General features: G+C 45.6%; 2 protein-coding genes across 2 annotated transcripts in view; both read left to right on the forward strand.

The window, feature by feature from the left end:
• Nucleotides 1-27,270, forward strand: part of ZNF76 (zinc finger protein 76) — a 46,647-nt gene extending 19,377 nt beyond the window's left edge. The window contains exons 2-14 of the mRNA XM_006860560.1: nucleotides 12,811-12,979; nucleotides 18,295-18,375; nucleotides 18,487-18,564; nucleotides 19,678-19,874; nucleotides 22,264-22,380; nucleotides 22,711-22,786; nucleotides 23,500-23,625; nucleotides 23,755-23,934; nucleotides 24,609-24,842; nucleotides 24,947-25,110; nucleotides 25,482-25,646; nucleotides 26,355-26,468; nucleotides 27,166-27,270. Of these exons, the coding sequence (XP_006860622.1) occupies nucleotides 12,907-12,979; nucleotides 18,295-18,375; nucleotides 18,487-18,564; nucleotides 19,678-19,874; nucleotides 22,264-22,380; nucleotides 22,711-22,786; nucleotides 23,500-23,625; nucleotides 23,755-23,934; nucleotides 24,609-24,842; nucleotides 24,947-25,110; nucleotides 25,482-25,646; nucleotides 26,355-26,468; nucleotides 27,166-27,270 (1,710 nt within the window). The 5' untranslated portion in view covers nucleotides 12,811-12,906. The remainder of the gene's footprint in view (nucleotides 1-12,810; nucleotides 12,980-18,294; nucleotides 18,376-18,486; nucleotides 18,565-19,677; nucleotides 19,875-22,263; nucleotides 22,381-22,710; nucleotides 22,787-23,499; nucleotides 23,626-23,754; nucleotides 23,935-24,608; nucleotides 24,843-24,946; nucleotides 25,111-25,481; nucleotides 25,647-26,354; nucleotides 26,469-27,165) is intronic.
• Nucleotides 27,271-32,321: 5,051 nt separating this feature from the next.
• On the forward strand, nucleotides 32,322-60,067 carry DEF6 (differentially expressed in FDCP 6 homolog (mouse)). The gene is made up of 11 exons (XM_006860391.1): nucleotides 32,322-32,454; nucleotides 47,056-47,196; nucleotides 47,874-48,059; nucleotides 49,665-49,901; nucleotides 49,993-50,139; nucleotides 52,721-52,829; nucleotides 52,974-53,272; nucleotides 54,469-54,635; nucleotides 54,742-54,940; nucleotides 59,220-59,310; nucleotides 59,518-60,067. The coding sequence occupies exons 1-11, from the start codon at nucleotides 32,359-32,361 to the stop codon at nucleotides 59,739-59,741; spliced, it is 1,896 nt and encodes a 631-aa protein (XP_006860453.1). The 5' UTR covers nucleotides 32,322-32,358; the 3' UTR covers nucleotides 59,742-60,067.
• The last annotated feature ends 7,937 nt before the right edge of the window (nucleotides 60,068-68,004 follow it).

A 68,004-nucleotide genomic window follows, 5' to 3' on the forward strand; every position in this document is an offset into this window, starting at 1 on the left:
TTTGAATAATAGTGGTATTAACTGGGCTTCCCTGTTGGCGCATGGATATTATACTATCACAGCATTGTACCTCATGACTGATCTGGATATGTTCTTTTTGATGATGAATGCAACACCATTCCCTCTTCAATTTGTCATTCCCGGCATAGTAAACCATATGGTTGCCAGATTCAAAATGGCCAGTACCAATCCATTTCAGCTCACTAATGCCTAAGATATCGATGTTTATGTGTTCCATTTCATTTTTGACAACTTCCAATTTTCTCAGATTCATACTTTGTACATTCCATGTTCCAATTTTCAGTGGATATTTAAAGCTGTTTCTCTTCATTTTGAGTTGTGCCCCATCAGCAAATGAAGGTCCCACAGGCTTTTCTCCCATGGGCTTTACGCCATTCTGGTCATCACAGTCAACTGTACTTTGAGGAGGCAGCTCTTCCCCAGTCACATTTTGAGTGCCTTCCAACGTGAGGGGCTCATTTTCTGGCACTATATCTGATAGTATTTTCTGCTATTCATAAGGTTTTCAGTGATTAAATATTTGGAAGTAGTTAATCACTCTTTCTTCCTAGCCTGTCTTTGTCTTCGGAAGCTCATCTGAAACCTGTCCACCCATGGGTGACCCTGCTGGTATTTAAAATACCGGTGGCATAGCTTTTAGAATTACAGCAACTCACAGGCCACCACAGTAAGACAAACTGACAGACAAGTGGTGGCCGTTTGGTTGTTGTTGTTTTTTTTGACGTATACATAAAAATGTTAACAGTGGTTATATTTAGATGGTGAGATTCAAGGAGTAGTTTTTTATTTTCTTCTTTACTCTTTCCTGTATTTTCCCAAGTTTCTGGTTCTTTTTTTTTTTAATGTTTTATTGTGAATTATATGATAGTTTACATGGGAGAACTTTAGTTTTGTACTCATTCCATCGTATAACATCTCATTGCCATGGTTCCAATCCCCTCCATGCATCATCAACCACCCAAAGGGTATATCCCAGAAACCCGCCCCCCTACACTTCCCCAGTTTTCGGCCCACAGCCCCTTTCCCTCTCTGGGTCCAAAGTCCCCAGTCGCTTCATCACTCCATGTCATCATCTCTGTCTCTACTCAGGCATCTCTGTTTCTCTGGGTAGGGTCCGGGTCTCGGCTCTTCTCCGTTGATGGTCCCAGAGGCCTCCGCTCCTATCTTGGAGAATTAATCACTCCCTTCCTTGTTACAAAACTTCTACCTTTGCATTTCCAACTCATAGTCCTTCCTGATAAGCATTATTCACTACAGTATCACGAGTTATCCATCTGTATCACCTTTCATCAGCTCCGTCCAGACAGATTGAATAGTACGCCATTTGGTTTTAAGTGGAAACTGTCACTTTAAATTTCGAGGAGATTTGTGTACTTGCGTAGTAGAACCCTCCAGTGGTGGGGGTGGGGTGTCCATTCGCTCAGGTATCCCCTCTAGTCACCAGAATGGAGGTGCGCAGATCGCAAGAGACCAATGAACAGATACCAAAAAAAGAATATCCACATCTGTATCTCTACGGTTCTGTCAGGTGTTCGTGGCTGTTTTGATCCTTCCCCAACTTGGTCTTTTCCAAGATGGCAGCTCCGAGAGTAGCTTAGCGTCTTGAATTAGAAAGCAATGGATTTCTTGATTCTGCTACAAATTCCCCTAGCTGTAAGCCTTCCAATCTTCTAAATAGTCCTTTATATGTGGTTCAGAGTTCTAGCACCATCCCCTGAGCTTCCTTGGTCCAGTATTCTGTGTTGTTGGTGACGGAGTTCCTCACTGTACGTCTACCCGTTTCGCTATCTTACTAGTGTATATTTTTTAAAAAAATAATAATAAGAGATACAAATGATAAAAATCAAGCAAAGGAAAAAAAAATCAAGCAAAGGAAAAGAAGAAGGAAGGAGAGAAAAAATAACAAACAATGAAAGGAAAAACACACAAAAACGAGTATAGTTGTTGCACCCAAAGAGGACAAATACCATTCTTGGGGACTCCTGCCAGTCAAGGAGCTCATGAGGTGGGTGAAAGATGGATTGGATGGTTGAGTTCCTGGCCCTACCTGGAGTTTCTGTAGGCTTAGGTGTTGTCTATGTTTAGGGCACCCTATCTGCAAGTAGTTTGTGGAGGCCCTTCAGGTTGCTAGTTTAGTGTCTGTGAGAAGCAGAAGGCAGCTAGGGGAAAGGTGGCTATTTATGAGGGTTCCTGCTAGTCCAATTCTGGTCTACAGACTCTGTGGGTTCTGTAGGTCTGGATCAGAGCCTGCTTGGAGCTAGGCACCAAGGTGGTGCAGCCAGCACCTGCCTCATACTGGCTTACAACTGTCAGCACTGAACTCAAGGAGCAGGGTCTGCTATGGTTATAGATGAGGGTAGGGGCCTGTGTCCTTTTCCCAGGACAGTATGTGGACCAAAAAGGAATTGCACCGTTTTCTTTGCTCATGTGAATTGGCATCAAGCCAACAATCTGTCTCTCCAAAGCTGCTTGAAAAAGTTTATGATGGCCGTGCTGCGTGTCACCAGCAGTCTGTTCACCAGTCATTCTCCTTCTTTCACTGCCCTGTTCCTCTCAGTAGGTATTCAGCCTACTTCTCGATAATAACCTTTCCTCTGAAGCTCATGGTTCCAGAATTGTCCTCTGTGTCTCTTTCTTTTGGTCCTTCGTGTCTTTGTTGCAGAGTTTGTGTAGCATCTGCCTACTCCTCTCTCTACCTTGCCAGAAGTTCCATCTTTTTTTTTTTTAACCACCTTTTCATTTTACTTGGTTTTCTTTTGTTTTAAAATTCCCAAACTAGCTTGTCTCCCTAGCAGAGATTTAGGTGTTATTCCACTTTGAGGAATTGATGAAATAGAAATTTAAGCTTTTTGTCCTAAAGTGATACTTTTAAACCATGTGTGATTACAATGACCCAGTCCCTCCTTACATGCTGACGTTGTTGTTGTGAAATGCTGTTAAGTCGGTTCCGACCCATAGTGACCCTGTATAGGGTTTCCAAGGAGCAGCTGGTGAGTTTGAACTGCCGACCTTGCTGTTCAAATGGCTTTGCAGTTTGGCGCATTAACCCACAGCGCCACAAATGTTTAATTTCCAAATAGCCATTCTCAAGCCAGTGGTGACCCCAACCTGAATTCTAGAAGCAATTCAGATGTAACTTTATAATATCTGTGCGTATTTACTCATTGATATGTAAGTTTATCCTTGTTTTAAAAAAAGAAAGAACCCATTGCTGTTGAGTTGGTTCCTATTCTGTAGAACACAGTAAGACTACACCATAGGGTCTCCAAGACTGTAAAACTTTATGGGAGTAGACCTACTATATCTTTCTCCTGTGGAGCAACTGGTAGGTTCGAACCTCTGACCTTTGAGTCAGGAGCCAGTGATTAATAGCTCTTAACCATTGTGCTACCAGAACTCCTTATCCATGGATAATCCTTCCAAAATGTCTGTATTCTGGAGTTTTCTTTTCGTGGACTGAGGGTGGACTTGAAACTCAACCATGATTGCTGCAGTAGGTGTTTACTAAGATGTTAAAATTCTCTTAAGTGTATGACTAAAAATTAGATTTTTCAAATTATTTTTAGTTTAAATGAATTGCAGCCTGCATTTTCAATGCCCTTTTGGAATTGTAAATATAATCCACTTTACTTAATTGCTCTTTTTCTGTGACTAAATCCAATCTAAAAATTGCAGTAGCCAAATGGAAACCATACTTACAGTGATTTGAGTTTTTAAATCATTGCCTTTTATAAAAGATGTTTAACTGATGTTTTAAATTTATGTTATGTTAATGCAGGTTTCTGCTATTAATTTCCTGTTTTCCCTTTAGTGTTTAGAAACCCACAGAACCAAGTCTGTTTCAGTAGGTTTTTGTGTGTGCATTGAAGTATCTTTCCATAACAACAAATACTGAATCATTTTACTGTAGTTCTTCCAAATCTGGTTCTAATTTGTTTACCACTTGTCTCCTCAGCCTTTGCCTCCCCAACCTAATGCCTCTTTGTCTTCTGTGAGATGTTTGCTTTATTTCCAACTGAGGGCTTTTCTGAGTGAAAATTTAAGTCATAATTTTATTTATTTTTTTTTTTTTTGGTCAAAGCTGAACATTTATTTTCTTTCCAAGCAAATGTTGTTGTTTTTTCTTTTGGCTTCTAACTACAGTCGTTTTCTGGACTGACTGAGGCAGAGTACAGAAAGTCTTGTTCCAAAAGTCCTGGGAGTTTTGGTTAGTGAAAGAGGACAGAATAGTTATCAGGTAGCTTGTAGCTGTGGCACAGCCCAACTTGGGACCACATGAAATGAGGTCTCAAATGTGGCAAAGTGGAAAAACACAGATACAATGACTATTCCAGTTTTCCTATCTTTCGAGAAACACGGAGATACTATGGGCAGTGTTTTGTTCTGTTGTGCACAGGGTCGCTATGAGTTGGTACTGACTCGATGGCACCTAACAGCAACAACAACATGGCTGCTTTTTAGTTTCCTGTCTTTCACATCCCTGTTTTTCTGCTTTGAGGAACTAATTTAAGTGCATCTTGTTTCATGGAAAGGCACCCTTGGTAATGCATGAGTTATAAGCATTGGGCTGCTAATTACAAGGTCAGTGGTTCAAATCAACTTGGGAAAAAGATTAGACTATTTGCTCCTGTAAAGATTTACAGTCTTGGAGCCCCTAGGAATGGTGCTAGTCTGTCCTATAGGGTAACTATGAGTCAGGATTGACTCAGTGTCAGTGGATTTGGTTTTGTTAATGGAGAGACCTAAAGATCTAAAATATCCAAAAAGTTTTCCTGTTATCCCCCCTCCCCCCAATGATTATAATTTTAAGTTTTTCCATCAAGAAACATTGATATGTTATGAAACCATAACCGTTTTTCTGCATCAGTGCCAACAATGGCTTTAAACAAACAAAAAACCTACTATCCTGGAGTTGATTCCAGCTCATGGCAAGCCCATGTGTTACAGAGTACAGTTGCTCCATAGGGTTTTCTTGTCTGTAGTCTTTATGGAAGCTTTCCTTCCATGACACTGCTGAGTGGGCTTGAATTACCAACCTTCCAGTTAGCAGCAGAGAGCAAATAAATTGTGCCACCCAGCGACCTAACAATAGGTTAAATTCATTTAAAACTGCAACAGACAGAACCAATCTGCTAGTTCTGGAAAAGTCAATGGTGCTTACTTTCTGCCCCCATCACCACACTTAATCATCTCCCCACCCCCACTTGTCTCTCTCCCCTACACCGATCCCAGATTGTTGGATAACTGGGAATCTTGTACTCTCCCAGGAAGAAAGAGTGGCAGCCCCTGTGCCTCCTCCACCGTTTCTTCAAGGGCCATGAGGGTTAGGAAGCTGCTCAATCATCCACCTAAGCCAGTAGCAATCCTCTTTTTGGCTTTACTAGTGTCATTGTTGCTAGACAGGAGTATTCAGAGAGAAGCATCTCTTAAAGGAAAAGGAGAGAGGTGACAGGCTGGACACTGGTACATGTGTGGCAGCCCTGAAGCATCCTTCTCACCAGACGCAGTCAGGCTCTATTGGAGAGAAGTTTCAGAAATTGGGAAGGGTCAGAGAGCGACAGCAGACTGTTGTAAAAATTTGGATTTTGAGGTTTAGGGAGGAAAATGGAATGAGTTGGGGTTATTTACTTGGTGCGAGAACATGTAAAGGCACTTTTTTCCTTGTGTCTAAGAAGAGTTCTTGGGGAAAATATGGCCACAGCAGTTCCTTCTGTCATGGGCAGGTCAAGATGAACGTATGAGTAGTTGAGACAGAAATTAAACAGCCAACACGCAAGTGTTTTGAGTGCTTACAGTGTGTCAGGCACATTGGATTAACAGAAGGCACACTACAAGAAATGCACCATATATCAACAGAAACACTCTGCGGAACACCCTGACTTCGGCACTGGCTAGGTGTGACCTTGGGCAAATTACTCCACTTCTAAGCCTCAGTTACTTCATCTATAAAATTAGAATAATGATACACTGTGGGTGAATGAGCCGGACGGCAAAGCCATTTTAACTGCAATGCTGGCAGTTCAAGCTCACCAGTCACTTCTTGGAAACCCTATACAGGGTCGCTATGGGTCGGAACCAACTCGACGGCACTTAACAAACAACGACAACCTCCTCATAGGCTTATTTTTAAGAGTTGTTGTTAAGTGCCGTTGAGTCAGATCTGATTCAAAGCGACCCTGTACAATTTCCGAGAAGAACCAACCTGTCAATGACCAGTCCAGTGTGTATTCTATAGTACCACACCAGGACTTTGTTTTAAGATTGAAAGGGTTAATATAGGTAATGTACTTTGAATAATGCCTGGCACCTGTTAAGGGGGGTTGGGCTTACAACAGTTCATGGAAGAAATCCATTATCCTTTACATTCCATTTTTCCAGGAACTTTTTGAAGCCCCCTCATATATGTGATAGATCTAATTAACATGAACGCTGGGAAGGATTTTAGGGTCTTCTAGTCCAAAGTGTCATTTTACTGATGAGACAGATACAGGAGTTAGAAACAAGATTAGAAGCCAGTTCTACTGCCTCCTCCTCCAGGGCTGTTGCCCCAGCTCCTGGCTACCATTTGAAAATACAGTGTGCCTCAAAGTATTTCCCTGTAGGCAACTCTTACTTGTCCTCCTCCTCAGAACCAGTATTTGCAGAGTACATTCACGGTAGGATAAGCACTGGAATACTAACCGCAAGGTCGGCAGTTCAAACCCAGCAGCTGCTCTGCAGGAGAAAGATAAGGCTGTCTAAAGATTTAGTCTCGGAAACCCTAAGGAGTAGTTCTCCTCTGTCCTATCCGGTCACTATGAGTTGGAAATCAACTCAAAGGCAGTGGGTTTGTTGGGTTTGGTTCTATGTGTCAGTGCTGCTGAATGCTTACGTATTTAATCCTCACAGCCACCTCTGAAGCACATGGCACTATTATGCCCATCTTTTTTTTTTTTAGAAGGAGCATTTGAAACTCAGGGAAGTTCAGTTATTTGTCCAAATCTACACAGCTCCTAAAAGGTAGAGCTGGGATGGAATCCCAGGCTTGCTAACTGCAGGGTCTGTTCTTGTAAGCATACCACTGATTTTCCTTGGAAACCCCCAAAAAGGGCTAAATTAAACTAACCATTGCTGCAGTATACACAGGGACCAGCTGTGAAGATTTGAAGTCATTTTGCAATCCCTTGTCAGCCTAAAGCTACTTTGTTTTCGGACTCATCGCTATTAAGTGCTGTTGAGTCAATTCTAACTCATAGCCAACCTGTATAGAGTTTCCAAGGTTGTAAAAATTTGCAGGAGCAGAAAGCTTCATCTTTTTCCTGCAGAGCAGCTGGTGGACTTGAACTGTTGGTTCAATTGTGATTCACGATCCAGTGCTTATCATAGACTCACTGTTCTCCCCTTTTAGAAGAGATGTTGTTACTACAAAACAGGCTACCAAAATATTTTCTCTGTCAGATTGAAAGTTGAAGGTTGTAGGCCAGAGGAAGAGTCCAAGGGCCAAAACCTTTGTGAAGTAGAGGCCTAATTAGGAGTATCAAGGATGTGGGCGAGGTTGGGGTCACTGCCAGGATTCTAACATGTGTTTAGATGTCAGAATTCCCACCTACACCATTGATTCTTTACTCTTAAATCCTGTAAGACTGGTGGACAATCTTGAATTCCCCTCTTCAGAAAATTGCACAGGCTTACATTCCAAAAAATATTTTCAGACGATTTCAGTGTTTATAAGCTCCAAGCAAGAACCTCTGTACTGGGCAATATACAGGCTGTTAAGTGCTGTTGAGTTGGTTCTTATAGCAACCCTCTGTAGGGTTTCCAAGGAGTGGCTAGTAAGTTTTAAACTGCCAACCTTGTGGTTCAAACCTACCTACCTTGCAGTTCAGTGCTTTATCCCACAGCTCTGCTCTAGGACTCCACTTAGCCTCTCTGGGCCGTAATTACTTCAGCTGTAAAATGGTGATAATAGTATATAATTATAAGGTCGTTATAAGGGTTAAATGAGTTAATATACATCGGGGCTTCAAAAAGTTCATGGAGAGGAAATAGAAATGCCTTATTATCCAGCAGTTCCTCTACTTGGTATTTACCTGTAAAAAATACGAGCCATAACACAAGTAGATAAATGCACACCAATGTTCATAGCAGCACTATTTACAATAGCAAAAATATGGAGACAGCTAAAGTGGCCATTAACTGAAGAATAGATAAACTGTGGTACAGACACACAGTGGAATATTATTGTTATTGAAGAATAACAAGGAAGCTGCAAGCCGCCGCATAACCTGGATGAACTTTGAGGACATTATGTTGAGTGAAATTAGTCAGTCACAAAAGGAGAAATACTGCATAGGAGGACCACTACTGTAAAAGACTAAGAAAAAGAACCCATACAAAAGTGGGGGGAGATTCTTTGCTAGTTGCTGGGATGTGGGAGGTGGGGTGACAGGAGGGAGAGGAAAGTGGAGCATAGGGCAGGGAATAGACACAGTATAGTTTGGGTGCTGGAGACGGGAGCAATATACAAGAAGGGGGACAGGAATGGAAGAACAAAGAGGATGGGAGAACAATTAGGCAGGTTTGCATGGGCTAAGTGGGACAGAGGTAAATAATGATGTATGCACAACCTCGGAACAACAGGACTCTGGGATACAGGTTTGAGACATGGTTGGAATGGGGAAAAGGGGGAAAATAATGTTAAGATGCTTGGCTGCCTTTTGAATCTTGGTTTCCCTTGCATACCATTATAAAATAGACACTGGAAGGGGAGAGAAAGAAAGAGCCAGAAATATCACCATTGAAAGCTTGTAAGTCTGTCTTCTGCCTGTAACTAATTGGAATACCTAAAATGGGGCTTCCTGCAGAGCCTCTGCATTACATAAGACCATAGGTGGAATCCTGAAACAGCATCCAGAATCTTCAGAGTTGGGAAATTTCCACTTGAAAGGACGGGCAGACCAGCCTGGAGCTACTAGAAGAACAGAAGATACTTCTTGAAAGAAAGACCGACAGGAAAAATACAAAACAATATAGGCAGACCAACTGATTACTACAAGAACAAGCAAGTTGCTCACCCAGGAGACATCAAGGCAAGTGGTCGGGTCCCCTCAGAGCAAACCCCCTTCCAAGACTAAGACTCATGTGAATACATGCTCTAATTGGTGGCCACGTTCATCACCAATAAGGGGAAATGAGAGAAAAATAGTAATGAAGCTGCGAGCTAAGCCCTACAATGTTCAGTAGACTCCTATGAACCCAGGTGGAGACCTGGTTGGCCAGCAGTGTGGCAAGACCTGGGGACTCTTTGGCCTAGAGTCAGTGACATAGCCACAGATGACTAGAGTGGAGAATGAAGAGTCCAGCTGATAAGAAGAGAGGGCATATATACAAGAACACCCCACTTGCAGATAATATCCACTTGACCTGGCTTCAATGACTGGATGATCAGAGCTCAACTAGAAGAAGAAAAAAAGATTAACATGATGCAATTTGATGAGCTTGACCTACACCTAATGGACGCAGTAGCTCAAAAGGGGGAACAAATCTTTCCAGCGAGGATCATTCCCACCCCCTCCATACACAGAGTAGACAGGGATGGGCAACTTGGACATTGGCTACCCAAAGAGGATGGGCTACAAAGGCAAGAAGTGACTGACTTAAAAGCTTTCAAGAGGGAACCTGGATCCAAAGGGTGTGGAGGAAGGTAGAATCTCCACTGAGTAGTATCCAATCTGTCTAGGCAGGGGTAATGAAAAGAAATGCAGATAGGTCTCTTGTGATACAATGATGAATAATTGTTATCAGGACTGCTTGTGAGGGTTGGAAATGTAAAGGTAGACGTTTTGTAGCAAGGAGGGAAGTGATTGATTTTGCAGTCTAGGAGTGGAGGTCCCTGGGACCATCAAGGGAGAAGAGCAGAGAGCGGGACCCTACCCAGAGAAGCAGTGATGCCTGAGATGGAGGTTGGTTGGTTGATGATGCATGGAGGGGATTGTATGAAATGATATACCATAGGATGAATGTAGAACTAATTATCTTTGTAATCTATCACATAATTCATAATCAAAAATATTAAAAAAAAAAATATCATGGAAATACATAAGACTATAGGTAGAAGCCTGAACCACATCCAGATCTCCAGAGATGGGAAATTTCCACTTGAAAGGATGAGCAGACCAGCCTGGAATGGCTAGAAGAATAGAAGATATTTCTTGAAAGAAAGACCTACAGGAAAAGTACAAAACAATAGAGGCAGACAGACTGTTACTACTACAAGAACAAACAAGTTGCTTACCCAGGAAACATCAGGGCAAGTGGTCGGGTCCCCTCAATACAAAACCCCTTCCAAAACTAAGACTCAGTGGGAATACACGCTCTGATTGGTGACTATGCTCGTCACTGATAAGGGGAAGTGAGGGAAAAACAGCAATGAAGTGGCGAGCTAAGTCCTACAATGTGGAGAGTGAAGCGTTCAGCTGATAAAAAGAGAGGACATATGCACAAGAACACCCACACTTGCAGTTAATACCCACTTGACCTGGCCTCAATGACTGGATGATCAGAACTCAATTAGAAGAAGAAAGAAGAGGAAAAAAAGAGTAATCTGATACAATTTGATGAACTTGACCTACACCTATGGAAGCAGTAGCTAAAAGAGGGAACAAATTCTTACAGCAAGAATCATTCCCACCCCCTCCACACACAAGAGTAGACAGGGATGGGCAACTTGGACATTGGCTACCCAAAATGGGGGAGAGGGGACTACAAAGGCAAGAAGTGACTGGCTTACAAGCTTTCAAGAGGGAACCTAGATCCAGAGGGCCTGGAGGAAAGCAGAATCTCCAGTGAGTAGTATCCAATCTGTCTAGGTGGAGTTGATGAAATGAAATGCAGATGGGTCTCTTGTGATACAATAGTGAACAATTGTTATCAGGACTGATTGTGAGGGTTGGAAATGTAAAGGTAGACATTTTATAGCAAGGAAGGGAGTGATTAACTCTCCAGTCTAGGAGCGGAGGTCCCTAGCACCATCAACAGAGAAGAGCCAAGAGTGGGACCCTACCCAGAGAAGCAGTGATGCATGAGATGGAGGCAGAGACGATGATGTGGAGTGGTGGTGCAGCTGGGGACTTTAGATCCAGAGAGGGAGAGCGACTGTGTGCTGAGGACTGGGGGGTGGGGGGTAGTGTTGGGAGCAGGCTTGCAGGGTAAACCCTTTTGTTGGTTGATGATGCATGGAGGGGATTGTAACCATGGCAATGATACGATATCCGATAGAATGAATGTAAAACTAATGTTCTCACATGTAAACTATCATATAATTCACAATAAAACACTAAAAAAAAAAAAAATTCATGGAGAAATTATTATCTTTCATTCCATTTTCCATGAACTTTTTGAAGCCCCCCACCTATGTAAAATGCCTGGTATATGGCTAGCTCTACAGTTGTATTCATTGTGACTAATAGCAGTAGTAAAAGTAGTGGAGCTTATCCCATTCTGCAAATGTTTGGAGAGAATGGATGAATAAATCTAATTGAGAGTCCAAGCCTAGGATAGACCATCCTAAACAGCACTGGGCTTAGTTAAGCCAAGACACTGATCTGCTTCGCCCTCAAAGCCACAGGAGCCTCAGATGGTTACTTCTGGCTTCAAGCTACAGCATCTACAGTGTGACACGCATAAATACCTCTCACTGGGTGTCCTGCCATGAAAACTATTTGGGCAGCACTGATGGAGGAGATTAGCTGGTGGGTAGTAAGAATGCAAGTGGGAAGTCCAGATTCCAAATCCAGGAGAATTCTGTGGACTGCTGATCTAAAGAATCTTAGTCACTGAACCTAGAACAGGGACTGTGGGCTTCCTGCAAGTTTCACAAAGTGTGGGTGTACAACTAGAAACTGGCTTCATGCTGTAACCAAGCAAGAGGAAGTCCTGCTGGCATGAAGTTACAGTGTTTCCCACCTCATACATGACAACCTGGTGATTCACTCAGCAAGGTTTTGTGCAGAGCCCAATATATGAGGCTTTGGAGAAACTACAGGGAGCCACAGCCAGACTGGAGTCCAAAGGCTCGTGTAGGCAGCAAGCGTTGAACAGTTAGCAGTAAGAACTTACACCTGTGGCCCAGCCTTGCTTGCAAGGTAGATTTTAAGTGCAAAAGTAAACTATTGAAGGGTTTTCTTCTGGGAAGTGGTGTATTTAGGGTTACACTTCACCCTGACAGGAATGGAAATAGGAAAGAGTTTATCTGGGAGGCTCATGTGATAGATAGTCAAGAGGTAACTGACTAAATAATAGTATGAAAAGGTTCTTGGGTTTTTAAGGGAAAGCAAGGATTCAAGGATGACTCCATCATTTCTGAGTGGATGGAGGTGTCATGCTAAGGTAGAGGCTACTAGAAGTGGCACAGGTAGGGAGGAGTGACATGAGGGATGTCAGTGAGGATGGTCAGTAGGCCAGTGGTTAGATGGGTCTAAGTACAGGAGAGCACTAGTGACCATGGGGTTGACTGTCTGCCTTCAATGGCACCTCACTTCTAAGGAGTGAGTTTAAAGGTGGTTTTGATGAATGCGCTTACTTCTACTTGACAGCCAATCTGGCTGGCATGTTTCTCTTCTGTTGCTCAACTTTTAGAATTCCTAAATGTGTATCTTTTTAATACTCTTCATGAGTACCGATCCCTAGTGTTCAACTTTGAAGAATCTGTCCCTTTTTCTTTTGGCTGGCCTCATTCATTCCTTCCCTGTGTATCCTTGCAGTTGAAGGAAGCTGTGCAACTTACCATGTGACACTATTGATTTTTCTCAGATTTGTGACTTAGAAGAAAATCTCAGACCTCAGCTGTGGCTCCCAGTGTTGGTCAGAAGCCAACTTCATGTCTGCGTGCACGAGGAACAATTTGCCATGGAGAGCTTGGGGCTGCAGACGGTGACCCTCAGTGACGGGACAACAGCCTACGTCCAGCAAGCTGTCAAAGGTTGGTATTTCCAGGACCCTGCCCACCAGCCTCTGGAGAGGAGTGCCCACTTCTGAGGGTCTCACCACCACTCTACCCTGCCACCTGTCAGCTCCTTCCCCAGCACAACTTGCTTTGCATGTGAATCTCATGTGGTGATTAATAAAAAGGGAACTCTTTATAATAAAATGCCATCTAAGCAAGTTGGAAAATCAGAAATCCCAAGCCATTGGAACCAAGGCCTCTGAAAGGCCTTTACATGTAGTGTGTAGTTAATAAATATTTCTGGAATAAATATTTCTGGAATGAATGAACACAATACTAGTTATGACTTTTACTTTCCAAATATTCCCTGTCCAATCTATCAGTGTTTTCTTGAAGCAGTTTGTCATCAATTCAGGGTTAAGCATCTTCAGGCCAGGGGTCATCACCCTCACAGTAGGCACCGCCTATGTCTTTTCTCTCATCTACATTCTCGTAGGGACCTTATATGACACAAGAGAACTGCCCCCTAGGGTTCCTTAGGCTGTAGTCTTGATGGAGAGCAGATTGCCAGGTCTTTTCTTCTGTGGAAGAGCAAACTCGTGAGTTTGAACCAAGCTTTTAGTTAACAGCCAAGCACCTACCTTAATGTTGCCTGAGTCATAGTCTTTCTGTTGCCTTTCTGGAGTTTGTGAGTGCCACCATTGTGATTGCATTGTCACTGCAATGTTGCCCTCCTTCATGTGAGCTCACTGTCATGGTAGATTAGTTAGTTTCGAGTTTGCATAGAAGTTGTTTCATTTTAGATGGCTGCGTCCTGATGATGACTAGAGCTCAGTCCCTCAGTCTCATCAGCAAGTGCTTCCATATGACAGTGTGACTGGCTTCCTCTTGAAAAAGATTCTCATCGAGATCTGTCTGCGATGTGTGTGTTCCTACTGGCGGCATTCTCTGATAATGGAACTTCTCTTGGGGGCATTATCAGTTTGTATATAACAAAACATTTGAAATTAAACAATTATTACATTTCACCAACTTAATAAAAATGCCCCCTCAGAAAGCATTTTGTTTTCTGCGTTGAAGCAATACCTACTCTGCTAGCAAAAGCTTTGCTGATGCTTCAATCTCTCATTTTCCCTACTCTTCTACCCCTGATAATCACTAATAAACTTTGATCTTTCTACATTTGCCTGTTTCATGTAGGCAGGCTCATACAATGTTTGTCTTTTTGTGACTGAGTCACTTCACTCAACATAATGCTTCCAAGGTTCATCCATGTTGTAGCACGTAACAGAACTTCTGTCGGGGACCGGCCTCAACATAGGGGTTCAGTTCATGAGGAGGAGATACCTGGCGGCGATAGAGATAGCAAAAGAATACACAGACAGACAGAAGAAGGGAGACAATGAGGCACCCCAAAGCCAGGGTAGATACATCACTGGTGGGCAAACTTGGGAGTACAGGCATTGTGGCCTTTGCAGGCAGCAACTCACTGCCCTGCAGTCTTTACTGCATGCCCTCCATCTTGTAATGCACACCTGGGACAGGCCTGGGCCTGTTTTATTTAGGGGAGGAGCTTCACACCAAGCTGGGAGAGACTGAAACAGGATACAGCTAGCATCAGTAATTTTCCAGACATTCAGGTAACTTTACATTGTACTTCGCTGGTTCGAATCCCAGGCCCGCAACTTGGTTTCTCATGCCCAATTAACATATCTATAGCCTCTGAGCTCAGTTGGGGGAAGGTGAGAGGTAAGGACAAAAGCTTGGGTGGAGTCCTGCTGTTTCGGCTTCCTGAGCCAGGTTTTCAGGAACTTGGCTGAATAGCTAACACTTGGGAGAGATTCAGGGTGGATGGATGGCTTTTTTGTCTGTAGAACAAAGAACTGTGAAGTAGCTAAGATGTTTTTAGTTAATCCTTTGGAGAAAGGCTTGACCTTTGAAACCTTTACAGTCTTCGGCTTTAAGAAAATATCACATTCATCTGTGGATTATCAAGGGCCCCATGTATTAAATTAATAAATATAACTGAACACTAAGATGAAAAACAATTTGCTATTGACTGCCAGTGGCCTCATTTGTTCCTGAGAGCCTGAGGCCTGTATAGTCTACACACAGTCTGCAACAAACTTCCAATCTCTTTATGGCTGAGTACTATCTGTTGTATGTACATACCACATTTTATGTGTCCATTCATCTGTCTATGGACACTTAAACATTTTCACCTGTTGGTTGTTGTCACTAATGAACACTGGTGTACAGATTTCTGTTTTCACTGCTGTTGTTTATATATCTAGGATCAGGATTGTTGGGTAATATGATAGTCCCATGTTTTAACTTTTTGAGGCTTTGGAATACTCTTACAGACTTACCACCACAGGTCTTGCCCTTCTGCTTCAGTCTCAGCACCATGACTGGAAAAACTTAGGAAGTGTGGAGTTGCTGTTGTTGTTAAGTGCTAACCACACAGTCCCTGGTTCAAACCCATCAACTTTTCCTCGGAAACACTGGTGAGTCCCCAGGAGCTCTTGACTCAGGCACTATTGTCTCTATCAAACTCTGTTGGAGCCCAGCTTACTCAGCATATCCTAAAATTTTATGAGACTTCACTGTAATTGTTATTGTTGTTAAGCACCATAGAGTTGGTTGTGACTAATAATGACCCTGTATAAGTTTTCCAAGGAGTGGCTAATGGGTCTGAACCACCAACCTTGTTGTCCAGTGCTTATCTTACAGCGCCACACCAAGATGTGCTTGGCATATAGTGCTACCTCACAAATCAACCACTTTCTCCTGACCCCAGTAACTCACAAACAAAGGTGATAGTTAACAGTAGGGTTTATTGACTTGTGCCGTAGTACAGATGCTGGGGTCAGCAGTCTAGTGTTTACCGTACACCACCACACCAGGATTCCTCTATATCATGATGGTGGTAGTTCTGTGCCATGGAGTCGGTTCTGACTCACATGGATCCTCTGTAGGATTTCTGAGGCTATAAATCTTTACAGGAGCCTCATCTTTCTCCCATGGAGTGACTGGTGGGCTCAAACTGCTGACCACAGCTCAACTCGTAACGCACTATGCTACCAGCGTTCCTTTCTCTATAATTAGGGTGAACATAAAATGTACTGTTCAAACCTTGACACTTGAGAGTAGAAGATTACATTGTTAATAGCTGCACTGGAACTCTTGTGTTAAGTGGGGATGTATAACCAACTACCGTGTATTGGGACGTGAGGGCCACTTTGTTCAGTACTTCTCCCCACCCACTTCTCCCCATTGAAGCCTGTGGCTGTTAGAGAAAAGTATAGATTAACTCTCTTCAACATTTTGTTTTCTGCCTTGAAGCAATACCTACTCTGCTAGTAAAAGCTTTGCTGATGCTTCAAATCCCAAATAGCTTGGTGCCTCTCCAGGACAGGTAGAGTATTCAGATGCAGGGGTTGCCTCTGTTCACAGATGGAAGGGAAGAGAGTGAGTCCCACTCCTCGTGTCGCCCTCTTTTCTCTCCTACTACTTTCCTGTCTCCGTCCCACCTAACTTGAGCCAGCCCATAGGACTGTTACTGACTCCGAGAAGACTCGCTTTGGGAACAAGGCTATAGAGATTCTCCTGATAGGGAAGCAGCAGAGAGCTGGGCTGAAAGTAGCTGCCTGGTCCTTTTCCCACATCTTAAGAGCTCAAATTTCTAAACCTGACTTTAAAAGGGGACAAACCACTTTCATTGAGGTTCCTGCCTGCCTTTCCTCCCTCCTTCTCGCCTTCCCTTTCTCACATCTTCTCTTCCTCTGTGCCTCTCTCCTCCCCTCTCTCCTCTCAAGACTCCTTGGACATAGGGATGAACCTGTTTAATGCTTTCCTTAGAGCATTTTGTTCTTAGAAGTGCTTTCCAGTAAGGATCTGAGATAAAAGAAAGATAATATCTTAGGAAATCTAGAATCTTGTTAATTTTTATATTGCTTGTGCTATTTCCTTAGGTGAGTCAATCTTGGTAGGAAATGGACATGAAGACATCAGAGCTCAGTGAAGGACGCATTACCAACAGTGGCAGTGGATCATGACCTAGATGGCCACATACTCCTCACACTCATGTAGCTCCGTATTGTTCTACTGTCTGTGTCTTCTAAAGGGCAAGGTTGGCATGTTTCTAATAAGAGCTAAGGTTTTTTGAGGTCTGATCACATACTTGGCACTTTTCCAAGTATTTTTTATTTGTTGTTTCATTTAACCCTCAAAGCAACTCTGTGAAGAAGACTTTTAATCCCTAGTTTAAGAAGAAAGGTTAAATATGCTGTCCAAAAACAGACGCAGCTCCTAAGAGGCAGAGCTAGAATTCAAGCCTAGGAGTTCTGGCCCAGTTCTAGAACCCATTATTATTTTTAACTGTTGTGCTGTACTGTCTTATTGGAGGGACTGGGTCTTGGCCTGTTTTCATCTGGGGAAATAAGGAAATCTACTTTTTGTGTCCCCAGGTATATTGAAAATATTACAGCATAACAAAAAAATTCAATTTTTATTTAATTAGTATGAACCATATCTGAATTTCAGCGGTTCGAAACTACCAGCTGCTCCGTGGGAGAAAGATCAGGCTTTCTACTCCCGTAAAGATTTACACCCTCGGAAACCCTGTACAGGGTCGCTATGGGTCGAAACCGACTCGACGGCACTTAACAACAACAAGGACCTTTCCAGGATTTATTTAGGGTGTCTTGGTTATCAAATATTGCTGTATCAGACATACCATAAATGAGTAGCTTTTACTAGCAAAAATTTATTTTATCACAGTTTTGGAGGCTGAAAGTGTAAATTCAGGTGCTGGCTTTAGGGGAAAGCTTTCTCTCTGTCAGCTCTTGAGGAAGGTTCTTGTCTCTTAAGAGCTTTTGCTCCTGGGCAGTCTTCCTGTGGCTTGACATCTCTCTTCTTATCTCTGGTTACTTACTTGTTTAATCTCTTTTGTATCTCTGTTCTCATTAACATTGCAAAGACAATCCTTTGCCAAATTCAGTTATAACCACAGGCAGAGAGGTTAGGATTTATACCACATATTTTGGGGGGACATAATTCATAACAAAGGGCATCCTTTGTTCTCTTAGCAGTTTCTCATTAGGTCAGAAGTCCCCATTTAGTTGCTTTGTCTTGTGAGTGACAGGAGAGGAGACTGTTGGGCGTCTAGGGCTTAACCTTCAGACCCTCCAAGACCCAGGTCCAGGGAGGCAGGAAGCACAGTGACTCCAAGAATGTGCCTTGACCTGTGCTTAGACGCAGAGTCAGTAGGCCTCTGCTGGTGAAAAGAAGCAGGTGTTGCAAGCTCTCTTCTGGGCCTGGTCTGTTTTTCTCCATTTCCACCCCCACAGGAGAGAAACTACTTGAAGGACAAGTGATCCAACTCGAGGACGGAACCACTGCATACATTCATCAAGTGACGGTACAGAAAGGTGAGGGCACCCCACATACATGCAACCTGCTGGAGAGAGGCCAGGCAGCCTCCACTGAGGGGTCCCTTCATGGCCTGAGCTCCAGAGAAAGAAGCACTGCTTTCATTCCAGAATCTCTCTCCTTTGAAGATGGACAGCCCGTGCAGCTGGAAGATGGCAGCATGGCCTACATACACCGCACTCCTAAAGGTGGGGTCACAGCCCCTAGCACTTAAGGGAAGAAAGGAAGCATAACTGGTAGAGGTTGGGGGATGGAGTTTCACACTCATGGGGTGAGGACTCGAGGACAAGAGCTGAGGTCCCTAAGGTGCATCAGACTCAACTGGATTCATAGCCTCTCCTGCCTTCCCTGGTACATACCACATGAGCCCTTGTTTCTGTCACCAGAAGGCTCAGCCTTGAGGGTCCAAGACCAGGAGTAAAAAGTTACTGTTATGTAAGAGTGAAGCTTATAAGGTACCGAAGAATAAAGGTTGATTCCTTCTACAAGTCATTTCTTGAGCAGCTATTTTATCCCAGACACTGCACTAGGTGTGGAGGACGCAAGAGAAAATGCTGTCAGACACAGTCCCTGCTGTCCTAGAGTCTAGTGGGGGAAACAGAAGTGAAATAAAGAAACACTGATGAAGTGGCATCAAACTCAGAGAGGCTTCTGTGAGCCTGTGTTGGATGAACTGAGAGCTGAAGAAAGAAGGGGAGTTCGCTAAGGAAAGAGGGCCGGCAGCAGGGTACAGTGTTCCAGACAGGAGGAGCAGTGCGTGAAGCTTGGAGGTGGAAGGAAGAAAGAATGTCATGTCCATAGTTCCCTATGAGCTAGAGAACTGGGAGTGAGGGCAGAATGAGTAAGAGGAAGCTGGAGACAGAGCCAGGGGTCAGAGCACTTGGAGGCTTCGGTGTCAGGTTGAAGAATTGGGTTTTTATCTTGAGAGCCCAGTGGGCAACAGCTGGATCTGCTTAGGCAGACACTTGGATGTCACGTAGTCTGGAGGATGCTAGAGGGGTCAGGAAGCTCTTGTGGTCGTCCAGGCCAAAATGACTATGTCTGTTTGTCAGGTCCTCAAGGAGAATGTGAGTTCAAAGTCAGTGCTTGTAGGAGACCTCCTCCTGAGGAGAGGCTGCCTCAGAAGGGGGACCAGCAAGAGTTAGTCACCAAGGAAAGGGCCAGTAGGAACAGTCTTTGCAGGAGGAACTCGGTGCTGAAAACCTTCCAGGGTATAGGTGTTTCTGGTTACCATACAACTGGGTCCCAGTGGGGACTCTTACCCTCTTGTGGCACCTGGACTGACTGGGGATTCCCTGCAGAGGGTTATGACCCCAGTGCCCTGGAAGCTGTCCAGCTGGAAGATGGCTCCACTGCCTACATTCACCACCCTGTGGCTGTGTCGGATGGCGCCATCCTGGCCGTGCAAGCAGAGGTGGGCCTGGAGGAGCTGACTACAGAAGATGACGAGGGCTTCAGTGCAGACACAGTGGTGGCCCTGGAGCAGTATGCCAGTAAGGTGAGCACACAGGCTGATGATGCCCATCTCCAGTGGCTGCATGCCTCCTCTCTTTGCTCTGCTGGCCCAGCTCTCCCATCTCATCCCTCACACATCATGTTCAGCGTGTGCGTCACAGCCTGGCTGGGGCTGCTAACAGCTGTTTGCAGTCACCCTTGTTGATGCTGTCCCTGCAGAGGGGTGGTAGCTGTAAGAAGCATTGACATCTGGATGGTGGGAATTGAGGCCCAGCTTCACATCGGCTGTCGTAATAATCCCCTGTGTTGTCTGGAACAGCCCATGCCAGTGACTTCTTATTAGTTTTCCAGTCCACTAAGGTCAGCTGTTCTTGTATTTATTTCTTCTCTGTGGCTCATTTAGTCATATGAGGAAATAGCCTCAGTAACGATGTTGAGGGCAGATGCAACAGAGCAGCTGGGATTCTTGGAATACGAAGCCAGCACAGTAGCTTGACGGTGAAGGCTCCCAATTCTCAAAACGTCAGGTGGTTCAAACTCTTTGCCAGAGCCATTGTCCTGCTGGTAAGGGAAATGGGTACAGAGAACCATGAGCTCTCCAAGCTGAGGGGCTTCCTCCGTCCCATCTCTGGAGAGCACCTGTTTTGTACAGTCATTGAGGAGAAGAGGAGATCGACTTGTCTTTTCAAAGTGAAACACAAAACTTTACAGCAGGCTCATTGGGCTGTGCTCACTGTCTGTCCCCCCAGGGGTGTATTTTGAGACTTGCTGCTGATAGAAAGGGAATTGGGCTTTAAATCATGAGCCTTGGGGTCTGTGCTGGCTCTGTCCTATCTGGTCTGACCTTGTGGGAGTCACTCCCAATCCCAGCCTCAGCTTGTGCCTCTAATTCAATGAAATTAGACCAGATGACCTCAGAGGTCACTTCCAGCCTTAATGTTCCTTTATTCTCCCAATTACCCCAGGAGCTAGTGAGACATGGGGATGTCGGGCCACCTGTGACCCTTTCCCCTTTTCCCCCACCAGCTGCTTTAAGTGTGCAGGAAGTGTTGTCAGCCAGTTGACCCCATGACCTGGATCCTGATTAGAATAACCAAACTGTGAATTTGGCTTACCATGTTCTGCTTCAGGAGCTTCTAGAAAAGCCAAAATGTGGTCCAGCACCATCCCAGAAACAAAGACTTAAGAGAAGGGCCCACCAGAACCTTGCCCAGAAAAGAAGAGGAGTAAGGAGGCCGGAGGCAGGTGTGAAGTGGGTGGCTCTGGCATTCTCTGTACAGGGTTGCAATGAGTCAGAAACAACTCGACAGCACTTAACAATAGTACTGTCCCCAGAAAAGGAAATGAAAGGGAAGGAATTGTTAACTGGATGCTGTGTGTAATGGTGGGGCCCTACCGCTCCCTGCCCTGGGACATCCTGTTTCTGCAGTTTGTTGGTTATAGCTACCAACTGATTCTAGCTGAGCATATCCACACAGCAAACTCCCTTGTTAGTGCCCCTTTTGAACACATGTTTCTGATGGGAGAGAGGGAGCCCCTCCTGTGCAAAGATGATGTTGTTGTTCGGTGTTGCTGAGTCAGTTCTGACTCATAGCGACCATGTACACAATAGAACAAAACACTGCCCAGTCCTGCACATCCTCACAGTTTTTAATGTCTGAACCATTGTTGCAGTCACTGTGCCAGCCTCTCTCTTTGCGTGTCATCCTCTTTATCATGACGCTCTACTTTATCAAGCGTGTCCTTCTCCAGGGACTGGTCCCTGCTGGCAACGTGTATAAAGCACAGGAGACGAAGTCTTACCATCTTTACTTTCGAAGGAACATTCTGGTTGTGCTTCTTCCAAGACAGATTTGTTGTTCTCTGGCAGCCCATGGTATATTCAATATTCACACTGTAATTGTAATGCATCAGTTCTTTTCCAGTCTTCTTATTCGTTGTCCAGCTTTCACATGCATAGGAAACAGGTGAAAGTACCATAGCTTGAATCAGGCGCACTGTAGTTCTCAAAGTGACATCTTTGCTCTTTAATGATGATGGAGGCATTCAGAATCACAGCCCCCTAAATGTGTATGGTCAGGCAGTGGATACTGGCACTACACCTAGCTCAAGTGTGACCCTCTCGCCTACCTGGCTGGCGAGGAGCTGCCCTTTCCTTGGTAGCATCACCGCCCCAATGACACTTAATTCTCCTTCTATCCATCAGGATGGTCAGGGTGGCTGTTCAGGTCAGTCGTCTATCTGCGGGATGTCCCAATGTCTATTCCCTGTCCAGATGGGTCATCCCAGGTTGCTCTTTGTCCCCAGAGGTCCCCAGCAGGCTTATGGAACCCTGTTTATTGGGTCTCAAACTGCCAGCTGGGCCCAGAGTCCCACCCTCCCCCTTCCGTCATCGAGTAAATACATATCAGACCCTAAGATATTTTCCTCAGGTTCTGCATGACAGCCAGGCTCCCCAGAATGGCAAAGGGCAGCAGGTTGGGGACAGAGCATTCCGCTGTGGCTACAAGGGCTGTGGACGTCTCTACACCACAGCTCATCATTTAAAGGTAAGGTTGCCAGTGCTCACCTTTTAGCTCTGCCATCTTCCCCACCAAGTTTTAACTGGAACTGGTCTCTGCCTTAAAGCTGCTCATTGCCTACTGGAGGGAAGATATGAGTGTACAGAAATGTCAGCACAAAAAGCTATGAACCAAAGAAAGCATGAAAGAAGGAAAGGGAAACCTGGAGGGCTCTCTGGAGGAGGTGGGCTCTCCCTGAAGAAGCAAGTAGAGGAGGTGGCCAGTATCTGGATGCCAGCAGCCTGGGCCCTAAAGAGAAGCAACGCGCCCAGGCCATATACTTGTCCCTCTCAATCATGTGCTTGCTTGTCCTCACAGGTGCACGAACGAGCTCATACAGGTGACCGTCCATACAGGTGTGATTTCCCCAGCTGTGGGAAGGCCTTCGCTACAGGTAACCTACCTGGATGGAGGCAGAAGGGAGACTGCTTCTGGTAATAGCAAGGGGCTTTAGCACAGCTTTGGGATCTCCCTAAAGGAAGCTCGGCACCAGCCTGTCTTCCCAGACAAACGGTTGTCGAGAATGCTCTGGTTCCCTCTATGAAGGAAAACCCTGTTACAGATAGCAAAAAGCAGCATGTTCCAGGCTAGCAGCTGAGGAGCCTGGGGGCTTGGCAGAGACCCTACCATTCATGTCAACTCTGACCAACTTGGGGCAGTGGGGGTTGGCCCAGGTATGTCTGTGGGCTTTTTCTCCTGCATGAAACAGGGGCTTTCATCCCTAGGTTCCCTCTCAGGTATCTGTTCTGCAGTGACTCCAACCATCCCTCGAGAGGGAAGGAGGGCAGAGTGGGTTTTTGCACCTCTTCCCAACTCCCAGGCTAAAGTAGGATTGTTGTTGTTGTTAAGTGCCTTTGAGTTGCTTCTGACCCATTGCAACCCTGTATAGGGTTTTCAAGGAACAGCTGGTGAGCTTGAACCACCAACCTTGTAGTTCAAACGACTTAGCATTTCAGCACATTAATCCATAGCACCACACCAGGACTCGGGTCTCTTGAGCCAAAGGAGCTCTGGTGTCTCACAGAACACATCTTTAATGATGTACCCCTGAATTAATAAGGTGGGGCACGAGGCCCACTGCTTACCTTCCTCCCCCCACATGGACAGGGTATGGACTGAAGAGCCATGTGCGCACCCACACTGGTGAGAAGCCATACAAGTGCCCAGAGGAGTTGTGCAGCAAGGCCTTCAAGACCTCAGGAGACCTGCAGAAGCATGTCCGCACCCACACCGGTGGGCTGGGCCCTGTTCCCTGGGAGGGGGGTTCAGCTGCCTTTCAGAGTTCAGCCAGTGCTATCCCCACTCCTTGTTCCTGCATGGCCTCCCTCTTGAGCCACCCTTTACACCCCCTCGTCTCCACAGGGGAACGCCCATTCCGGTGCCCCTTTGAGGGCTGTGGCCGCTCCTTCACCACCTCTAATATCCGAAAGGTGCATGTGCGCACCCACACAGGCGAACGCCCCTACACCTGCCCTGAGCCCCACTGTGGCCGCGGCTTCACCAGTGCCACCAACTACAAGAATCACGTGCGCATCCACACAGGTGAGCCAGCTGGCATACAAGAACCACCCCCTCTGAGGCCCAAGTCCCTCTACCAGCTTTTGATCTAAATTAAATTCTCAACTCTCTGTTGGCCATCCTAGACTGGTCTGAGCGTGAGAGGTTTTATGGTTCTTGCAGTATCCCCAGAGCCAATGTCTGATTTGTAGTGAGTCAGTTAGGTCCAGTCTGATCAGTACTGCCAGCCCTCTCGAGAGCCTCAGCTGCCACCCCACTCATGCTAAACCGTCCTTCAGCTGAGCTCCCGGAAAGAGGCCAGAGCCAGTGGGGAAAAGCGGAGTGAAATGTCACCTTCATCTCCTCACCTCATCCCCTGCCCATGTGCTTCCTGTGTACCCTCCCCCTCCTTGGTGTCATGTCCCTCGCCCAGCCCTCCATCAGTGTTCCCCTCACTCCTATCACCTGACACTGAACTTACCCCTCACCAGTCCTGTCTTCCTGACCCCCACCAGCTGCTTCACTAGCCCCATTCTTGCCCTTTACCTCATCTTCACCTTGTCTCTGGGCTCAAAGGTCCTATACCCATATCCTAGGTCTCAGTCCCTCTCCCTCCCTCTGTGGCTCTTCCTTCACCAACCCTGTCCCCCACCGCTGTCCCTTTAGTTCCCCCCTTGCCAGCCCCAGTTCCCACCCCCCTCACAGCCCAGTGTCCCCAGGGGAGAAGCCATACGTTTGCACGGTGCCAGGCTGTGGGAAGCGCTTCACCGAGTACTCAAGCCTGTACAAGCACCATGTGGTGCACACGCACTGCAAGCCCTACACCTGCAGCACCTGCGGCAAGACTTACCGGCAAACCTCCACCCTGGCCATGCACAAGAGGAGCGCCCACGGCGAGTTGGAGGCCACAGAGGAAAGCGAGCAGGCACTTTATGAGCAACAGCAGCTGGAGGGTGAGGATCAAGGCTAAAGGAGCAGGCAGGGGTGAGAGGGGATCCGAGCCAGGCTTCCCTGTGGCCTATGGTGGCAAGCATCAACTTGGGCTCTCCTTTTCCAGCCGCCTCTGCAGCTGAGGAGAGCCCGCCACCCAAACAACCCTGCGTTGCTTACCTTTCGGAGATGAAAGAAGAGGGTGATGATGTCCCAGCCCAGGTGACCATGGTGACACAGGAAGATGGGGCCCCACAGGTGGCCCTCATCACCCAGGATGGTGCCCAGCAGGTACAGGCTAGGGAGGGCAAGGACAGGGTAGGCTACTCTGGTTGATCCCTTTCTCACTGTCTCTGGGACCTCTGGGGACCCCTGAAGTTCTACCACTTTCTAGCCTTGTGGACCTCAGAGAGCTGAGTTCTGAGAATGAAGGACCAAATCTTAAAACTCAGCCCTTTCCTCCTCTGCCTCATGAGAGGTGGTAAATAGAAGTAGTCAGCAGTGTTCTGGTGGACCTTTCTTTGCAGCCTAGGACCTGCTCTCCACCCCTGTGACATGAAGCTAACCTTTTATCTCACCAACAGACTAACCTTGTATATGAGAGCAGATCTATCCATCCTCATTAGGGACTTCAAGCTTATCTTCTCCCCTCCTATCGGCAGGTCAGCCTGTCCCCTGAAGACCTGCAGGCCCTAGGGAGTGCCATCAGTATGGTGACCCAGCATGGTGGTACCACTCTCGCCATCCCCAGTCATGACAATGAGCTTGTCACATCTGGCACACATACGGTCACCATGGTCAGCGCCGATGGCACCCAGACGCAGCCCGTATGACCAGGCGGTTTGCTTGGGGTTTCTTGTTCTCTTGTCATTCCTTGTTGTGGGAGGGGGAGGACACTGAAGTGCAGGCTAAGCCAGTCAGGCCTTCTTACAAGAACAGTGATGATTCCCCAACAAAAAGGAGTCTTCTTCACAACTCCCTTGGACCATCAGAAACTCTCATCCTTATGACCAAGAAACAATTTCTGAATCTGTTATTTATCCATAACTTGCTTTGTAGCCATTGTTGTTGTTAAGTACTGTGGACTCGGTTCCGACTCATAGAGACCCTGCACAGGGTTTCCGAGGCTGCAAATCTTTACGGGGGCAGAAAGCCTCATCTTTCTCCCACAGAACCACTGGTAGTTTCGAACTGCTGACCTTGAGGTTGGCAGCCCGACTCGTAACCACTACCCTACCAGAGCTCCTTTTGTAGCCATAGACAAGTCCATTTTCAAATTATGGAATTAAATTATTCCTGAAGTCTTTTACAGCTCTGTCCTTATATGATTTTAAATCTCTAAATTAAGTTGGGGTTTAAGTTGGAGAGAAAACTTCACTTAGCTCTGAGCCCCAAGCTAATTTATCTGACCCATAATGGTTTTCTCTATTCCCTTCTGAGCTGTTCCCGGCTGCCTTGCTCAAAGGTGTGTTTATTTGGAGTTGGGAGAGGAAGAATCATGCAAGCGGATTGGAAAACCTCATTCTGTATTTCAGGTCACAATCATTACCTCTGGAGCGGTGATGGCTGAGGACTCAAGCGTAGCATCCCTTCATCATCAACAGGTGGCACTGTTGGCTACAGCCAATGGAACACACATTGCAGTGCAGGTGGGTAAAGGTCCCAGAGAAATAGGGATCCGCTGCCCAGGGACAAAGTGGGGAAAGTAGTTGGGAACCTACTAGGCTTAAAAAGAGCCCATTTCAGGAGACAAATCCCTTTCTGCCCATATCCACACTCCTGGTTCAGGCTGTTTCTTGGTTGAGGCACTGTAGTGAAGCCCCTTCTAGACTTCAGGATAGCTTTGATGATCATCTGGTGGTCCAGAACTTTTCGTTTCTTCATATCTTCATTTCATGTGGAAAAGAAGGAGCTCTGGTACCGTAGTGGTTACGAATCAGGCTGCTAACCTCAGTGTTGGCAGTTCAAAACTACCAGACGTTCCAAGGGAGAAAGATGAGGCTTTCTGCTCCTGTAAAGATTCGCAGCCTTAGAAAACCTGTACAGGGTCGCTATGAGTCGGAACTGACTCCATGGAACTTAACAACAACAACAAAGTAGATGTTTGTTCTCCTCTTCAGCCAGCCGGTGCCTAAGTTCTCTCTGACCGGGGCCTCTCCATGGCTCCCTGGGCACGCCTAGACTAGTAGACTCTATTAATGAATATCCTATTTATTGGGGCTCTATAGAGAGTTCGATGTGTGGCATCGGGTGGATGAAGGAGACTCATAACAGTAGACCACACAGTTTATCCCAAACAGGAAAATCTAGAAGGAAGGGTCTCACCATTTCCCCTTTTCTCCACAGCTGGAGGAGCCACAGACTTTAGAGGAGGCTCTCAGTGTGGCCGCTGCGGCCATGCAGCAAGGGGCTGTGAGCCTGGAGACAGTGGCATCGGAGAGCGGCCGCTGAGCCTGAGGGGCTGGTTCCCACACCATGCTGGAGGAGGTGCCATGCTGCACAGGCCTCCTTGCCTCCAAGGGCCAAGGTTGTGGCTGACACGTGGAAGGTGGCTGGCCACAAAGGTCTCTGAGGCCAGAAGACAGCAGGAAAATGGCCTGACTGACGGGACGGGGAACTTGGGAGTCAGAATCAAGGGAGTGTGCCATTGTCAGGAGCTGAGGAAGACAAGCCTGATCAGCAGGCTGCAGCAGGGCACCCTTCCCTCAAAGTCAGCTGCGTGTCTCCTCTCCTCCCCCTAGAGAACATCCTCTCTGCCCTTAGTCCTCTCAGCTTCCTCAGGTGGACACACCAGGGCTGCTGTGAGAACTGGGAGAGGGCACACAGCTTTCTGGGGCTGAGCAGACTGGGGCCTGCCACATAGGGGTTTCCCAACCCTCTCCCTTCTAGCAATAAGGGACTTCCTCAGAATTCCTCAGGGGCCTGTGGCTGGAGAAAAGTGCCCAGCCCCCACCATTACTCAGTTGCCCCCAGTCTTACTGTGGCAGAGGCAGGGAGTGGCATTGTACATAGACTGCTGGGGATTGGGTTTATTTTGTTGTTGTTGTTGTTGTTTTTAAAAAAAGATTCCATTTTGATAAACTTTTTTCCTGCTCTGGATGGTGGTGGCAAATGGGTGAATGAGTATTTAATAAAAGTTCCAAGTTTCTACTGGGGGTTTTCCCTCCCTCCTTTCAGTTCTGGGCTCTGATGATAGGGTTCATCAAGTATTCCTGACACAGGCCCCCCGTACTAGACTTATGGACTGACTGAGCAAGAGAAGCCCTAAGACTATCAGTAGCTTCCCCTCCATAGCAGAGTGGGAAGACTCCAAGATGGCAGTGTGGGGACCCAACAGGATCAGAGTGACCCCTTCTATGAGACTGGTTAAATCTTAGGCTCAGGATGGTCACACTGAAAGACCTCTGTTTTTTCCCTGCCTTGTGAAATACAGTCAGAACCCCTCCAAACCCACCTCTGCACACAGTCAGCTGCTCTGAGTTGACAAAACCCCAGCTTAAAGTGGGGTGGGAACATCTTTGCCAAGGTCCTCTAGGTCCAGTGCCAAGAGTCTGTTCTGGTGCTGGCAGCCCTGGCTCTTTTGCCCAGCTCTTGGGGTGCCCATCTAGTGTCTAGGGCCATATGGATTCCAGAACCACAAAGCCTACTGCAAAGTTGAGTGGTAAGACCAGAACCGCACAAGCAAGAAACGATATAGGGGAAGGGGAGTTGATGGAAAAGAGCCCTTTGTGTTTGACCCCACCTGGAGAAGACGAGAACTAGAGCTGGGTTTTTTTCTGTCCACTATGATTGTTGTTGTTAAGCGCTATCAAGTCAATTCTGACTCTGTATAGGGTTTCTGAGGAACAGCTGAAGTTTGAACCAACCTTGCAGTCCAGTGACACTAGGTGTGCTTAAAGCCCCATGCTACCACCCAGGAATGGAACCCTTGACCTCAATCCAAGCGCTGGCTTCTGGAATGCCTAGAAATTTCTCTCTTAGTCTTGCCACTAGTTTATTAAAAGCAGAAGAGTCTGCGGCATGCCCTGGAGAAGGAATCTCAAATTTGTCTGAGCAAGTTTCTTCAGTCTCCCATGACCTTCGCTTGGGACTCCACCCCTTACTGTCCTGGCAAGGGGCGGGGGATTGTGCCATCCCATGTGGGCCTTGGATCTAAAGAAATGGAAGCCACGATCTGGAGTCACACTGCTATGACCTTGAGGTTGAGCCCACCACAAAACTCACTCCTTTGTGCCTCAGAAACTATCTTCAGGGCCACTAAGGCTCGGACTGGGCAGTGCTTTTTTTGAGTGTCATTTTAGATCCTGTGCCCAGACAACTGGAAGCCAACAAATGACTTGCCAAGTCCAGCTGACCTGGAAAGGTGCCTTGGGCAAGTTCCTCCTCCAACTGTATGTTGTTGTCTTTATTTTCTTCCTCTTGGGTGGAGTCCCACCACTGATAATTTTATACCCACTGCTGTCAAGGGGATTCTGACTCATAGCTATCCTGTACGACAGAGTAGAACTGCCCCATAGGATTTCCAAGGCTGTAAGCTTTTCCGCAGGAGAAAGATGAGGTGTTCTGCTCCCGTAAAGATTTACAGCATTGGAAACAAACGCTGTGCAGGGTCACTATGAGTCGGAACTGACTTCACGGTACTTAACAACAACAATCTTTTATACTACCACTCTTCAGTTAGTGCCAGATATGGTACTGGAGGCACTCAATCATCTATGCCAAGAAATTTGGAAGATAACTACCTGGACTACTGACTGGAAGAAATCTGTATTTGTGCTCATTCCAAAGTGAGATGACCCAATAGAATGCAGAAATCATTGGACAAAATCATTGATACCCCATGCAAGTAAAATTTTACTAAAGGTAACAACAAAAACAGCTGCAACCATACATTGACAGAGAACTTCCAGAGGTTCAAGCCAGTTTCAGAAGGGGATGTGGAACCAGAGATACCATTGCTGACATCACATGGATCTTGGCTGAAAGCAAAGAATACCAGAAAGATGTCTATCTGTGCTTTATTGACTACGCAAAGGCTTTTTGAGTGTGGATCATGACAAGCTATGGACAACATTGTGAAATTGAGTATTCTGGAACACTTCATTGTTCTCATGAGGAACCTGTACATAGACCAAGAAACAGTAGTTCAAACAAGGAAACACCAAATGGTATAAAATTAGAGAAGGTGTACACCAGGGTTGTATTCTTCCACCTTACTTAGTCTGTATTCTGGACAAATAATCTATGAAGAAAAACGTATCAGGATTGGAGGAAAACTCATTAACAACCTGTAATATGCAGGTGATACAGCCTTGCTTACTGAAAGTGAAGAGGACTTAAAATATTGATGAAAGTCTTAAAGACCACAGTCTTTGGTATGGGTTGCATCTCAATGTAAAGAAAACAAAATCCTCACCACTGGACCAATAAGCAACATCCATATAAATGGAGAAAAGATTGAAATTGTCAAAGACTTTATTTTCCTCAGATCAACCATCAACACTCATGGAAGCATCAGTCAAGAAATCAAACAACATATTGCATTGGGCAAATCTGTACAAGACCAGTTTAAAGTGTTGAAGAGCAAAGATGTCAGTTTGAGGACTAAGGTGTGCCTAACCCAAACCCTGGTATTTTCAATAATCTCATATGCATGGGAAAGTTGAATAGTGAATAAAGAAGACTGTAGAAGAATTGATGCATTTGAGTTATGGTGTTGGAGGAGAATATTGAAAGTACCATGAGCTGCCAAAAGAACAAATAGATCTGTGTTGGAAGTACAGCCTGAATGCTCCCGTGAAGCCAGAGGACCAGACTTCATCTCATACTTCTAACATATCAGGAGGGACAAGTCACTGAAGAAGGATACCATGTTTGATAAAGTGGAGGGTAAGAAAAAAGAGTAAGACCCCCAGCAAGATGGATTGGCAAAGTGGCAGCATAAATGGGCTCAAGCATAGCAATGATTGTGAGGTTGGCCCAGGACCGGGCACTGTTTCATTCTGTTGTGCATAGGATCACTATAAGTCAGTATCAACTCGATGGTACGTAACAACAACAATCTTTTACTGAAGTAGAATGCCATATCTTTCTCCCTCAGAGCTGCTGCTAAGTTCAAACTACTGACCTTTAAGTTAACTGCCAAGCACTTGGACCATTGCACCAACAATGTTATAATGTTATAACATTGGTGATAATGTTACTATAACCATTGCACATGTTATAATGTCTAATGACATCAAGTTGGTTTAACTCATAATGACCCTGTATAAGAGAGGTGGGGAACCTTTTTTCTGCCAAGATTTATAATGTCATTCATGTGCCATACAAAATTATCAACTTGAAAATTAGCCTGCTACATTTGGTCAAACAATTAATTCACCACTAATGTGATGGCTGAAACTTCAGTTGCCTTGGCTGGACCAGGCCAAATTATTTCACAAGCTTTATACAGCCCGGACCAGAGGTTCCCCATCTCTGCTGTATAGGGTTTCTGAGGAGTGGCTGGTGGGTTGCTATGTGCCATTGAGTCGATGCCGACTCAGCAATCCTATATAGGGTTTCCAAGGAACAGCTGGTGGATTTCAACTGCTGGCTTTGTAGTTCGCAGTACAGTGCTGATCCTACAGAGCCACAACAGGAGTCTTAGCTGGCAGGGAGTGTTAAGTGCCTTCAAGTGCCTTCCGACCCATAGTGACCCTGTATAGGGTTTCCAAGGAGCAGCTGGTGAGCTTGAACTGCTGACCTTGCAATTCAAATGGTGTTGCAGTCTAGCACATTGACCCACAAAGCCACACCAGGACTCCTACCAGAGTTGTTGTTGTTAAGTGCCGTTGAGTCAATTCCGACCCATAGCGACCCTGTATATGGTTTCTGAGGAGCAGCTGATGAGCTTGAACCGCCGACCTTGCAGTTCAAACGACTTTGCAGTCTGGTGCATTAACCCACAGCGCCACACCAGAAGGCCAGAGTAGGTGGCACTAAAAAATAATAATAATTAAAAAAAAAAAAAAACGCTTTATTGAGCACCTAGTATGTGCTTGGTATCCTCGCACATTCTTAAAACTCTGGGAAGTTGAAAGTTTTCCTGCTTTGCCGGTGGGGAAACAGCTCAAGGAGATTAAGTAATTTATCCAAGAACCTCTACCTGTTAAGTGTGGAAATGGGACTGACCCCCCTAGTCTATGTGGGTCTGAAGTAAGAATAGGCATTCTTTATCCCTTAGAAAACCCAGGAAGACAAACTCTAGGACTTAGAAGTTTTTACAGAATTTCACAGACCCAGGAACCAGATTGATATAGAATAGGGGGCTCTGGCTCTCCAGGGGTCCATCCCCAGTTCCTGAGCATGGCATGGGACCACTTGACCGCGGCAAGGACAACAGACTGGTTCTGTCAACACAGGGATCCTGTGTGAGCAGGCAGGCGGAGCTCTCGCTCTGCGCCACAGCCCCTCTGCGGTCTGCAGCCGTTTGCATTTCCTGAAACCGGATCTTGGTGTCAGAGCCGCCCCCAGACTAGGCGGGCGGGCGCCTCAGTCATGGCCCTGCGCAAGGAGCTGCTCAAGTCCATCTGGTACGCTTTCACTGCGCTGGACGTGGAGAAGAGCGGCAAAGTCTCCAAGTCTCAGCTCAAGGTGAGGGGCACCCGGGGCCCAGGGGAAGCCTCTGACTCCCCTCACTGGCCTCTGCAGCTCGGGAGCCAGGCGTGGTCTCCGGGGACACCCAGCCATCCTAGGACCCAGGCCTTGGGCGCAAGAGGAGGCAGTATCGGGTAGCTGGCGGCGTCGCCTGGCGGAAGCTGCTGCCCTTCATTAGGAGGTACCAACGTGGTTCATGTAGACAGTACCCAGAGCCCAGCTTGGGACCATCTGGAAGGGATTATGGGATCTGAGGGCCATGGGCCAGGCCACAATCCAGGCTCTAAATGATGACTACACATGTACTTCTAGAATCATGCTTGGGCACGTTACCCTACTCCTTCCTGCTGCTTTCTCCTGACTCTGAAGAGACAGCGAACACTTGTCAGTCACTTCCTCCTGGAGCTAGGAGAGGCAGAAAGGGCCTGACCCAGGCCCGAGCTAGGTTGGTCCACCCATGGGTAAGAAGACAGCATCTCAATCCTGTCGCACCGCCGTAGGTGGGACAGCTGGGAAGGGGGCCAGGACTGAGAACTTTATTATGCTGGTACTCAGCACACGCACTAGATTGGGAAGGTGACGGTGACGTTAGAGCTGGGGACCTCTGGGAATAACGGCAGGACCTGAGCCCAGGGAAAGCTCCATCAGTGGTTGACGTAATGTTCATCTGTCCCTAGACGATTCCTCAGAACCAAAAGAGTTTCTCTTCCTCTTCGCTCCTTCAGTTCTGGGTTAGTGCTGCCTTTCCCACCCTGGTGAGTGGCACAAAAGACCTGACTTCCTGGGGAGGAAGCAGGGCCCTAGGAGACTGGAACCAGGAAATACTGAAAGAAGCGCTGTGGGATTCATTCATTCACTCAAATGCATGAAATTTATTGAGCACTCTGTCTCCCCAGAGCCCTCCCTGAAGCAGAGGTACAGTCTCTAGGAAACTTCCATTCTGTTTACTAGAGTAGGAAGTACTTGGGAACCAGGACAGAAGAGTCATTGTGCCCTGCCCCCTGTACAAACTTCCCTCCCATCCTCCCCTGACTGCTGAATTTGTATCCAAACTGGTCCTATCCTATAAGGTGTTTATTCCTTTACTGGACTTGTGAGCATCTAATAGTAACTTGGGGAGAAATTCTCAACAGGCAGATTTTCCCTTACAACCTACTTGTTGAGTGGCTTTGAGTCAGTTCTTACTCACAGCTACCCTGTATAGGGTTTCCAATGAGTGGCTGGTGAGTTTGAACCGCCAACCTTAAGGTCCAGTGCATTATCCCACAGCGCCACACCAGGACTTCTTAAGTCCCTTTTATTACAGATCATGTCATCTAGTTGGGTCCTCAGTATAGATGGAAGTAAAACAGATAACTCAAAATTCATTACTGCAGAAACTGGTCCCCCACCCACTTCCCATCCTTTAAAATCCCAATGCCTCCCTATGGCTTATTGCCTCCAAAGGACCATTTCCCACTTCTCCATTCCCTGTGGCCCCCGTGGTGTCTCCAGGCCTTCTGTGCCCCTCACATGTGGAGTGATTTCCCTTCCCCAGGTGTCATCAGCCAGTGAGACCTAACTTGAGCCTCTGTCTTGGTCTTTAATTGGTGGCCCCTTGACTCCCACAGCAGCAAAAGGAGTTGCCTGTTTCTAAAGATTCCATAGAGAACTTACTTCTGCTGTTTTGGGACTGCATTCCAAATTTTGAGCTCACTGTCTGGTCGCACAGGACCAACGGTAGATTTCTTCACCAAGAATGTTCACTCTAGGAATCTGAGCTAGTAGTGGAAGACTCAGGGGCCAGGTGAGGAGTACAACAGAAGTGACAAGCTCCCATCATAGGAGGAAAGGATGGAGAGGCTCTTCTCCCCCAAACCCATAGTGGTGGATAATGGAATGGGAGGAAGTAGTGATAGTGTTAGGGTGGGGGTGTCAGAAAGGTCAAAGGAGCAATAAAGAAGTGGTCAGAAGGCAGAGGAAGAAGAAGAAAGAGAGAGAATTAACAGGTCTCATCTCTCCAGAAAAGAAGAGAAGAGTAAAGATCTTAGGGTTAGCCTGTTCTTAAAAAATTGCTCCTGGCCTTGGGGTTCTCAGTTGAGATGGGGCAGGAGACCTGCATACACCCAGGATAAACTGTATCTGTCTGGACAGTCACCTTTTCTTTCCTGACAAGTTGTTAAAGGGACTGCTGCTGAGGAGGCCAGAGGGAGGAGGAAGAAGAGCAAATCTGAGAGAAAAGCCCAAGGGGTCAAAATTGTTTTCCTGGAAAAGTCCAGAGTTGGAAGAGAGACCAGAAGGGTTTTCCTCTCTTTGGATTATTTTAGAAAGTGCAACAGCATTTGTTCACTTGGGTTAGGAACATTGAAAATAGGACAGTAGTAATGGCACATCTGGTCAGGATGTACTTAAATTGGGCACAAAGATCTTCTCAGGATTTGAGAGCTGTGAGTTTTTACAGTGTCCCCAGAACCTCCTGCTCTAAAGAATTGAGCAGCTTTGACTTCAGACCTGGTAGGGGATCTGCCAAGAATTTGAATTCTTCCTTCTCCACTACCAGGCCTGGGGCTGTGAGGGCGAAGGTATGGATGGGGCACCTGAAAGACTGAGAGCTGATTTGGAAGTGTGGCACAAGCTTGACAGGATCCTGGGAGACAGCAGGCCCAACACTTGATAACAGGAGCAGGGAGAAGGCAGGAAGGCTGTGCAGGGGTCTTCCCTGCTTGACTCTGTCAAGTTTCCCAGGCTCCTGAACTCCCCCACTAATGGTCTGAGCTTCAAGTTCTGCTTTTTCTGTGGAGGGAGACAATTTTCCACTTGGTGGGAGGGAATTAAGAACAATGCCAGTCCAAGAACCTACTGGTTGGGGTCTCAGTTTTGCCCTAACTCCTACATGCTGCTGATCTCCTCAGGCTAGAATTGGAGGTGGGGAGGATTTAATGATGCACAGAGCACTGGACTCAGAGCCAGCTGGGTGACCTTGGGCAAGTCAATGTGGATCTCCGAGCTGTTGGTTTCTCACCTACAAAGCAGGAGGATTAAACTAGCCAGCCAGCCTACTAAGGAAATAAAAATACCTTAAATAATTTGAACTGGTCCTTAATGCAGCCTCCCTTCAACTTTTCCAGGCCTCTGTCTTTCCTTTGATGCCCATGCCCAACATCTCTGGCCCCTTCTTGTTTTCAGCAGATACACAGAGATTCCCAACCTCAGGATAAGAGCTATGCTTTAGTAGCTATTGGCTAAGAACATACAGTCAGTAACTCTTTGAAAAGGATCTGTGTCTATTTAAAGGATCACTTATCACCTGTTGTTGTAAAGTGCAGGTTCCAACTCATAGCAACCCTGTATTAGGGATTCCGAGGAGCGGCTGGTGAGTTTGAACCCCGACCTTGTGGTTCAAACCGACCTTAAGGTTGAGTGCTTATCCTACGAAACCACACCAGGACTCTCCTTACCACCTAGATACATGTAAAGATTGCAGTCCATCTAGGAGTGAGAGGTTATTCATATTCTCTGCAATCATTATTGGTCATTTTATGAATCCCCAAACTCTATACATGTACTCTGTGGCCTGTCAGGGGTTCAGGATCCTGAAGGCTAGAAACTACAATTCCAGTCCTTACCAGCTGTAGCCAATCAGGGCCTGATACTTGTCCCTATCCCTCGACTTGAATTTTTAGGGTACTCTGAGCCCGAGGAAAACCATTCCCCTCATGTCTCCAGAATAAAGAGTGAATAAATGAAACTTTTAAAAATGGATAGCTGCCCATCCAGAGGTCAAGGACTATCTGGGTGGGTGGGTGGATGGGGAAGATTATGAGGTTCTCTCTGAGGAAGCCCAAATAGGGCACCATGCCTGTCACTAGTTCGCACCACAGCTCAGCTCAGATGACCTCCATCGGGGGTGGGGGGGGGTGGGGGGTGGTTTCTAAGCATCAGCTTGTGGAAAGTACAGACACCTGGACCCCACACCGGGAAATTCTGAGTCAGTAAGTCTGGGCGGGGCTGGTGTATTTTAGTTTCATCAACTCTCCAGGTATTCTGATGCCCAGCCAGCATTAAGAGCCAGCGCCAATATAGCTTGGAGATCAAGAGCAGGACTTTAGAGTCAGACCTGGGGCAAAACCCTTGACCTCCCTGAGCCGTCATTTCCTCATCTGTGAAATGAGGATAATGAGAGAGTCCCAGCCTCCAGAGCTGAAGATTGATTGAGATCTGCAGGTGAGCTCCTGCTCATCACTGGCCTCCACCCATGCCATTTCCTTTCCAGCATGACCACTCCCCTGGTCACACCCTCTCCTCCCTTCACTCTCCCCACACTGTTAGCACCCCACCACAGGAAGCCTGGTAGTCTGAGGTCTGCCCAGTTCCCTGGGGAGAAGCCCTGAGCCCTGAGTATCTGGTGCCTTTAATTCCTCCCTTGTCTTGACAGTTCACAAGGGTCAGAGCCTCTGCCCTGGGCTCTTCATATTCCAGTGTCAAGAGGTTCAGGGGAGGAAAACGGGCTAAGGAGGTCTTAGAGGATAGTGTAGGCACATGAGGCAAGGTGAGATGCTGCTCAAGTAACTGAAAAGCTGTTCTGTGGCAAGTTCTATTCTGGGCTGATGGTGAGGTCCTTTAACACCCTTTTAGACCTAAGAAAACTGAGCCCCAGTAGAGTTAATTTGCTTAAAGAGATTTGGTCTGTCTGTCAGATTGCTGTATTCCAAGAAGGTGTTTAACTTCATTCAACGCATATGTGGTAGGTTCAGTGATAGAGCAGTGAACAAAACAGACAAAAATCCCCACCCTTGTGGTGTTGACATTCTAGTCAAACAGATGGTAAATAAAATATAAAGTGTGATGGAAGATGATACATGGTACTGAGGAAAATAAGGCAGAAATGGAGCTAGGGAGTGTGTATGTGGGGAGGTGAGGGAGTTATGTTTTAGAAAGAGTGGGCAGGGAAGGGCTTCCTAAGAAAGTGATGTTGAGTAAAGACCAGGAGGAGAGAGTGAGCTATACGGTGACCTGGTAAAGAACGTTCCAGACCCAGGGAAAGCAAGTGCATAGTCCCTGAGGCAGGAGTGTGCTTGGCTTGTTTTAGGAACATCAAGGAGGCCACAGTGACTGGAAAAGAGTGAGCAAGAGGATGGGTTCAAAGAAGATGCAGCAGGTCAAGTCACATGGACCTGGAGGCTGCTAGAAGGACTCAGGTGTTCACTGAGGGCAAGAGGAAGCCAGTGGAGCATTTAAGTTCCTTGTGAGAAGTCTGTCCAAAAACATTCAGCATGTGGGGGCAGGGGGCACTGGACTGAGCTTTGGAGTCAGAATTGGGATTTGAGGCCTTCCTGCCCTCCAGGAATATAGAACACCAGAAATGCTCACACAAACAGGGACCAGTGAAAGAATGTTATTACAGAACAACTTAATAACAGGGCAAATTAATAATAGTAGTTAATGTCAACCCTTGTCTTTCATTTCTATTGTTTTTAAATTTTGTCATAAAAGCAATATATGCTTCTGGTTAGAAGAAAATCAGTGCAAGAAGAATATAATTTTAAAGAGGATGAAATCTATTGTAAAAGTAACACATGTTCCATTAAAAGATTCAAAGAATAGAAAATAATATCATGTTAAAGATTAAATTCCCTCTCATGTTCTCTACCCCTCTCCCTGGGGAGTAGGATAAGCAATAGACCGCAAGGTGGATTTGAACTGAAAGGTGGCGGGTCAAACCCACCAGCCGCTTCTTGGAAACTCTATATAGGGTCTCTGTGAGTCGTAACTGACTCAATGGCACTTAACAATAGCAATAGACATATGAGATTGAGACATATGGAATTGCTGACTGACAGTTTCATCACCTTGCTTTTTTATCAACTCCAATGTTAAATGTTAAATGAACGCTGCTGTGGCACTGTAGGAGAAGGACTGGTAACGGAAAGGTTGGCAGTTCAAACAAACCAGCACTCTCAAAACCTTATATACAGTCACTGTGAGTTGGAACTGACTCAAAGGCACACAACAACAATATATATACATATACATTGTTAAGTGCTGTCGAGTCGGTTTGATCCATAGTGACCCAAGGAGCAGCTGGTGAGCTTGAACTGCTGAGTTTATGGTTCAAACCAACTTTGCAATCCAGTGCATTAGCCCACAGTGCCACAGCAGGACTCCAATATATGTATATGAGAGGGCTTCAGAAAGTTCAAGGGGGAATAAAATTAATAGATAGTGGAATTTGTCCACAAACTTTTTGAAGGCCCCCTAGTATATTTCCATGCTTGCTCATACAATTTTAATTATTTAAAAAAAAACCTCACAACTTTTATGAAGCAATATACCTACCATTCATCAGGTACTGTGCTAAGCAGTTGACTTGAAATAACTGGGGAGCAGTGTCTTAGTGATCTAGTGCTGCTATAACAGAAATACCACAAGTGGATGGTTCTCACCAACAGAATATTGTTCTCTCCCAGTTTAGGAGGCCAGAAGTTTGAATCAGAGCGCCAGCTGTAGGGAAAAACTTTCTCTTTGTTGACTCTGGGGAACGGGGACAGTCCTTGTCTACTTTTAACATCTGTGGACCTGGTGTTCATTGGATAGTTCCATGTGTCTGACATCAATCTTGTCCTGGGTCTAGGAGGTGCTCAGTGCAGGGGCACACTTTGCTCCCAGGAATTCTTTCTTAATAGTACTAAGGTCTCCTTTTTCTGCTCCCTTCTATCTCCTTTGATCTCTTGTAAGATAAAAGGTGATGGGGACCACATTCCCAGGGACACTCCCCTTACATCAGATGAGGACTAGGACCTGAATAAGGGTGTTGCATCCCACTGCAATCTACTTATAACAGACTGACAGGACCACATCCATTCACATTCTGGGGGATAATTACATCACGGCAGAAGTGCCAAACAAGTGAAAATCATGGCCCCGCTAAGCTGATACATATTTTGGAGGGGGTCATAATTTAATCCATGATATTCCACCCTTTGACCCTTTGGGTCCCCAAAAAATACTTTCACCCCATCATATCATTCCAAACTCTTAAATCAACTTCAAGTCCAAATTCCCTCATGGGACAAAATTCCTTATTCATCTGTGCATCTAGAATACAAGTTATCTGCTTCCTAAGTATAATGGCAGAACCAGGCACAAAGTAGACATTTCCATTACAAATAGAAGAATTAAAGGGAAAGAAGGGATAATGGGTACCAAGCAAGTAAAAAACCCAACAGAACAATTGACATTAGTAATCAAGTCTTGAAAATAATCCTGTGTTCTCGGAGACCATCTAGGCAAGGAGCCAGCTCTCCAGACTCTGGGTGTTGGCCATGCTTTTTGGATTTTGGGTGGAGGCCCCTTGGCCCTGGGCTTCAGCCTTCCAGGCCTACTGGGATGGTACCTTTGCTCCCTCAGCTTTGGGTGCCCCCATTCTCCTAGTCCAACTGAGTGGTGACCTCACCTCTTGGTCCCAACAGGTCCCACTCTTCTGCTGTTTGGGCATGGCAGTTCCATATTCCAGAACTAAGTACGTGAAGCTATGATTATGAAAATTAGGAGTCCATAGCCCCACCCTTTGCAACCCCAGAGGTCATGGCCCTACCCTTTGAGACTGAGGCAGCTCTACTTATGCTCCTTGTCTCTTCATCTTCTGATCTTGATTCCTTGGTCTCTAGGCCCCATGGATCTCTTGGACCAGCCCAGCCTTTGCCCTGCTTGGTTCAATGTTAAAGAGCTCTTTAGCTCTACCAATAAGCATCCAGAGACACCCCACTCCACAGTAAGCCTGAGACTGATGGCACTCAGCTCTCTCTCTATGGGTCAGCAGCCTACTTCTGTCAACAAGTCCCCAGAAACACTCCACTCTTGCTCCATGGATTGGCTCTCTACCACTGCTTTTTACCATCTGGACCTTCTCTAGTGTTGTAGCTCGCCTCACTTACTTCTGAGCCCTCACCAGAATTGCCTTTGACATCTACAGGTCCACTAACAGTCTCTTCAAGCCAATCTAGGTTTTAAATTCCCCTGATCTCTGCTCGTTACTCAATTCCAAGAGTGCTTCCATATTTTAGGAATCTATTAGAGCAGCACCCCACTTCCCTGTTACCAAATCATGTCTTCGTTATCTAGTGCTGCTATAACAGAAGTACACAAAAGGATAGCTTTAATAGAAATTTATTTTCTACAGTTTTGGTGGGTTGGTTATGTGCCGTGGAGTCGGTTCTGACTCATAGTGACCTGTATAGGGTTTCTGAGGCTGTAAATCTTTATGGAAGCAGAAAGCCTCATCTTTCTCCCACAGAACAGCTGGTAGTTTCGAACTGTTGACCTTGCGGTTCACAGCCCAATTTGTAACCACCACGCTACCAGAGCTCCTGTTTAGGAAGCTGGAAATCTGAATTCAGCATGCCAGCTCTAGAGAAGCTGTGTTAACTCCTGGGAAAGATCCTTGTCTGCTGTCAACATCTGTGGGTCCAGAATTCCTTGGAGATTTCCATGTGTCTCGGCATCGGTCTTCTCTGCGTCTAGGTGGTTCTTACTGTAGAGACCCCAGGTTCAAAAGATACGCTCCTCTCCCCACTCTTCTTTCTTAGGTGTACTGAGGTCCCCCTTTCTCTGCTCATTCTGTTTCTTTTGATTTCTTGTAAGATAAAAGGTGATGCAGGTCACACCCCAAGGAAAATCCCCTTACAAAGGAACAGGGCTGTGACCTGAGCAGGGACATGTAACACACCCTAATCCCATTACAACTGATTAACTAATTATATCAGATCATCTCATGGAGAATGATTACCAGTGCAGAACTGCCAAATTACATCTTTACATAACTGCCAAGCCAGTGAGAATCACAGCCCAACCACGTTGACACATAATTTGGGGGCAGGGAGGAGCATGTTCAATCCATGACAAGCAGACACTATTATTATCCTCCTAGAGGCAGATACTGAGGTCTTGGAGAAGTTAAACCACTTGTCTATGGACATGAAATGGAAGAACTGTTATCTTTCCAATCATGCACAGTAGCCCATGACATGGTGTACCCTAATTGTAAAACTGTTCCATATTGAAGAAGACTTGGGTTGCCTCCAATTCTTCATATTACAAACAGTGTTACCCTGTTTAGAACATGTAGCTCTGTTCACTTGAGCATCTAAAAATGATTTAAAATGCTGGGGCAAAGGTCACACTCAATTTAAAGTTTGATTCTTGCCTTCCAAAAAATCTGTACCAGCTGATAGCTCACCAATAGGGCATTAGAGGCTGCATTTCTCCATAATCTTCTCAGCATGTGATACTGTCAGTCATTTGCATCTTTGTCAGTTTATTGAGTAAAAAATAACACTATCCATCCAGAAAGGAAATTTAACATCTGTTCTGTGCAGACCCAAATCTGAAATTCCTTATATCTCATCCCACTCCATCACAACCTATGCATGACAAGTATTGTTGTTGTTAAGTGCCGTCGAGTCGATTCTGACCCATAGTGACCCTGGATACAGTTTCCGAGGAGCAGCTGGTGAGTTTGAACCACCAACCTTGCAGTTCAAACGGCTTTGCAGTCTGGCACATTAACCCACAGCGCCACACCAGGACTCCATGACAAGTATTAGCCCTCATTTTATTAACAATGAAACTGAGGCTCAGAGAGGTGAAGGGGTGTATCCAAGGCCCTACAACTAGAAAGTGAAGGTCCTTAGCCTTACCTGTCCCACCCCTGGAGCACAGGGGTTATACAGGAGGGTGTTTTTCTTTTTTTTTTACATACTCAGAAAATTATTTGGAATCCTATGTTCCATATTATTTTAATTGGGATTTGTGTGAACATTTACAGAGCAAATTAGTTTTCCATTCAACAATTCATATACATTCTGTGTCATGACATTGTCTACAATCGCATCAATGTAAAATCACTCTTCCCACTTCTTCCCTGGGTTCCCCATTTCCATCCTTCCATCTTCTTTTTTTGTTTTAAAGTTTTTATTGTGAATTGAGTGATAGTTTGCATGGGAGAACACCGATTTTATACTCATCCTATCGTATTTCGTTTCATAGCAATGATTACAATCCTCTCCATGCATTTTCATTCAACAGTATTTGTTTCTATTCCCTCTGTTTTTTGGGGGGTTTTGTGTTTTGTTTTGTTTGTTTTTTTTTTTATGTATACAAAACACTCAGGAATGTATAATCATTTAAACAACTAAAGGGCACATTCTGCAAGTTACAGGAAGGCTTTCTTGAAGAAGTGCTTGTAAAGGCTTGAAGAAAGATAAGGATATGGGTAATTTGAAAAGAAGCCAAGAGACAGCAGGTGGAAATATGTAGAACACTTAAAATAACACCTGACACTCCAGAAGTGGTCAATGAATGTTTGCCATTATTATTCTCTTGAGTAGGTCACCTTGAATTCTAAGTGCTAAGCATTGAGCCAGTGGCATCTTTTAGAGAGGGAATTGGTATCCTATGGCCACAAGTATATTAGTTAGGACTTTTCTGGATATAAATGATAATATAAAAACAAACTCAATATATTGGATATTGGCTTGCATATCCAAAACTCCAAGCATAGAAGTGGCTTCAAGTACTACTGGACCCAGGTCCTCAAATGATGACTTTATCTCTTGGCTCTACTTTGCTTGCAGTTGGTTTCATCCTCAGGCAGTCACTTCCCAGGGACAGACTCCAGGTTTACTTTCTAACAACCTCATGGGGAAAAAGTATACTTTGATTCCACAGAAGAAAGCCAAAAAAATCCCAGGGCTGATTCTCATTGGCTTCATGCCCATCTGTGAACCAATCGCCATGACTCTGTTGTACCCACCCTACACCTGGATAGGAGGAGGGTGCAAATGGTTGGTTCTATGCTTAACTTGAACCATGGTGGTGGCGTTGTGCCGTGGAGTCGGTTCCAACTCATAGCAACCCTGCATAGGATTTCCAAGGCTGTAAATGTTTACGGGAGCAGAAAACCTCATCTTTCTCCAATGGAACGACTGGTAGTTTCGAACTGCTGACGCTGAGGTTAGCAGCCGCCCAACTTGTAATCACTCTGCTACCAGAGCTCCTTAACTCGAACCGTAAGTATTGAAAATGGAAGAGAGGTACTTACCAATGTAAAATCAAAACTCCCTTACCAAATAGAGATGAAAATTCATCAGAAATAAACCTCAGATGTCCTCTAGAACAAGGAAAAGTAAAACTGAAGATGTCACACAGGATAATTTGAGGAGTGTGGGGACTAGAGTTCAGGTGAAGGTCAGGGATGGCCAGAAGGAAGTGACGGAAAAGAGAGACACTGACCCTTAATTGAACCCTCTCAACTTCCCACTCTGCTGAGGAGAACCCAAGATCCAAGAGAGCAATAAGAAGCAGCCCCAAACCTTTCTCCCTCCCCTTTCTCAAAAGGGAATAAAGAAACAAAGTCTTGGTGCACACACCACCTCTGAAAGATGGCCAGCCCCTGACTCAGAGGAGTGCCCCCCAGGTTAACTGCTGAAAGTGATTAAATACCTCCTCTATGGCCTGCCTTTGATGTGCAGAAGAGGGTCTAAGTATGTGGGGCATGAAGGTGTGCTGAGGCCTTGTCTCCGGAATCCTCAGTCCAGCTGAGTAGCAGTTCCAGGTCAGCGTTCTAATCCTAAAACACACTTAATTCCAACCTCAGTCTCACTTACTCTTCAGTTTTCCAAATCTCCTGGTATTGTCATCTGAAAAACAGGAGTAATAGTATCTATAATGTATCAGAGTCATTGTGGGATCTAGAAACGGGATGTAAAAAGTACTTCAGTTTTGGGCTGGCTCATAGTAAAAGTGCACAGTTTAAAAAACATGTTGCTGTCCAGGGAATCCCAACTCCTAATGACACTATAGGACCGAGCAGAGCTTCTCCAAGGTTGTTTCCAATGCTGTAATCTGTATGGAAGCAGACTGCCACATCTTTGTCCCACAGAGCAGCTGGTGGTTTTGAACTGCCACCTTTAGGTTAACATCAATGGTTTAAACCACTGGACCATGAAGGTTCCTGACAAGTGCATCATAGTGACTTTTTTAGTCATGCTATCTATGATAAGTGCTGTAACCCCAGGGCAATTTTATATTTACCTGATCTTCTTGTTCAAACTTCAACCTCTTTCTTTCAATATCCTGGGTTTGTTGACAGAATCTATACATGTTTCCTCTCCACACCATCGTGGACTGTCTGCCCCATTCAACAGACCATTTTTCATGGTCCATCTGTGAGCCCTCTCCATCTGTCTTTCTTAAGAGACATTGATTTGAACAGTACAGGACCTTCCCAGAGAAGACACACCTGGGTGCTAGGCACACTGCAGCCTCAGCATTGAGTCTTTGATGGAAATAATGATAAAACTTCTTCTCTGGGGCAGAGTCCCTGGGTGATGCTAACGGTTAACTTGTGCAGCTGCTAAAGGAAAGTTGGAGATTCAGGTCTATCTAGAGGCCCCTGGAAAAACAAGCCTGGTGATCTCTTTCTTAAAAAATCAGCCAGTGAGAACCCCTGGAGTACAATTCTACTCCAACACACATGGTTTACTGTAACTCGGAGTCAACTCAACAGCAACTGTGTTTGTGTCTTGTGCCTTCCTTTGATGGAGGTAACCAACCATCATGGGAGACATTAGGTTTGGAACCAGAGAGAGCTGAATTTGAATCCCAGGCTCTTGCTTACTGTGGGCTCTTGGGCAAGTTACTGAACATCTCTAGCCTCAGTCCCCTAGTCTATAGAAAGAGGGCATTGTTGTCTAATGTAGTGGTTAAGAGTGTGGTTACCTTGTATTGAATCCAAGCTCTATAAGCTCTGTGACTTTGGGTGAAGGCCTCAAGGGTCTTTCCATTTGTAACATGGGGGTACTAACATTGTAATGGGGATTAAATGAATTATATTTAAAGTGCTTAGTGCAGCGCTTGAGACTCTGTTGTTATTAGGGGCACTGAGTTGGTTCTGACTCACAGTGACCCTATAAACAACACACTGAGATACTGCCTGGTTCTACACCATCTTTACAATTATCGCTGAGTTGGTTCTGACTCACAGTGACCCTATAAACAACACACTGAGACACTGCCTGGTTCTACACCATCTTTACAATTATCGCTAAGTTGGTTCTGACTCACAGTGACCCTATATACAACACACTGAGATACTGCCTGGTTCTACACCGTCTTTACAATCACTGCTGAGTTGGGGCCCGCTGTTGCAGTCATTATGCCAATCCATCTCATTAAGGGTCCTCCTCTTTTTCAATGACCCTCTGTTTTGCCAAGCATGATGTCCTTCTTCAGGAACTGATCCTTCCAGATAATATGTTCAAAGTACTTGAGATGAAATCTCACCCTCCACACTTCTAAGGAACATTCTAGCTGTACTTCTTCCAGCACAGATTGGTTTGTTCTGGCAGTCCAATAGTTGCCAACACCATAATTCAAAGGCGTCAATTCTTCTCTGGCTTTCCTTATTCAGATTCCAACTTTCACATACACATGAGGTGATGGAAAATACCATGGCTTGGGTCAGGTGCACCTTAGTTTTCAAAGTGACATCTTTACTGCTTAGGTCTTTTACAGCAGATTCGCTCAATGCAATATGTCATTTGATTTCTTGACCGCTGCTTCCTTGAGCATTGATTGTGGAGCCAAGAAAATGAAATCCTTTACAACTTCAGTCTTTTCCTCCATGTATCATGCTCTTTATTGGTCCAGTTGTAAAGTTTTTGTTTTCTTTATGTTAAGGTGTAATCTATACAGAAGGATGTAGTCTTTGATCTTCATCAGTAAGTGCTTCAAGCCTTCTTCACTTTCAGCGAGCAAAGTTATATCATCTGTGTATCACCAGTTGTTAATGCGGCTTTCTCCAGTACTGATGCTTCTCAGATTATGTGCTCAGCATTCAGATTGAATAAGTGTGGTGAAAGAATACAACACTAACACAAACCTCTCCTGATTTTAAACCACACACTATCACCTTTTTCTCTTGATCTCTGTATAGGTTCCTTATAAGCACAATTAAGTGTTCTGGAATTCTCATTCTTCACAATGCTATCCATAGTTTGTTATGATCCACATAATCAAATGCCTTTGCATAATCAATCAAACACAGATGAATTTCATTCAGTGAAGATCTATCTGATACCAGCAATGATATCCCTTGTTCAATGTCTTCTTCTGAACCCAGTATGAATTTCAAGCAGCTCCCTGTAGATATACTGCTGCAACCACTGTTGAATTACATTCAACAACATTTTACTTGCATGTGATATTAATGATATGGTCCAATCATTTCCACATTCTGTTGGGTCACCTTTCTTTGGAATGGGCACAGATATGATCTTGACCAGTTGGTTGGCCAGGTAGCTGTCGTCCAGATTTTTTGGATGAGATGAGTGGGCGCCTCTAGCACTGCATCTGTTTGTTGGAACATTTCGGTTGGTAGTCAATTCCTGGAGCTTTGTTTTTCAACAATGCCTTGGTAAAGATAGAAATTTTAGTTACCATTGAATAATGTGTGCAGAGCACTGGGCTCAAATCGTGTGGGAGAGGGGTGGGTGGAGAGGTGAGGAGCAGTCCTTGGGCTCAGGTTGGGACACAGGAAAGCCAACTGCTACTCTTCCTCAGGTGCTGTCCCACAACCTCTACACGGTCCTGCACATTCCCCATGACCCTGTGGCCCTGGAGGAGCACTTCCGAGATGACGACAATGGTCCTGTATCCAGCCAGGGCTACATGCCCTATCTCAACAAGTACATCCTGGACAAGGTGGGGCCCAGCTCTGGGGGTGGAGGCTCCTCTAAACTCGCCCACTTCCCTAATTTAGCCAGTACCCCAATATATTGCCACCCAACTTTTCCACCCTAATAAACTCTCAATTTACCCACTTTTCTCTGCTTCCTTTCACATCTCAGTCACCTGCCCTTCCTTGCCCTGCTCAACGTACCTTCAACCTCCCTCATCTCTGTGCTAGCTTCCACCATTCCCAAACCTTCCACCCCATCCCTACATAGGCCCACCTCCAGTTTCCAGCTGTAACCTCCACAGAGGGCTCTTCAACCCCCCATAGACCCCTACCCCAAATTATTCTCTGTTCTTCCCAGCTGTCACTGTCTTTCCAGGTTCCTCTTGGCTGTCCACTTCCCCGGGCTCCCCCTTTTCTCTCCCTAGACTGAGGAACTAGAATTTCTCTGTTGGCAGGGGACTTGTAGTATGTGTTGTGTGTGTGTTTAGGGGCAAGGGGACAGAGAGGTAGAACCAGTTAGCTATCTGTTATGCAGCTCAGGGATTCCTGAATTAGAACCCTGACTTGGCAGGGTGGGGAGCAGGAGTATAGATGAATCCAAGAAACCAAGCAGCAGCCTAATTTGGTGGCAGAGCAGGGATGGGGTGGCCATCTTGGCTGTCAGGCAGCCATCTTGGCTGACTTGTAGACCTGGTGGCAGGTGGAGGAGGGGGCTTTCATTAAGGAACACTTTGATGAGCTCTGCTGGACTCTGACGGCCAAGAAGAACTATCAGTTGGATAGCAACGGAAACAGCCTGCTCTCCAATCAGGATGCCTTTCGCCTCTGGTGCCTCTTCAACTTTCTCTCTGAGGACAAGTACCCTCTGATCATGGTTCCTGATGAGGTAAGGGTAATGGCAGCCCCAGAGACTGAGTCATTTGGAGCTAGGCCTCAGCAAAGCGATGAAGGAGGCCCAAATTTCCTTCTGTACTTCTCCACATCCCTTTCCTGCACTGTCTCCCTGTCCTATTAGCTGTTCACACCCATCTGTCTTCAGATGCTTACAACTGCTCATATATATTAGAACAAGTGTGCCTTCTTCCAGGAGAACCAAAATTATATTTCCCTCATCAACTGAAAATTGCATTTGCACAGAGTTGTAAATGACTTATACATTACTGACATTATACCGTAAGAACATTGGGATCAAATGGTGGATTTGAGGCACCAACAATCCAGAAAGGAAAGACCTTTCAGTTACTCCAGGTAGGCCCAGGTTCCAGACCTTTCCCTTCCTATCTTCTACAGGAAGATAGTGGCGATACAAGGCAGATTCAACTCACAGCCTCAGGAAGGAAGGGACTCCTTTCTACTAGGGCAGGATAGGAGAAGAGGGCTAGAATCTGGCCCCCGCCTCCTCAATGCATAGGTGAAGCCAGGGCAGGAGTCTCCCCTTTCTTGTCCACCTGTACCCTCCCTCAGTTCCCCTCTTCTCCTGCCCATTCTGTCTCTTTCTGACCTTTCAGCCCTCCTATGGCTGCGGAGATGCCAAGGTGAATTTAGATCTTTAGAGCAAGGAACACCAGGGAGGGGTTTTCTGGGTTTACAAGGAATAGTCTTGGCATATCTAACTGCATTCAGATTTCTGTACTTGCTTCAGTTTATGGGAAGAGTGAAGGGAGGCACCTGAGTCCTAAACTAGTGCTCCCATCCCCAGTTGAGGCCCAGAGTGAATGTTCTAGAGAGTTTTCAGAAGGTGCTGGGGCAGGAGAGGGACATGTGCCATCTGCAGACACCTGGTTGGCAGCCCTGGTCAGACCTCTGTCAGTCAGGACAAGGTGGCCTCTCATAGGCCAGGAGGCCGCTTGCTTGCTGTGATCAACAGGCAATGTGAATGAATACAGCAGGATATACTCCAACCACTACTTCCTGTTCTGCTGTATCAGGTTTCCTGTCCCTGCCCTGTTTACCCCCACCTTTAGTCACCTTGCCCCTAAAGAAGGGAAGGGTCTTCAGGGTTGGTGAGGAATTGAGACTTAGAATGAGAACCCAAATGGAATCCAGGGGCTCTGAATCCAAGTTATGGCTGCCAATTTACTGTGTTACTTAAAGCAAGACACTTCCCCCTTTGGACCTCAGTTTTGTCATCTGCAAAGGAAAGTACTGGATAAGATGCCCTCCTACCCCTCTGCCATTTTCTATGATTCACTATTTCTGCCTTGCTCCTTAGCCCTCAGCTCCCACTTTCACCCTGCTTTTAATTTATGGCTGTAAGGAGTGAACTGGCGGTTGAGGAAGGGAAGGAGGATGCCTGGGGTGGGGTTGGAGCTCCAGAAACCCCTTCTACATGTCTACCCTGTGCTCCACCAGCATCTGGTTCTCTGGCCCCCAACTCCCTGCCCCTGATCCCTTCTGTTCAGACTCTGGGAGTCTGATGAGAGCGCCCCCTGGTGTTGGTGCTGACAACACTGCCTGCTGCAGCCACCAGGCCAGCTTTCTCTCTGTTCAGGTGGAGTATCTGTTGAAGAAGGTGCTCAGCAGCATGAGCTTGGAGATGGGCCTGGGAGAACTGGAGGAGCTGCTGGCCCAAGACGCCCAGGAAGCCCAGACCACTGGAGGACTCAGCGTCTGGCAGTTCCTGGAGCTCTTCAACTCAGGTCGCTGCCTGCGAGGCGTGGGGCGGGATACCCTCAGCATGGCTATCCACGAGGTCTACCAGGAGCTCATCCAGGATGTCCTGAAGCAGGTCAGACCAAGTTGGGAATTAGGAGGGAACCCTGTGGATGGGAAAGTGGGGACCTGGGCAGCCTTTGCTCTGACTGTACTCTGGCTGACAGGGCTACCTGTGGAAGCGAGGGCACTTGAGGAGGAACTGGGCAGAACGCTGGTTCCTGCTGCAGCCCGGCTGCCTCTGCTACTTTGGAAGTGAAGAGTGCAAGGAGAAAAGGGGTACTATCCCACTGGACCAGCACTGCTGCGTGGAGGTGAGGGGACAGGCCAGGGGGCCTAGAGGGTTTCTAGGATGGTGTGAAAGCAAGGGGCTCATTGAGAGGGCTGATGGAGAAAAACCACAGTGACACAAATTTCTGCTTGGGTGAGTGTAAACCACATCTACCTGCATGTCTCAAGGCCATTCTTACCCATGTCAGCATTTTTAAAGAAATGAAAACCACAAGGAGAGCAGAAGCATTGGTAAATAATGTGGATTTTGCTAAAGATTTCAGAGGAGATGGCTTAGGGCTCACAGAACACACCAAAGCATTCTAAAAATCTTCTTTAAAGGTCTCTTTGCTCTCCCCTAACTCCATTCTCTTTGACAACTCCACACACCCCTATTTTCTCTCCACACCCTTGTCCTCTCCCTCTTCTCTTCTTTTTCTTCCTTGGCTCTGTCCATTTTTGTCACAGAAGGAAACAGGTATCACTGTAGAAACAGCACAGATCTGGGCACCACTAATAGTCAGTGTGACTTGGGCAGGTTCCTTAACACCTCAGTTTCTTTCTCTGTAAAGTGGAGGTAGTAATGCCTGCCTGGTGAGGTTACTAAGGAGCCTTGGTGGCTCTGTAGGATAATACTGGATTACTAATGGCAGGCTCAGCATTTCAAACCTACCAACCGCTCCCATAAAGATTTAGAGCCACAGAAACCCTATACAGGGTCACTATGAGTCAGAATTGACTCGATGGCAGTGAGTTTAGTTTGGGTTTTAGTAAGGGTATTTCATTTAGGAAGAGTAAATAAAATAATGCATAAAAAGTACTAGTACAGTATTAACTGAAAAGGTGGTGGGCTATTATTTCCTACAAATATTTCCCCTAGTGGTGCTAATGGTTAACTGCTAAATCCACGGCTTGCAGGAGACAGACCCAGCAACCTGCTTCTGTAAAGATTGTTATTGTTATGTGCCATCGAGTCAGGGTTTCCAGGGAATAGCTGGTGGGTTTCAAATGCTGACCTGTGGTTAGCAATTCAGTACTGGTCCTATAGCACCACATCAGGATCCTACAGGGCAGTTTTACTCTGTTACATGGAGTGGCTATAAGTTGAAACTGACTCAACAGCACTCAACAACACAACAACATTGTTTTCCGCTAGCGTCTAAACTTAGTGAAGGCAGGGATTTGGTCTGTTGGCTAGGCTTCAGTACCCCCAGATGTCCAGAGCATTGTCATTCAGTAGATCTCCACAAATATGAAGGGGCTTCAAAAAAATTCCTGGAAACATCCCGTTCTCTTTCAATTCCATTTTTCCTTGAACTTTTTGAAGCCCCCTCATATCTATGAAATCAATGGAGAACTTAACAGTCAAGGCTAATAATAACAAGAAAATTGGTGTTCTTGAGTATTAAGAACTTTGTCACTGGAGTGTTTACGCATGAACTTCTTAATCCGTGTTCTGCTTATTCAGAGATAGATTATTCAAAAAGCAAGGTAATCACAAGTTTACCAATCTGTAGTGAACAATTTCACAAGGGTTGCTACTTACTAATCTGTAGTGCCTTATTTACTGAGTACTCTGTTCCTGTTAGGAATTGTAAATGTGAAAGGAGGCTTTGATTCTGTAAGGAGGTGCTGTGAGGTTGGGAGGGAGACAGATGCCAGCCAGACCTAGAAGGAGAATCTTTGATGTAGTGAACAAAATGGGAAATTTTTGGCTACAAATAGTAAATAAGTACAAGTAGACCTGTGTTACCTTGTGTATTGCTAATCTGTCACTGACACTAGCCACCACCCATTGTAGTTCACTGGATTCTGAGTCATAGTGAGTCTATGGGACAGGGAAGCCCTGGTAGCACAGCGGGTTAAGCATTTGAGGCTGCTAACTGCAGGGCCAGCTCTAAGTCTGAACGGACTTGTTAAGTACTGTCGAGTTGGTTCCCATCCATAGCAACCCTGTATAGGGGTTCCGGTGAGCAGCTGGTAAGTTTGAACCATTGACCTTACGGTTCAAACCGACCTTGCAGTCCAGTGCTTATCCTACAGCACCACACCACCACGACTCCCACCATCTATGTTGTTGTTGTTGTTAAGTGCCGTGGAGTCCGTTCCGACTCATAGCGACCCTGTACATGGTTTTAGGCTGTAAATCTTTACGGGAGCAGAACGCCTCATCTTTCTCCCGCGGAACAGCTGGTAGTTTCGAACTGCTGACCTTGCGGTTCGCAGCCCGATTTGTAACCACTACGTTACCAGAGCTCCTCCCACCAGCTATAGGACAGGGTAAAACTGCTTCAGAGGGTTTGGAGTTTGTAAATCTTTATGAAACACGTTATCGCATCTTCCCTTTAAAGGAGCAGCTGATGGGTATGAACTACCAACCTTTTGATTAGCCATGGCTTGCTTAACCACTGCGTCACCAGGGTTTCTTGATACTAATCTGAGTAGGTACTATGTACTAGACTATGTAGAGAATGAAAACGAAAATGTCCTGCCTGTGCCTTCAAAGACCAAAAGCTAGAGTTCCAGGACACAGTACCCCCACAACGGCCCAAGATGGGCCACCGGGCTCCTGACAGAGTGGGAGAGGCGCCCTCCAGTGAGGCTAGCCCAACTGCCTTCTCCCAGGTGCTGCCCGACCGTGACGGGAAACGCTGCATGTTCTGTGTGAAGACTGCCTCCCGCACCTATGAGATGAGCGCTTCAGACACGCGCCAGCGCCAGGAGTGGACTGCTGGTGAGTGCTCTCCACGTGGCCTCATTTGTGAAAAGCCCAGTGGAGGCCAGAGGCTGGACTAGAGAAGTTCCTAAGGCACTTTCCCAGCAATGGGCCACCTCAGACCCTCTGCTGTCAGCTGATCCCGTCCCACTCCCTCCGCAGCCATCCAGACCGCTATCCGGCTGCAAGCCGAGGGGAAGACTTCACTGCACAAGGACCTAAAGCAGAAGCGGCGCGAGCAGCGGGAACAGCGGGAGCGGCGCCGGGCAGCCAAGGAGGACGAGCTGTTGCGGCTTCAGCAGCTGCAGGAGGAGAAAGAACGGAAGCTGCAGGAACTGGAGTTGCTGCAGGAGGCGCAGCGGCAGGCTGAGCGCCTGCTGCAGGAAGAGGAGGAACGGCGCCGCAGCCAGCACCGTGAGCTGCAGCAGGCGCTCGAGGGCCAGTTGCGAGAAGCAGAGCAGGTGGGGCCTGCGCCTAGACTGGATCCGAGTGTAGGGTGATGGAGTGGGCGGGGACGGGGTGGGGCCCGTGGGTGGAGAGATATGTTTGGAGGCGGGGCAAAGCCTGTGGGCTTGAAAGATGGATAAAAATTGGGGGATTGCGGGGTAGAAAGTGGTGGTGAGGGAGGCGAGAACCAGGCTGAGGAATATTTGAGGTTAAGGATGGTGTGGGGCGGAGCTTGAACCAATGTTGCTGAGTGATAGATGCAGTTAGACTCTGTTCTGAAACCCTGGTTGGGGAACAGGTCTTGGACAGGAGATTAATTTGGGAAAAGGATGGAGTAGGTTGGATTAAGCTTGAGCTGAGTTTACAGTGAAACCATTTTGGGGACTGCAGAATGTGGAGATGATCTAGGTGTGCAGAGGCAATTAGGTGTAAGGTTTAAGAGATCTGGATCGGTAAAATGCTGATGCTAACAATACTTCGCTCATGTTTGTTGTTGTCGAATCGGTTCCAACCAATAGCAACCCTGTGTAATGTTTTCGAGGAGCGGCTGGTGAGCTTGAACCGCTGACCTAGCACTTTAAATGACTTTGCAGTTGGGCATTAACCCACACGCCACACCAGGACTCCTTGCTTATATAGTTATACCAAAACACCTGTTGCCATCAGCTCATAGTGACCCTATAGGACAGACTGGAACTGCCTCACAGGGTTTCTGAGTCTGTAATCTTTGCTGGAGAATGTTGTTGTGTGTTGTCAAGCTGCTTCTGACTTTGTGTAGGGTTTCTGATAGCGGCTGGTGGGTTTGAACTGCTGAGCTTGTGGTTAACAGTCTAGTGCTTATCCTACACCACAGAGCATTTGTTGTTAAGTGCCATGAGATTAAATAAGGAAACATCTGTAAAGTGTTCAATACCTTTTAGCTATTGAACTAAATATAGTTATAATATTATTATTGCTTTAGTTATAATGAAGTCTGATGCTAAGAAAGGACTTGAGCTCCTTTCCCTATGTGGCATCTGCTCGCTCACCATTATCCCACCCACCCAGCCTATTAGAAAGGGTCAGATCAGGAAACCCCAACATAAAGGGATTCCCCCTACTTTTACCCTCAGAAAGTCTAGCTGGGCGGACCTGGTTTGCCCTGGGAGAAGGGCTTCATGCCACCCCACTTCCTAGCGCGCCCTGTGACCTGGCTGTGTGTCCTGTGCAGGCCCGGGCCTCCATGCAGGCTGAGATGGAGCTCAAGGAGGAGGAGGCTGCCCGACAGCGGCAGCGCATCGAGGAGCTGGAGGAGATGCAGCACCGGCTGCAGGAAGCGCTGCATCTGGAGGTGAAAGCTCGGCGGGATGAAGAGGCAGTGCGTCTAGCCCAGACCAGGTAGGCCTGAGGGACCCCTCTTAGTTCCTCCAACCCCTTTCCGTCGTGCTTGCTGAGCACTTGTAAGGTGCCTTAGCGCTGGAGACAACCAAGTGCACGCCCCTAGACTGCTGGAGGAGGAGGAGGAGAAACTGAAGCAATTGCTGCAGATGAAGGAGGAACAGGAGCGCTACATCGAGCGTGCTCAGCAAGAGAAACAAGAACTGCAGCAGGAGATGGCGCAACAGAGCCGCTCCCTGCAACAAGCCCAGCAACAGCTGGAAGAGGTGCGGCAGAACCGGCAGAGGGCCGATGAGGACGTGGAGGTGAGTCCTTGTGTGAGATCTAGTCTGATGGGGTGAATGCTTTAATGGGAAAACTTGAACTAGGCTGCCTTCCCTCAAACCCTGGCTGCCACCCGTTGACTACGTGGCCTTGGACAACTTACCTAACCTCTCTGAATTTCAAAATGGTTCTCTACTCATGTGCGGCTGCCATGAATCGGATTTGACTGGACAGCAACTAACAAACAATAGTTCTGAAGATCATAAAATAAACATTGTTAGGAAGATCAAACAAGATACTTGATATTTAGTATGTAGAAGTCCTGGTGAGACACTATAGGATAAGCACTGGATTGCTAACTGCAAGGTTGTAGTTTCAAACCCACCAACCACTCCTCCAAAATATACAGTGTTGCTATGAGTCGGAACTGACTTGATGGCATTTAACAACAAGAAGTGCTAAAGAAACATTGTTGTTAAGTGCTGTAGAGTCGGTTCCCCTTCATAGCTACATGTATAGGGTTTCTGAGGAGCAGCTGCTGGGTTTGAACTGTTGACCAGTGCTGATCCTATAGTGCCACTTATTAGGAGCCCTTGTAGTATAGTGGAGTATAAACTGGACTGCTAATCTCAAGGTCACTAGTTCGAATCTACCAGTTGCTCTGCAAGAGAACGATGAACATTTTTGCTCCCATAATGCTATTTTATAGCCTTGGAAACCCTATACAGGATTGCTATGAGTCAGAACCAACTCTGTGACACACCAACACCACCAGATTACTTATAATACCTGTTGTTGTTGTTGAGTGCTGTTGAGTTGGTTCCGACCCATAGCGACCCTGTATAGGGTTTCCGAGGAGTGGCTGGTTAAGTTTGAACTGCTGACCTTGCGGTTCAAACTGACTTTGCAGTCTACTGCATTAACCCACAGTGCCACACCAGGACTTTATAATGCCTAATGCAATGTAAATGTTATGTATATAGTACTTTATGCTTCTTCTTAGAATTTGAGGATTGCTTTGATCACTTAATTGCTTCTCCTGCATCCCCAATATTTTAAATATGCCATTGGTTTGAGGTTGCAGAACCTGTGGATATGATGACCAACCATACTTGAGCTCCACTCCTTGGAACCTGTATCTCCAGAAAAGGAGCTATTTTTATCTATATATTATTTTTTATATTGATAGTGATTATTTTATTTTTCATTGTTGGTTTATTTAGTCATTGTAAATAGTAAACACAGAAGGATATCATATAAAAAGAGAAAATCTCCCCACTCCCAAACTGCTAATTACTTATGTTTTGTGGTGCTGTAGGATAAGCACTGGACTGCAAGATGGATTTGAACCACAAAGTCAGCAGTTCAAGCTCACCAGCTGCTCCTCAGAAACCCTATACAGGGTTGCTAAGAGTCAGAATCTACTAAATGGCATTTAAGGACAACCGTACTACAATAGAAATGGCATAATTGGATGAATTTAACAAACAGACATTTTCTCTCTCATGGTTTGCTGTTGTTAAGTGTCACTGAGTTGGTTTCGACTCATAGTCACTTTGCATAGGGTTTCTGAGAAGTGGCTGGTGGGTTTGAATCACCAGCTTTGTGGTTAGCAGAATACACCATGTTTATCCCATAGCGCCACACCAGTACTACAGTTTAGGAGGCTAGAAACCTGAATTTAGGGAGCCAGTTCTAGAGAAGATTCTCTCTCTGTGTGAGCTCTGAGGGAAGGGGGCTTGTCTCCTTTCAACATCTCTGGACCTGGCATTCCTAGGAGAACTCCTACTATCTTGATATCAATCTTCTCCTGGGTCTAGGAGGTTCTTAATGCAGGGAAACCAGGTCTAAAGGACACACGTAGCTCCCAGCTCTTCTTTCTTGGTGGTACTGAGACCTTCTTTCTCTGTGACCTGAATAAGGATGTTGTATCCCACTCTGATTTTCTTACAGCTGATTGGTAGATCAAATCAGATCACATCATGGGCATGATCACATCATCACATAATTACCAAACCACTGAGAACCACCATCCAGCCAAGCTGACAATGTATTTTGGGGGGGATCATAATTCAGTCCATGACATTCCACGCAAAATTCATGTCCTTGCTATATGCAAAATGTTTTTACCATATCATATCATCCCCAAAATCTTAAGTCAATTTCAAGTCTGAATTCCATCCTGGGGCAAAATTCCTCTTCATAGTGAATCTAGAATACAAGTTATCGGCTTCCAAAGTACAATGGTGGAACAGGCACAAAGTAGACATTTCCATTACAAATAGGAGAAACTGAAGGAAAAGAAAGGATAATGGGCACCAAGCAAGCAAAAAAACCCAGCTGAACAATTGACATTAGCAATCAAGGCTTGGAAATAATCCTCTGTTTTCTGAGGCCAACTAAGAAAGGAGCCTGCCCTCCAGACTCTAGGTATTTGCTATGCTCTCTGGCTTCTGGGTAGAGGCCCATTGGCCCTGGGCTTCAGCTGCACCTTTCAGGTCCTCTGCGATGGCAACGTTGTTCACTCATCTCTGAGTGGCACCATTCATTCTGCTAGTCCAACCGAGTGGCAACCCTACCTGCTTGACCCTGGCAGGCTCTGTTCTTCTGACCCTTGGGCATGACAGCCCAATACTCTCAGCTTTGAGCAGTGGATCCAGCCCCATCCCCATGGCACACCTTAACAATAACTCAATAGCTTCTTTCTTTGAGACCCCAAAGATCGTGGTCCTGCCCTTTGAGACTGAGACAGCTTACTTCCTGGGCTCCTTGTTTCTTCAGCTTCTGCTTACTGATTCCTTGGCCTCTTTGGTTCACCTGGCCGCTGCCCTGCTTGGTCAAATGTTACAAAGCAGTTTAAATCTAATGATAAGTGCACAGAGGCACCCCACTCTGCCAGCAATCCTCCTGCCCAAAGGCACTCAGTTCTCTTGCTCCATGGGTCAGCTCAGCTCCCATGCCATATAGCATCAGTCTCCTGATTCTGCTCCCACTTTCTCTGCCACTGCTTCTTGCCATCTGCACCCTCTCTGGTGTAACAGCTCTTCTCACTTCTTCTGAGCTTGTATCAGAATTTCCTTTGATGTCCATAATCACACTAATAGTCTCTTGAAGTACTCTAGGCTTTTTCTATTAGCACCTTAAAACTCTTTCAGCCTCTACCGATTCCTAATTCTAAAACCACTTTCATATTTTAGGTATCTATTGAAGCACCCCACTCTTCTGATACCAAATTCTGTATTAGTTATCTAGTGCTGCTATAACAGAGATACAACTGGTCATCGTGATGTGCCGTGGAGTCGGTTCCGACTCACAGCAACCCTGTATAGGGTTTCCAAGGCTGTAAATCTTTACAGGAGTAGAACAATCAGAAGGCTTTAAAAAACACAAGTTTATGGTCTCACAGTTTAGGGGCTAGAAGTCCAAATTCAAGGACCGTTCTAGGGGAAGGCTTTCTCTGTTGACTCTAGGGAAAGTCTGACATTTGTGGGTCCGGTGTTCCTTGGCGATCTACTTCTTGACATTAATCTTCACCTTGGTCTAGGAGGTTCTCAGAGTAGGGACCCTGGGTCCAAAGGATATACTCTGCTTTCAGCTCTTCTTTGTTGGCGGCAATACTTCCCTTCTTCTCTGCTCACTTCTGTCTCGTTTTATTTCTTGTGAGATAAAAGGTGATGCAAGCCATGTACCAGGGAAACTCACTTACATGGGATCAGGACTGTAACCTGAGTAAGCATGCTGCACCCCACCCTAATCCCTTTACAACTCATGGCTGATTACATCAGGTCACATCCTGGAGGATGATGTCATCATTACATAACTGCCAAATCACTGAGTCCCATGACCCAGCCAAGTTGACACATTTTGGGGGAGACACACTATTCAATCCATGACAGCTTGTGCACATTGGAGCAAGGATTCTTGTACTAGGTCCTAGAAAACTTGTCAGGTGCAGTGATTTAGAGCTCACTGTGTGTCCCTGGACAAGTCATTTGACCTATTTTGAGTTTCTGCTTCTTGTTAATGTCTTTTCTGGGAGTTAAATAAGATAATAAATATGCCTAGCACATCTTACCAGCTCAATAAATGGAAATTATTATGATGATAATTATTGACTTTTGGGGAGAATGTGGACCCCATAAAATTGGATACAAACTCTGTTCCTGTTCATAACTCTTTATGAACATACATGATTTTTTTCTTGGGGGATCGTCAGTAGCCTTTGCGACGCCAGAAGGGGCCTGTGACCCTGAATGGGTCAAGACCCCCTGCCATGAGTGGTGGTTCTGACCTATGTTGTGCTGGTCTTGCCCTCCACAGGCTGCCCAGCGGAAGTTGCACCAGGCCAGCACCAATGTGAAACACTGGAATATCCAAATGAACCGCCTCATGCATCCTATTGAGCCTGGAGGTGAGAGAGGGGTAGAGCCTAGAGCTTTCCCTGGAGGTGGAGAAAAAAATGAGGGAGACAGGGATGCCTCCAAATCTTCAGGGTCCACAGAAGTAGGACTTAAAGTCATGAGGTTTTCTGCTCCCCTAAGGACTGAGGTAAGGCCCCTCAATCTCTCCCCTCCACACATACCTGTCTCCTTACTCATATCTGTCTCCTCTCTGCCAGACAAGCGGCCCACCACCAGCAGCTCCTTCACAGGTTTCCAGGCCCCTCTGCTTGCCCGCCGTGACTCCTCCCTAAAACGCCTGACCCGCTGGGGATCTCAGGGCAATAGGACCTCCTCACTCAACAGCAGTGAGCAGCAGAAATCCCTCAATGGTGAAGATGAAGCTCCCACCCCAGCTTCCACCACTCAGGAAGAGAAACTGGATGCAGCACCTGAAAATTAGCCTCTGCTAGCTCTTTGTTCCCCACAATCTCATGCCCACCAGGACCCACAACAGCTGGTTTGTGGGTGACACTGGCCCCTGCTGGTGCCAGGGGCCCAGCCTTCTAACCATGAAACAGTCCAGGATGGATACAGACTCTTCTTTCATACCTGCCCCAGGCCCCAGACTACTGAGGCTGTCTGGGATGTTGATCCTTGAGAACTTAACTGTGTGCCTTAGCCTCGAGGACCCAATGACCTGCTCTGGGAAAGACGGTGAGAAAAGCTAGAAGAGCTTTTTTCTGCCCCCAAGTTTTGGAGGCACATTTCTAAATAAAAACTGCTCTTGATATGAATTATTTTGACTCAGGTCTGCTATCTGTCCCTTGTGCCGTTCCCTTCCTCTTTCAAATTCAGTTATAGATCCCAGTAATACAAGCTGTCAGAGGAGTGGGATCATTCTTGCAAATTAGGAATATTCAACTACCAATGCATGAACTGACTAGAGGGAAAAACCCATCTGTTCATTAAGAGAGAACTTTCCAGTGTATTTTTTAGTATTTGTGTTCAATATTTATTAAAACTGTAATACTCATGTTGCTCTGATCAACTGTGTTTTATATATATTTACAATGGTCACTCAAGTCAGAAGAAAATTTCTTAGAGCTTTTTTTTAATTTTTAACTTATTATGAATTGAGTGAAGGTTAACAGACAAGATCATCAGCTTGTATATAATTCAACAAAGTGTGTAATTCAACAAATTATACACTTTGTTTCATCTCAATAATTATATTCCCTTCCCTGCAACAACAGTTATACTGCTTCCTCCCTGTGGTTCCCCATCTACATCTTATATTTCACAAATGAACAAAGCAAAAATATTTGATGTATACTTACAAAACCAAAAATAGATATTAATTTCAATACTCAAAAGGGCACATTCTGCCAGCCAGCCTCCTGCCAGCAGACACACAACCTTTCTCTGTCCATGGGCCTAGAACCCGCAACTGCTCTGTCTCCCCATGCCACCGTCTCTGCCACCCTCTCTGCTGTCTCTGCTTTTCTAGATAGGGTCTCACACTCCACTTATGCTCTTCCTTCTTGATGGTCCTGAGATAGTCTGTTCCTGAAATGAAGGATTAACTATTCCCCCCTTTTAGTTACACATCTTCTAGAATTATAGTGTGGCAATTGCAATTAATCTTGCTAACAATTACTCACAATTGAATCATAAAATCCTGTCACCGCTGTCCTCTATCCGCTTTCATCAGATCCATCTGGAAGAGAGGGAAACTATTCAGTGGGGATTCTACCTTACCCCCTTCATTCTGAAAGTAAACATACACATGAAAGCTTGTAAGCCTGCTACATCATGCCTTTATAGCCCCCCGCCCCCCACTTTTGATAGCCAATGTCTAAATTTCTCATCCCTATCAACTCAGTACACTGAGGAAACAAGGTTGTTCCCTGATATGAAGAATCCTTCCATTCCAGCTGGAATTTTGAGTCACTGCATTCTTAAGCAGAAGTCTAGTTAGTCAAATTGTAGCAATTTGCAGTTGTACACAGTACCTAACATCTTTATTTTTCTTGGCTCAAGTTCTGGTCATCCAAGTTTGGTCAAATGGGTACTAGCTACAAGTTTGGGAGTTCACACACACCTCCCTACACTCCAGACCAGCTGGCTGCTTCACTCTCAACCGTAACACCCAGGGCTTAGGTCAGTGCACATGGACTCAGTAGTTCATACAACTCCCTAAACTTCAAACCAGCCAGCCCTAGATGGCCAAATTTCGTCTCTCATACTTCGGGCATGTTGTCAGGAAGGGTCAATCTCTGGAGAAGGATATCATGTTTGGTAAGGTGGAGGAGGGTCAGAGAAAATGAGGAAGACCCCCAGCGAGATGGATAGGCAAAGAGGCAGCATCAACGGGCTCAAGCGTGGCAACAATTGTGAGGTTGGCCCAGGACTGGGCGGTGTTTCATTCTGTTGTTGCTATGAGTCAGTACCTAACAACAACAATGGCTAATGATGGTGAACATTTCTTAATATATTTGTGGCTGCCTGGGTGTCTTCCTTGGTGAAGTGTCTTTTCATGTCCTGTGCCCATTTTAAAACTCATCTCATATAGGTTTTCCAAGACAGTAAGTCTTTATAGGAGCAGACAGTATCATCTTTCTCCTGAGAGGCATTTGGTAGGCTTGAACTGATGATTTTGTGGCTAGCAGCCCAATGCCTAACTCACTGTGCCACCAGGGCTCCTTGTATACATATTTTGAATGCAGTGATGTATGCTATGGTGATGAATTAAAGACTTCCAAGCATAAAAATATGTCACAATAGAATTCAATTTTGGAGGGGAAAGTGGAATGGAAATATAAGGTCAAGGAGAAAAGGAATGTTTTAGTTATCTCATGCTGCTCTAACAGTTATATCACAAGTGAGTGACTTTAATAACAGAAATTTATTTTCTAGAAGACCAGAAGTCAGAATTCCATGTGCTTTAGAGGAAATCTCCCTCTGTCAGCTCTGGAGGAAAGCCCTTAGGGTTTTTCAGCATCTGTTCCTTGGGAATTTTCATGTGGCTTAGTAGCTGTTTCCCCTTTCTCTGCTTTCTTATTTAATCCACTCTTTTATATTTCAAAAGAGATTAACTTAAAACGCAAAGAAAACCCACTCCTAAATGAGATTATAGCCATAAGTATAGGGGTTAGGATTTACAACACGTATTTTTTAGGTGCCCAATTTATCCATAACAAAGGGACCATGTAAAATTGGTGATTACTAAAGCAGAACTTGTTGTTGTTATGTGTCATGGAGTTGAGTCTAACTCAGTGACTCTGTGTACAATAGAATGAAGCATTGTCTGGCCCTGTGCTATCCTCACAAATGTTGTTACGTTTGAGTCCATTGTTGCAGCCACTGTGCCGATCCATCTCGTTGGGAGTCTTCCTCTTTTTAGCTGACCCTCCACTTTACCAAGCGTGATGTCCTTCTTCATGTATTTTTTAAATGTATGATGTTGTTGGAGTCCTAGTGTGGCACTGTAGGATAACCACTGGACTGCTAACCACAAGGTTGGTGGTTCAAATCCATCATCCGCTCCTTAGAAACCTTATATGGGGTCACTATAAGTCAGAACCAACTTGATGGCACTTAACAATAATGGGACTGCAGTTAGCAATCCAGCGCTTAGCCTACAGAGCCACAGTAGGACTCCAAATGTATGACGGGTAATAAGTATCAAATAACTGGGATTTTAGTTTTATTGAATAAATTTAAAAGGATATATAGCAGTTTTATTTATAAAATGCTAGAAATTATATCCTCTAGAACTATTAAGTTTTAAGTGAATGATGAAACATTTTAGATGTCACCTTAAGGTGCAAAGAAGGAGCTGCATGGGTCTCATACAAAGGTAAATCAAAAGTATTGCTATAAAATCATAGAAACCTGTATTTAAAATACCAAAATGTGAACTGGTTGTTTCTTAGCACACCTTCCATCCAGGTCTAGACACTTCGGAAGGCAGTGTTTCCATCTCTCCAACCCTTCCCCAGAGAAGTTTGCACTCCTCGATTTACACCATGTCAAAATGGCAGTTTGGGCATCCTCAAGATACTCAACTCATGCTCCTTTTAAATGTCCTTTGATTTTGGGAAACAAGAAAAGAGGCAAGAGCAGGGCTGGTGAGTGGATGGGATAAGGTTTCCCAGTGAAACTCTTGTCATACAACCCTTGTTACCCTAGAAGAATAAGCATTGTCACATGGTGGTGGTGGTGGGGGGGGGGGAGATTCCTTGGTGCAACTTTCCCGGACTTTTTTTTCTCAGTAACACAGTTTTCAATTTTCTTAAAACTTCTTCATAATAAGTCCCCATGACCAGTCTGTGTCTTTTGAGAAAATATGTCAAAATTTCACTTTTGAAATCACCAAAAACCAGTCCTCGTAGCCTTCTGAGCTGACCTCTCTGACTTGAATTTAACTGACCCAGCAGATCTCTTCTGAGGCTACTGTTTTGATTGGACCTCGCTCTCTGGATTGCTTTCGTAAATCCAAGACTTGTCCCTGGTTATGCTTTCCTTAGCTTTGATCTTGCTTAAAAGACTGAACTAACTGATCTTTTGTAATGCTTTTGGCATTCGTGGAGCCAGAAGTTTACTGAGACCAAGATGTTCACTTAAAATTGAAAACGCTGAATCATGTGCAACCCCAATTTCCGTAATCATTGCATCAACAACAACTTTACAGTTTCTTCCAACAGTTTCTGGACTTCAGTTACAGTTTGTTTGTCGAGGTTGACTCATCTTTGAGGTCTTCCCAACCTTCCTTAAAATGCTTGATCCATATAAAACCTGTTGGTTTATGTGGGACAGCAGTCCCATAAAGTTGTTTCAAAACTTTAATGATTTGGGAAGATGTCCACTTGAGTATTGTTAAAAGTTTTATATTAGCCTCGACCTCAAAATCATTTTTTTCCATGGCACAGAAAGTATTCTTTTCTATAGAAGACACCCTAGTGTGACTTGGTGTTGTTAAGGTTTCAACCCTATATAGGGTTTCCAAGGAATGGCTGGTGAGTTTGAACCGCTGACCTTGAGGTTCAAACTGACCTTGTGGTCCAGTGCTTTAGCTCACAGCGCCACACTAGGACTCCAACACCAGGAGTAAGACAAGCATATGACTGAGAGAACTGGTCTGCAGCCATACCTTGAGATACGTTTAAACACATTTTGTTTGGAATTGTTGGTAAGCGCCATCGAGTTGGTTCCGACTCACGGCAACCCTGTATAGGGGTTCCGAGGAGTGGTTGGTGGGTTTGAGCCACCCACCTTGAGGTTCAAACTGACCTTGCGGTCCAGTGCATTCTCTTGCAGCGCCACACCAGGATTCCATTGTTTGGCATAAACCCATGGTTACATGAACTGAAGTCCTGGTGTGCCGTTGCAGGATAGATAATATGCTGGACTGCAAGGTCAGTTTGAGCCCTAAAGTCAGCACTTCAAACCCACGAGCTCCTCCTCGGAAACCCTATCTATATAGGGTTGCTGTGAGTAGGAACCTACTTAACGGCACTTAACAACAAGTGAACTGGAACCCTAGCAACAGTACGTTTTGACTTACCGTCTTATATTTTCTTAGGAGTACATGGCAAAAATTTTAACAGTCCACTTCTATGGAGGGCTCTGGAAGCCCTGGTGGCTCTTTAGGATAAACACTGGACTGTAAACACACTGTCGGCAGTTCAAACCCACCAGCTGCTCCTTAAGAAGAAAATGAGTCTTTGTGCTCCTACAAAGGTTTATAGTCTCAGGAACCTCACACAGGGTCTCTAGGAGTTGAAACCAACTCAACGGCACATAGCAACAACAATAACATGGAGGACTCATGACTAGATATAAAAGGGTGAGGCCTGATTATAGAGATTCTTGAAAGCAAGGTAGAGTTTAGACTTGTGACCTCAGTTTCCTCAATTTCAAATAGAACCTCTTCTAGGTTTTTAAATGCTATGTGATGAGACATAGTTGATCTTGATGGTTGGAGTATGATATAGTGAAAGAATGATCACCCTCATACCTGAATGCAGCCCACATGCTTTTCAGTCTTATAATGCCAGGGTTGTAGCAGTCAGTGAAGGAGCCCTGGTAGCTTTGTGGGTTACATGTTGGACTACTAGCCACAAGATCAGCAGTTTGAATCCACCAGTCTCTCCATGGGAGAAAGATGAGGCTTTTTGTTCCCATAAAGATTTGCAGCTTTGGAAACACTATGAATCAGAACCGATTCAATGGCACTGGGAAGCAGCAGCATTGAGGCTGTCCCTCAGTCAGGTGGACTGACACAGTGACAACAACAATTGTGAGGATGGCGCAGGGTTTCGTTTTGTTGAATGTAGGGTCACTATGAGTCAGAACTGACTCAACAGCATCTAACAACAACAACAATTCAGGGTTAGAAAATAACTCCTCTGTCCTTTCCAACATCCTAGACAAAGAAGACTGTGTCTTGTCTCTGCTGCCTTCAGACATACTGATAAGCTCTGGGGGTGGGGCGGGGGAAGATGCACGTGCAAAGTGCATACACGGTGGTCCCAGGTAGTGACCTTTCTCTTTGTCCCTTTTGGTTAGCATCAGAGAGTTTAACCACCACACTACCAAGGCTTCTTGACTGAACACCAGGAGATAAAATTTTTTTTCTCCATAAGAGAAAAAAAAAAACAAATAAATTTTTTAATCTTAAAAACCAAATAAATCATGTTTCTACTATTCTAAAAATAAAAATATAGAAAAAAAATAAAAATAACTCAGGACCACAATGCAAAGACAAAGCTGTTAACATTTTAGTGTTTCCTTCCTGTTGTTTTTCTATGCTAATTTTGTTTTTAGTTTCGTGAACTATGATTTCACTCTCTCTATATATATTCATATTCTGCCTTTCCCCACTTTATATTGGAACATAAAAAATTCCACTTTCTTACCAATCCTTTGTTGCTATTGTTGTTGAGTGCTATTGAGTCAGTTCTGACTCACAGCTACCCTGTATAGGGTTTCAAATCTTTGCGGGAGCAGAAAACCTCATCTTTTCCTCACAGAGCAACTGGCACACTCAAACTACTCACGTAATTCAGTGCTTATTGTATGGAACCACCATGCTCCCCAACACTCACACTAGTCTTAACCATAACCCTAATTCTATACAAAACCCTAGGCTTTGCCTACAGTAGGGGTAGGGCATCTTTCTTCTGCCAAAATGTGTAACATCATTTGAAAGCCAGACAAAATTATGAACTTGAAAATTAGCCTGCTATATTTTATCAAACATTTCATTAATTCACCCATAAGCTTCTCCTCAGAAGCCCTATACAGGGTTGCTATGGGTCTGAACTGACTCGACAGCACTTAACAACAACAACAACAACAACAAATGTGATGGCTGGAACTGCAGTTGCCTTGGCAGGGCCAGAGCACATGATTTTGTGTCCTGGTGTGACACTGTAGGATAAGCACGCAAGCTCAAGGTTGGTTTGAACTTCAAGACCAGTAGTTCAAAATCACCAGCCGCTCCTCGGAAACCCTATACAGGGTTGCTATGAGTCGGAACCAACTCGAGGGCATTTAACAACAGCAACAATATGGTCTGTAGGCTGGTCATTCCCCACCCTTGGCCTAGACCTAGTCATAGTTCTAATCTTAACCCTTACTCCTACACTACCCTCTCTGAAAAAAAAAAAACTAAGGAAAAAAGATGTCTCTTTCTGCCTGGAAATTCAGAGAAAAGAGAGACTGGTGAGCTGGTGAGGCAGGGAGGAGAGAGGAGAAGAGAAATTTGGAAAAAGGCCAACCCCTATTGGGTATTCTGCTTGTTAGAACACCCCAGTGGAGGGGTGCAGAAATAACTTTAAAGAATGTCTGATGAGTTAAAATGTTTAACACATGTCATGTGACCCTGCCTCAGGCCTCCAGAGTATGATAATGTCTTCTATATTCATGAATGCTTTGTGTGGGAAGCGGTGTGGGCAGTTCTCAGGAAAGGCTGAATTTCATCTCTGGATTTCTGAACTGTGGAACAGCAAAAGTGCCATGGGAGTAGGAGTTGGGAGCAGAGGTATTTAGGAGAATATAAGTCTTCAGAGATTTGCAGAAATCTTAGAGAGGCCTTTGGTCACCCACAGACCTTGGCATTAAGGATCTGAACCACTCTTCTGTCACAAATGGAAAGGAGAATGACATCTAGATTATTAAAATCATGCATACTCACTTAAAAAAGTAGGGGAAAAAAGAGAAGCAGAAAGGAGGAAAAACATTGTTCATAGTTTCACCATCCAGATAGCTGAGGGGTGGGGCCTGAAGATTGTGTACAAGAGGGGAGTGGTAACCTTTGCTTTAATGAGGAGGGAGTTACCCACTGATCACATACAAAAGGTTTATTTATCACAGATGACAAAGCCATCTCTCAATAGATTGCCTCCTGATTGCTAGGTACCTTTTAACCTTAAAGGACAGACCTGGGCTAAGAAGTAAGAACAAAAGTTTTCTTTGTGGGTCTAGAGGATAAGCACTGGACTGCGAACAAGGTCACAGTTCGAGCCCACTAATCATCACAGGAGAAAGATGAGGCTTTCTGCTCCCACAAAGATTTATAGCCTTTGAAACCCTACATAAGGTCGCTGTGAGTTGAAACTGACTCCAGGGCACTTAACAACAGTAACAACATACACTACTGAATATTTGGAAGACTTTAATTAGTTAAGTTTCTCTGAAAACCTTATGAATAGCAGAGA

This window comes from Chrysochloris asiatica, unplaced genomic scaffold (genome assembly GCF_000296735.1).
Source record: "Chrysochloris asiatica unplaced genomic scaffold, ChrAsi1.0 scaffold00038, whole genome shotgun sequence".
NCBI lineage: Eukaryota > Metazoa > Chordata > Mammalia > Afrosoricida > Chrysochloridae > Chrysochloris > Chrysochloris asiatica.

What these genes read in the sequence shown, in the direction of transcription:
- DEF6 (XM_006860391.1), top strand. Translation starts at nt 32,359, where the DNA reads ATGGCCCTGCGCAAGGAGCTGCTCAAGTCCATCTGGTACGCTTTCACT. An exon ending in GCGCCAGGAGTGGACTGCTG is followed by an intron (nt 52,830 to 52,973) that starts GTGAGTGCTCTC and finishes CTCCCTCCGCAG; the next exon opens with CCATCCAGACCGCTATCCGG. An exon ending in GGGCCGATGAGGACGTGGAG is followed by an intron (nt 54,941 to 59,219) that starts GTGAGTCCTTGT and finishes TGCCCTCCACAG; the next exon opens with GCTGCCCAGCGGAAGTTGCA.